General features: G+C 37.7%; 3 protein-coding genes across 5 annotated transcripts; all 3 read right to left on the reverse strand.

Moving 5' to 3' along the window:
* Positions 1–1,738: 1,738 nt before the first annotated feature.
* On the reverse strand, positions 1,739–37,369 carry LOC137403804 (uncharacterized). Of its 3 annotated transcripts, XM_068089860.1 has the most exons (9): positions 37,106–37,369; positions 36,496–36,642; positions 26,559–26,579; positions 22,201–22,356; positions 19,569–19,692; positions 12,213–12,418; positions 9,155–9,397; positions 6,191–6,355; positions 1,739–2,453 (listed from the first exon to the last, which is right to left on the reverse strand). In XM_068089860.1, the coding sequence occupies exons 1-9, from the start codon at positions 37,230–37,232 to the stop codon at positions 1,891–1,893; spliced, it is 1,752 nt and encodes a 583-aa protein (XP_067945961.1). In that variant the 5' UTR covers positions 37,233–37,369; the 3' UTR covers positions 1,739–1,890. The 3 variants fall into 3 exon arrangements, with proteins under 3 accessions (XP_067945961.1, XP_067945963.1, XP_067945962.1); XM_068089862.1 differs by lacking the exon at positions 36,496–36,642; XM_068089861.1 differs by lacking the exon at positions 26,559–26,579.
* Positions 37,370–51,751: 14,382 nt separating this feature from the next.
* LOC137405301 (general transcription factor II-I repeat domain-containing protein 2-like) lies at positions 51,752–52,525 on the reverse strand. The gene has a single exon (XM_068091527.1). It carries the CDS (start codon positions 52,523–52,525, stop codon positions 51,752–51,754), a length of 774 nt encoding a protein of 257 aa, XP_067947628.1.
* A 25-nt stretch (positions 52,526–52,550) lies between these two features.
* Positions 52,551–53,186, reverse strand: LOC137405302 (EPM2A-interacting protein 1-like). The gene is made up of 2 exons (XM_068091528.1): positions 53,156–53,186; positions 52,551–52,942 (listed from the first exon to the last, which is right to left on the reverse strand). Exons 1-2 carry the CDS (start codon positions 53,184–53,186, stop codon positions 52,551–52,553), a joined length of 423 nt encoding a protein of 140 aa, XP_067947629.1.
* Positions 53,187–66,569: the final 13,383 nt, after the last annotated feature.

A 66,569-nucleotide genomic window follows, 5' to 3' on the forward strand; every position in this document is an offset into this window, starting at 1 on the left:
AAGGCCCACTTTTTTGTGACTCAATGATGACGATTGCGTACAAATAAAAAGGAAGGATCATATGGTGCCTAATTGGAAATAATGCATAACAGCTTCATGGATCCTACCCACAAGTCAGGTATAGTACATGTGTCATCATCATCATCTTCAGCAAACCTGTATTATAGTATATATATATATATCACAGGCTCTGTACACTACATTATTTCAATGTAAAAATTCTGCTGAACGGTACAATATACGGTAAGTGGTTATTTCTTATTTACAATGCAGTCTCCAATTGTCCATATTTATGTTGCCAATATTTTTATGTGAATTTTGATCCACTACTTCACATGTTGGGAGAGTTTATGCCAACTGTACTTTTATTGTATCACTTAGGTAAATAGAGGCTGCAATAGTGCAATTGGCTGAAAAAAGCAAAAAACTTTTGAGTAAAAATGTAAATGCGTTACAATGTCTAATGATGACAGTTGCATTTAGAAAAGATTACCCATGAACACCCTATCATTTGCATTGTAAATTTCACTGCTGCCGACACTGAACAAAATTTGGCATCTGTTGACCAGCAGTGGTCTGACAACTCCTGTTAACAATATTACTTCAGAGGTGAAGACTTCTGAAAAAAAATGTGTCACACAAGCTCTTCATCAAACACCTTGACCTCCAAATTGAACTCAGCTCAGCCATATAGGAGATGCTTCGAACAATCTTGTAGATGTTGTAAGGTGAAATTGAAGAATCTCTTAAATAGGCACTCGTGTGTAAGTTCATTGACAAAGTATAAATGTGTGTATAAATGTAACTAGCGGGAAAGCTGGTACCTGCCTTGGTCCATATGTATAAATGCATGCTACACTAGCTGTTGACCAGCTCGTCACCCACCACCGCTGTGATATGCAACAGATAGCAGTATTATAGTTTAACAGAGAGCGAAGATCTTAATAATTGCATATAACGTGTAAGAATGCTAGTCATGTCTGGTGAAGGTTCTAGCTGGCACAGGGTTACGCTTCGGGGTCGCAAGTAAGACCAACATCATAGTCTACAAAGATAGAAGCAAAAGCTAGCCCCGGTACCATGCAAAGTGAACATTAGAGTTAATCAGATTGGACCAGTTAGCGAGCACAGACAGATTTCAAAAGTAATACCTTTCCCGAAAAAACAGTTTTGTTTTTTAGAAAGGACAGCAGTGTTAGCGAAGTGAACAGCAGAAATTTACATATGATTCCAGATACTGTAATCATAGACCGAGAGGCTACTGGTTTTCTTATGAGAGTTATCCTCCCATAGATTTTAGGATAGCATCATTGAGAAAGATTAGCTTCATAAGTCTATCATATAAGTATCTGAAATCACAAAGTTGAGCATGCCAATCAAAGATATTCATTAGATGCCGTGACTAGCATGAGACAGCAGTACATCAGTGCATGCATGAGAGACTTGTGAGCAGGCGACAGGCAGGAAAGCAATCTTCGGCAATAAATCTAAAGACAGTAGCAGTAATTTTGTTTGTCCCGAATAGGTGTGAACGAGCAAGGGAGAGCAAAGCGAGCTAGCGATGATACTCATGCATATCCTCAAAGCAAGATTCTTCTCTAACACTTTCCATCTATAACACTGAAAAGACTTAACAACATGCGCTCTGTGATCAATCTAACACATTCAGATTTACCAGGAATCGGTCGGCCTGTCGGTAGAATGAGAAGCTTGTATAATGCATCATGACTAATGAACATTCTGAAGCAGCTATTTGTATTTAACAAAACATAATATAAAAGATGTAAAATAACTCTTGAAATTACCATAATTGTGTAGTTCATGCAGTAGTTCATACTGTCGTATACATATTGCAAAATATGACTAAAAATAGAAATATTTATATTGTTCTTAGTTTTCAGGCTCGCTGTGAGAATCGCACATATCCGACTTAGCGAGCAAGGGGCCACAACCGGAGCCATTTCGGTGAAATGGGCTAGCTGAGGCTGGGAGTGGTGGCAGCACAGGTACACCAGGGGGAGGCGCCCTTGGGGGCTCACCACTCGTTCTATACTCTCGGGAGATCGTCCCGGGCCGAGACTGTCCAGTATGTCTAGGCGTATCATACAAGCCAGAAGCCTTGGCTTGACCATAGCAACTGGCATTAGCCGGGCGACTCGCGTAAATTGGATTCTGATGAATCTTTGATTGTGCATACTCACTGCTATATTTAGTGCTGGCATACGCCGGGTCCCGCTTACAGGCGGCATATGAGGGCTGACTGTGGAGGCTATAGCGTGAGTGATTGTTATGGGTGCGAGATAAGTCATTAGCAGGGGCATAGTAATGGCTATTACCTCCCCTTTCGCTTTCACCTTCTCCACGACACTTTAGGACGACCAGGACAACTATGATGAGTATGATTACAATGGGAATGATAACTGCTATAGCTATCACCCATGGTTTAGTCTTTCCTACAACAATAGACAACAGATAACACTTCAATTCATCATATTCTGTTATGAATTTGAAGGAGTCTGCCTAGCAAAACATGTCAAATCACCTCATGCTGTAGTTGACTTGAGCTAGCCTATGAGAAAGTACATAACCATGCATTAAATCCTTATTGAACTGATATTACGATGGCAAACAATGTAAAAATATGACTTTTATAATGTCATTGCAAAGAGGATTAGCAAAAAGGGACGCTCAATGGTAGGCGTGAGCCAATCAGCAAGAAGAGCAGCGCCGGAAAAGCTCACTAGCAAAAAGTAGAAACAGATTGAACTTCATAAAGCCCAAATTTTATGACCATGTAAAACACAGTCTACACTATTTTTCCACTCTTGAATGGTATATATAAATACTTCTAACATAGCGTGTGAATTCTGCCTACACTAAACACTCATTTCTTAGACTGCAAGTTTACCCTTCCGACACTAATTGTACAACATTTCTATACCAAATATACATCCATCATATCTTCCTGCGCAATCCAGATACGATTTAATGCTACAGTGATATCTTTTAACCGCTCAACCTTTGCCTTCCTCATGCTACAAGTACACCTTTCAAACTACAATATTTCCTGCTCCTCACGTATACTAGCATTTAGCACCATCTCATGTGCCTGACAAGCAGCCTGTCTGTAGTGTATGTGTTTCAAGTGAGGCATATACATGTATATATATAGTATAAAAGTCATGAGTATGCAAGAACTTGAATACATCTAAACTCAGTGTACACTGCTGAAAGATGTGATTGCGTCAAAAAAGGCGATCAAATGAAATTGAGACCAATAAAAGGCTAAATCAACAGCTCCAATTTGATGTCATTTTTGTCTTTGTAGACTAACCCTGTACAGAGATATATGCATTTGAATGAGGCCATTTTTTAAAAAGCTCAGATTCGAGCGGGTGCTTCATTTGTGACGTAACGAGTGATACATGTGAAAAGAGTCCACAAGCGATAAATATAAAATCTTTTCTTTAGCCAATCATCAGCACAAAATTTTTATACAGGTCATATTAAATGTTATCGCTCGTAAAACGGGCTGTTTGCGATTTTGAGATTCTCATTGTTAGGGATTTTACTCTATTACTAGTTAATTACGCGCATCGACTAGTAGTAGATTCTAGAAGCTACGTGCATCGACATTGATATTTAATTTACTGAATCAATTGACATGATTAATTTACTGAATTACTGCAGCAGTTTTACTGACTAACAACAGAATTGTAACAATGCTCAGTTCAGCGAAGGTGACGCAAAATTTTCTGAGCGTCAGGTGATTAAAGATTGGGGCAAACAAGTTATGGTTAGAGCTGACAGGCGTCAGCAGCATTATGCTGCAGAGGAAGATAGGAGAATGGAGGTAAATTTATCTTCAACTTTGAGTATCCTATACATATATTCTAAACTAACGAAAATAATTTTAGTACTGATGAATACATCTACTAATAAGTAACATAACTTTTTGCTATTACGAATCATCGTTTCATAACTTTTTAATCGTTTCACAGCTTTTTATCGGTTCACCTAGCTATAACATTTGCTTAAAATTTTCTTTGGCAGTTTTAGCTAGTAAACTAGATTTATGATTAGAATTTATGTTCAGTGTGTAGAAAGTGAAGAAAATCGATTGATTAATGCTCATCTTTAACTCTCAGAAAAAAAGTGTCAAATTATTGGCTTGGCGTACTTATGCTTTTAATCATTTATTTATTTTGAACATTACACTCGCAATCTATCTAACCCTCAAATTGAAAGCTTTCAGTAGATACGCGTTAGAACGACATATGTATGAATGACATTTATTACATTTGTTTTATTGTTACAGGATGTTCATGTGGTTCACTGGCGGAGCAGTCGTGTCGGTCTGGAAACTGCCATAACTGAGATAAAAAGACACAAATGTGTCCTGCACAAACCATAATATGTCTTGTTTGAGTTTGCTGCAGTAGATTAATTTGTCGTATTATATCAGCTGAAACTACGTGAATGGCCACGAAATGGATGGATGTTTTTAATAAAAACTTTATGATGCGATGAAAATTTTTTGGCTTGTAAAAATTATATTATAAAATAATATTGTTGAAGACAATACAAAACATGATTTGCAGAACATATTGAATACATCATAGCCCTGTTGCCATATGTGCTGAAATTTTCTCTGATAGATAGATTTATGAAGTGTAATCAGAGCTGTATTGACAGGTACCTTTGCATAGCTCGACTCAATTTCAACGGGCCAAATATTAAAAACGGCTCAAAAATGTTTATGCTCCACACTACTAAGTGAAAACAGGTGAGGCCACAAACCGCCCACCAGGTGCAAGAATGGCTTTATTAATCTTTTGCCAGAATCGGTGGGTTAAGTGATTTCAACGAAATTGACGTTGTTTTGCGTTAACTATTTCGTTCAACTCATAAAACCATTTGTTTTGTACTTGAATTAACTAATCAAATATGACCAGTAATTTTTTTCTACAAATTGATACTAATAATGACCATATAATGTTGACTATACATGACTTTTTGGGATGCAGTTGGTTTCGCAATATATCCGAACATATTCTTTTCAAAGATGGCGGTGTGCTTATTTTATTTAGCAACTAGTCTCAGTGTGAGTAGCAACTGAAAACTAAGCTGATACAAAGGCCGCGATGAAATAAGTCAACTCGGCGACCTAATCACCGTAAACCGGCAGAATCGTAGTCGGTACTCAAATGTTTACACAGCATTTAGAGAAAACTGATATGATAAGTTTTTAATTTCCCTTATTTGAGGCGTTTAAGGCATTTATAATCATGCATCTGTAGCTGGACTTAACATTTTATTCGAGCCAACATGAGCAAATACAAAATCAAATATATGCCAACAGAGCCGCATAGGACTAGACTTTATCGCAATAGCCGATGTGAATACGAAAGATACAGACAAGTTGTACCACTAGTCACATCATTTTGGGCAAGTCTGGGCATGTCTTCTTTTCCTGAGCGTTTTTACCGCGATCAATTTTTGTCGACTTTAATCTTCAAATGTCTCAACAATGAGATCGCCTAACACAACAAACAACTTATCAACTGAAAGACAAAAAAATACGTTCTTTTAAAATCAACTAAAATTTGACACAATCACATCTTTAATGTATCATACTGCAACAGCGAGGAGTAAGCATAAACTGTATTATTTATAACATGAGTAGACAAGGAAATTACCATTAATGAACATTGCTTGACCTACAAAAGATGAACATGAGAGATAGTCCAGTCGGTACAACTAGTAGACATCCTGCACTAATAGTAACAAGGGTGAGAGATAATCCAGTCGGTCCAACTAGAAGACACTGTGTATTAATAGTAACAAGGGTGAGAGATAGCCCAGTTGGTACAACTAGTAGACACCCTGTACTAATAGTAACAAGGGTGAAAGATAGTCCAGTTGGTTCAACTAGTAGACACCATGTACTAATAATAACAAGGGTGAGAGATAGTCCAGTTGGTACAACTAGTAGACACCATGTACTAATAATAACAAGGGTGAGAGATAGTCCAGTTGGTACAACTCGTAGACACCATGTTCTAATAATAACAAGGGTCGGAGGTCATCCAGTTGGTACAACTATGGGGACAATGAGGTAATAATGACTAGGAACAGAACAACCTTCACTTATTTGTTGAAAAAACTATATGCTCTGACTGACACCAACCATTTTTCAGCTTTTCTGTTGTTGGTTGCAGCATAAAAAGGCCTGTCGTTGTCTCCAACGGAGGTGTGTCATTTGTCAGAATAATCCTTGTCTGAGAGATGGCCTCCTTCTCGCCCAAAGCCCTAAACACTCGACATTCGAAGACGGAGTCATTTTGAAAAACGGCTACAAATAGAAGTGGGGATACTTTCTATGAGTCATTCTATAATGTACATGTAAACCAATTGTGCATCAGACAAGGTTCTTACACAAAATAAATGGCTCACAGACTCATGAGGTCAACTTGGGTCTCTTAAAGGTTGACTTGCAACAAAATTCCCATTACAGTTATTTGGTATCAAAAGATTCACCATGTCTTACTTTGCTGTATTGTAGGTGCAAACTATGTGGAAATGTGATTACAAGCTCTTAAAAGCTCAAAAACGAATAGTTAATTGAAGCCATCACGAAAAGGTCATAGGTTGGAATCCCTTTATTTCGATAACGTACTGAACTCGACGTGGTCACTGTTTTGACACATGTTATCACGTAAAATAAAAGGCTCAATATAAAATGTCTCGTAGCACTAGTTTATGACAAGCCTGTATCAAATATAGATGCTCGCTAGTTTACAGTTTCGTTTCAGCTTGGTCTAATCATGTAATCGTAATCTGATCATGTGATCCATACTTCCTGCTAAATAGCGCGAACAATTTCTGCAGCAGTTTTTAGCTATTACAGGTGACCAATAGACTCCTCATGTTTGTCAGAGGATGGTATGCACGCCTTCGAGCTAAGGTTAAAAAATTAAACTCATTTTTTGGCTAGGTTTTGAGATATCAGTGCTCAAAGTGACAGCATTACAATGATGATGAAATACACGCGTAAGGACAATAGACATGGTTTTAATGAATGTGTGAAGTATATTTGGAAAAATACTTCAACGAATGAGGTTGCATGAGAGGGTAAACAGAAGCACATCGTGTTAGACTACTGCCCCATTTGAGCCATTTTGGAAAGGGATTCCAATTTACGGCGTTTTCATGATAACAGTGATTAACTGTTCGTTTTTGAGCTTTTAAGGGCTTGTAATCATATTTCCACATACTTTGCACCTACACGACAGCAGTGTAAGACATGGTGAATTTTTTGATACCAAATAATTGTAATGTGAATTTTGTTGCAAGTCAACCTTTAATTATCCGCGCTCCCAATCTTGAAGTTGGTACCATGGAGTTCTACGAGAGACTTGTGCCTTTCATATGCCGGAAGGCAAACAGAGCCTAGCTTCATCATCAAGCAAGAAAAAACTATTACTTTGATTATCGAGCCAATATTTTAGCAAAAATGTTCACAAAAGTAGTTTTATGAATGATTCATAAATCAGGGCATTAATTATTGATTATTAATACCCTGATCAAAGGTACTCATCATCAAGCTCTACTATAAAAACTCCAATCCAGAAGATGCAATAACTCTGAAAATGCCCAACTCTCATTCACCAAATGCTATCCAAAAACTTCAAAGCTCCCTATCTCTTTCAGGAATTGAACCCTGTTGGAGCTTCAGTACTCGCTCATCTTGATGACCTTACACAAAATTTGTGTAGATTTCATCAGAGTATTGATATTTTTCTATCATTTACGATTGTTTTGATGTTTGAGGTGATCTGACTGCCAGGATATTTCAAAATTAAAATTGATAAAACTTGATCACGAATAAAATGCTCAGAATAAAAATTTATGCAAAATGACGTCAGCAGTTGTTATCATCGTGATAATTAATATGGGCTGATGCTTTCAAATTGAAGCGTTACGCGTCTCTATTCTGCCAGTTTTTTTGCGATTATAGACATCATAATCGCGCTTTCACTTGATCTGAGCGTTTTAATGGCGATTAAGTTTTATCAATTTTAAAGTCATCTCAAACATCACATCAAATCACCTAAAACATAAAAAAATCGCGATAGATAGAAAAATACTGATACTTTGGGAGAAAACGTGTGATACTTTCGGAGAAAATTTGCTGAAAATTTGATGCAAGTTAATTTTTAAGGAAAGTCTATTTTTACCAGCTCAAATGCTTGAATTATATTTTACACCATTGATAGTATTATTTAAAAAAGTTCTTTCCGGTATTATTGGGTGTTGCATTTTAGTAAGCAATCTGAATAATTCAGAAAGGTTATACAATATAATTCAGAAAGGTCACTTTATGTCTAATGTTTATGGCACGCGCCACAATGTATGTTTATCAAAGTTTAGTAGTTTCACAGCTTATATAATTACTTCAAACTGTTTCTGGTTAGCCTTAGCTCAGACCTTTATAGAATACAGCTTCTAGCTATAAATAAAGGCTGACAGTTTTGCTGTTGGTCAGGCTGTTGTGATAAAAAATCTTTAAAGACAGAATGGAAAAGGGGGAACCCAGCTGCACGTCGTCTCAAATGATGGCAAATTAAACAAACGAGAAGTTTCATGCTGTGGACTGATCTCCTACTGCTTGCTTTCTGTCACAATAAAATAGAGTTATTACCTTTGTCACTAGTTATTATTATTACTACTTTAGTGACTAGAAATATAGTCTTTCAATTATGGTTATGAATTAGAAATGAAAAGCAGGAGCTGGCAAAGCTACCTTGTAACCTTAGGCTCAATGGGGAGGATCGTGTTTTCTTGTTACATAAGGCAAGCCACTTACAGCTAACTTATTCTGACACGCGTGTATATCCACAACAAAATGTAAAATATTATTTCATAAGCATTGAGGTGTGTGAAAATAAATTGCCCATCTCCGATACCACCCTATTACAAGTTATCATAAGACTTACAAAACAATCCCTTGTATTTTGTAAAATAATCTTCAAACCTAGCTAGTTGGGCTCATCAGGGGGAGTCAATGAACAAGGGCCAATTGTAAAAATATTAGAAAAGAAAATTAGCTATGTGCATGCCACAAGGGCGTTTCTAGAGCCACCCGTCCTACCTGTCATGTTGTTGACGACAAAGCTGGCCTTATGTGCATTGACATCAGTACTGAGGACATCAACCTCATATTCAGTAACTCCGGGTGTGTTTCCGTCAAGAACAACTGATTGAAGCTTAAACTCTATCCGTTCAGGGAAGGGATATGACAGAGCCTCGCAAGTAAACTTCACACCCGTCTCTTCTATGCCAAAAACAAACTTTTTGTTGCGTTTGTTGTTTATCAGAGTGGCTTGTGGGAGGCCTACAAGCAAAGACTGTCTGTGTTGAAAAGTCAGCATGTGTTTATGTCAATAAACATTACGTTAAAAGATTACTGTTCCACCAGAAGCTATCCATCAAAACTTTGAATGCGATGATACTGGTACCTTTCGATACTGGTACAAATGTAAAAATGAGATATAGTACTGTCTTTGTCTGACCAAACAGAGAAAGAATGCCAATGATCTTTCTACGGAGAAAATATTATCCTCCCCATGAGAAGAATTAGCCTTGACCCCAGATATAGTAATTGACCCTTACAAAAACATTTTTTAACAGGGGCATGGGAACGTCTGGGCGCAGTGCTAAAATAATTAGCATGCGCATACGATACACGAAATATAATAACGTCATTGATCAAAATGCCTATGTAGTTCAGTGGTAGAGCGCTTGGATAAAAAACTTCAGGATGCATATGCCGTGAGTTCAAATCCATCAAAACGCGAAATTTAAATTCCAAGATGTTTATAGCTATAGCTGGAACTACACACAAACCCACATACATACACACAAACTTTGAAAAATATATGTATATGCATATATAGCCCATATGTAAAGAAACAAAATTAACATCTGTTTGACCTACTTTCGGTATAGGCGATGGCAGCTCTTGGTGAAAAGTAACAACATCAAATGCTGTCAACGGGACATTGTGAAATCTGCGGCATATTTAGCTTGATATATATAGCTATGATCGAATAGTAACAAGTAGCAACGTGACTTAAAGATTTGCGAATAAAACTATTTGTAAACTTTTCAAAAGAAGCAGTTCTTACATTACTAATGTTAAATAAAATTGTAACTGCAACAATAGGATTACTGGTGATTCGAAAAGATGTAAAATATATACTTGCCTATTGCAGATCCATCGATGAACTGAAAATAATCAAACTTATTATGAAAACCTCAAGACCACGAGTGCTTCAAGTATTTTATAAACCCAAAACCTTTACATCGTGACACCACCGGTCTACATAGCCAGCCCTCCACCATCTTATGGTTTGTGATACTATAGTTTATGCACAGAGGCCCTCATGTAACTATATTACAGCATATGTACAGAGGCCCTCATGTAACTATACTACAGCATATGTACAGAGACACTCATGTAACTATACTACAGCATATGTACAGAGACCCTCATGTAACTATATTACATCATATGTACAGAGACCCTCATGTAACTATATTACATCATATGTACAGAGGCCCTCATGTAACTATACTACAGCATATGTACAGAGGCCCTCATATAACTATACTACAGCATATGTACAGAGACCCTCATGTAACTATATTACAGCATATGCACAGAGGCCCTCATGTAACTATACTACAGCATATGTACAGAGGCCCTCATATAACTATACTACAGCATATGTACAGAGACCCTCATGTAACTATACTACAGCTTATGTACAGAGACCCTCATGTAACTATATTACATCATATGTACAGAGACCCTCATGTAACTATACTACAGCATATGTACAGAGGCCCTCATGTAACTATACTACAGCATATGTACAGAGACCCTCATGTAACTATACTACAACATATGTACAGAGGCCCTCATGTAACTATATTACAGCATATGCACAGAGACCCTCATGTAACTATACTACAGCATATGTACAGAGGTCCTCATGTAACTATACTACAGCATATGCACAGAGACCCTCATGTAACTATATTGCAGCATATGTACAGAGGCCCTCATGTAACTATACTACAGCTTATGTACGGAGACCCTCATATAACTATACTACAGCATATGTACAGAGACCCTCATGTAACTATATTATAGCATATGTACAGAGGCCTTCATGTAACTATATTACAGCATATGTACAGAGACCCTCATGTAACTATATTATAGCATATGTACAGAGGCCCTCATGTAACTATATTACAGCATATGTACAGAGACCCTCATGTAACTATACTACAGCATATGCACAGAGGCCCTCATGTAACTATATTACAGCTCATGTACAGAGGCCCTCATGTAACTATACTACAACATATGCACAGAGGCCCTCATGTAACTATATTACAGCATATGTACAGAGGCCTTCATGTAACTATATTACAGCATATGTACAGAGACCCTCATGTAACTATATTATAGCATATGTACAGAGGCCCTCATGTAACTATATTACAGCATATGTACAGAGGCCTTCATGTAACTATATTACAGCATATGTACAGAGACCCTCATGTAACTATACTACAGCATATGCACAGAGGCCCTCATGTAACTATACTACAGCATATGTACAGAGGCCCTCATGTAACTATACTACAGCATATGTACAGAGACCCTCATGTAACTATATTACAGCATATGTACAGAGACCCTCATGTAACTATACTACAACATATGTACAGAGGCCCTCATGTAACTATATTACAGCATATGTACAGAGACCTTCATGTAACTATACTACAGCATATGTACAGAGGCCCTCATGTAACTATATTACAGCATATGTACAGAGGCCTTCATGTAACTATATTGCAGCATATGTACCGAGGCCCTCATGCGCTACGAACTACTTACATATAGCCAAGAAGTAGTTAACAAGAGCCACTGTGCCATTTATTAAACTACATATTTTCTGCCACAATGTTTAGAATTTTAAATATTCAACTGTGTTGAAAGGATTGCTAGTCTGTCAAATCCAGTTACAGTCACCACTCAATACACCATGTGAAATAATTGTAGCCAAGAATTGGCTCCAAGGCACTTGCTCTAGCAACAAAAAGGTACGATAACTTATACATGTACTCACTATTGACTGAGAACTTCTCACTGGCAAAAGAGCCGGTGTAACCCGTAACGGTAGGCTGGCAACGGTACTCTCCCCCATGCTTGACCGGGTTGAAGTCTTTTATAGTTAGAGTATAGTTGGCTCCAGTATGTGCCAGGCTAGATATTACTGTGTCACTAGTTAACACGGATCTCCACACTCCCCTCGTCTGCTTCCCAAAAAATTCCCTAAGAAAGAGAAGATTTATACATCTGCTAAGTGAAGTGAATCATATTTCCTACACTTTCCTAAATACAGTGGAACCTTGGCTCTTGAACATAATCCGTTCCAGAAGATTGTTTAAAAAGTAAAACGATTTTTTCCATTAGAATAAATGCATGTAAATTTAAATCCATTCCAAGGTGAGCAAACAACTTCAGTAAAGTATTTTTTCAACATTTTACACCATAACCTGCACTGTATTACTACATACTATAAATAAATACGAGTATATATTACATCATGTTCAATTTTAATAAAAGGTTTACTATTAATGATGATGGAAATAAAAAACAAAAATAAACATTTCGTATGTTTTGCTCTTAAAACATCAAAAACATTAAAGGTTAAGATACAATACCATAAACTGCAGAAATGGATAATGAAACAGCAAAAAATGCAACAGATCAGTTACATCAAAAGTCAATCGTAGGAAAAAAAAATATAAACAGCAATGCACGCTTACTTCACATCTTTGAAGGAGAATTCTCCTCCAAAACAATTTAGGGTAACTCGAGTGTAGGGGTTATCTCCCTAGCAAATCTCTTCGGTAGAGGATACGTTTTCACGGATGGCTCCTCTCTTTTTGTAAAGAATTTATAATCGTAAATTGCTTCTCCGTTTGTTAACGAATGTTTCCACGCTGTTTCCGGAGCTGTTCCAAATCCAATGCGCATGCTCCGGTTCGGTCGAGAACCGAATTTATGTTCGAGATCCGAGACGAACAAATCTGAAAATCTTTGGTCGAAAACCGAATTAGTCGAGAACCGAAGCGTTCGAGAACTGAGGCTCCGCTGTATAAGGGAATAGAGCAAGATAATCTTCCTCCTGAAAGTGCAGGATGGGAACTCATAATATTTGCCTAAGCAAGCCCACTTTTTTATTCCAATGTGTGTGTGTGTAATCCCTCAAAGAACAAGTATGACGTTTACTTAGCTTATTGCAAGCATCGGCTGCTATGTTTTTAAAAAGACTGTTGCATAAGCAATGGCTCTATGATCTTGGCTGGACATGTCTGAGTTTTATGACAAGGGAATCTCAATGACTAGAGACATGCCCAGTTGCAGAGAACAGCTCAATGTTAGATGTCATTCATGTCGCTACCGGGGGCCTTTTTTCGGGAGTTGAAGAGAATTTCTGAGAATTGAACCCCAGCCTGTTGTTTGCAAGTTCAGCGTTCTACCCTCACCAGGCCACAATTGCTATGTGTCCATAAGGTGCAAGTTTGAGTCATTCAGCAAGAGATCCTCATCATGGAAATGACAAAATGTGCAAGTTAAGTGAGTTTTGTTATTCGCAAAACATCAAATGTTTCACGCTTGCGAATAATGGAAATCGTACTTATAAACGATGTGCATCAAAATATCACGCAGACTATTCCATTCTAAACATTTTCACACTAGTCATTTTTATTTCGATTTGAGCAGTTCTAAATACCTAATATTCTGAATGCCGCTAAGCTGGCAAGACTGCGTTGCTACTTACCCTAGGACACTTATATTTCGCTAGTATTTAGTTTCGTGAGTAGCTCACAGAGTAAAATTTCGAAGTAACTTAATTTCGCAGCTCTGATGAGTGCGAAAATATAGTGATGTGAAAATAAATGCAGTGGAACAAACATAATTATATTCCTCAGGTTCGGTTCACTGAAAAAAAAAAATTTCAATTTGCGACTAGTTTGTAATTGTGAACCGCAGGTAGAATGGTGTGGGCAAGGTCGATAATGCAATTTGATCGCTTGCTGCCATTTGTTTATTGGACTATCAACAGGCCAATTTTCACTGGGGCAGCTGGCCGGCTGAGCCGCCCCAACTTTTTGGGAATTTTTTACGGTAAGTACAGTCCAACTCGAAAAACTCGCCCTCAGATAAAATGTAACATTTCATCTCAAACGCAAGTTCGACTCAAACGGATTTGTTTGGTCAGTTCCAACGCAATGATAAATTCCTTCATATAACTCGACCTCAACATCCTTTATTCGAAAAGTTATTTGCCCAACGGCCATGGACGCGGTTTTTATCGCTGTAGAATGTCACTTCATTCCAAGCCATAGAGACAAACATCAACTTCTAGTAGTTCTTAGGCATCAATATTATCAACATCAGAGGCAAAATATTTTTGTTAACGACTTTTATAAAGGTTTGCAAAAGATTAAGTTTTATCAATCACCCGCTTGGCCGTGTCCCATCGAAAGCGTAAAAGCCTCCGAATGAACTTAAAATAAAATCCGCAAAATTGATCTTTGTTAAAACGCTCAAAAGGAAAAGATGTTTTTTCTGAGCGTATTAACTGCGGTCATGTTTTGCCTATTTTAATTTAAAAACGTCTCGTCAGTCACATCACTTAAAACAAAACAAATCTCAAAAAATTACAAGTTATTGAAGAGGTGTCAGTGGTGAATCCAAACCTTTCCAGAGCCATGCTGCTTGTGTAGTACTGCGAGTGTCAGTGCATGTGTCTTATTTTCTTTCAACACACGGTGGTCACTGCATTGATTGATGTCCCCAGCAAACGATAACGCTAACTAATGCATGTGCATTGACATCAAATTCCAATCATTATAAATCATTCCTAATGGGAAAATAATCCTAAATAATTGCAAAATAATAACATAATAAATTTTGACAGTCAAATTATTTGGTCGGTTTATATTTTAACGATGCTATAGTGGTCGTTAAAACGTTAAAATAAATGTCGTTATAAAATTCAATTATACAGTATCAACGAACAAAGCTATTTAGTTTCGCTTTTTCGCTCGTTTGTTATGATAGTTTAGTTTCGCACATAAAACTTTCGCGAGAGGATGACACCGCGAAAACGCGAAAGTTAGATGCCGCGAATACATAAGTGTCCTAGGGTATTAGTGTTGGGCTGGTAAGGAGTTATTCGCTTTTACCGACACCGAGCGATTATCGGTATCCGGAAAACCAATCATTTTCGGTGACGGCTAGTTATTCGCGGCCGGTTTGATATGATCGGTATTTATCCGAGAAAGCCTATCGGTAATTGGTTATCCGGAAAGATTTTTGTATTTGACAGGCTACAGCATTACCAGCGACGTGTGCGCAAGAGAATCTCCCGCACTATGAGCTGCTTATGAAAGAGCTCATTTGACGTTTCATCCACAATCGCTAGGTAACTGAATGAGAAAGAAATGAGAAAAATGAAAAAGAAAAATCATGCGTCAATTGATGTTATGGTTAATTGCTAATCAAAAAGAGTCGCTCAGCGCACATTGGCAATAACAACCTTTTTCTCAGACATTCTGAAAACAAAACACATGCGAATTATATTATAACTCTTTCTTCAGCAAACATTACCACGCTTACCTATAGGTATCTAGTATTATATTACGTTTTACATTGATAAAATTAAAAACGTAATATACGTTTTATATTTTATCAAATATAAAATGCATATTACGTTTTATATGTGATAAAACCCTATTTGATATTTTATACGTTTGATATATTTATACGTTTTATATTTGATTTATCCCCCTGCCTGCGTTATATAAAAATGGGCAGTAGGTAAGCTGAAATTAAACACACACTGAAAATGATATACCGAACTACAATACCGACAATACCGAACTTTCTTAGTTGGCAAAGGATACCGAATATGGTAAATACCGAGGATACTGACACCGGAGAAACCGACAAAATAGTGCAAGGATATCCTATCCGATACTAAATTATATACTGGCCCAACACTACTACTTGTTGACTTTTGGGGTCAAGAAGTAGTGATGCAGTCTTGTCTTTAACCAATGCTGCTGGTGTCAAATGCCATCATGTGAATGTTCATTGAGCCACTTATATGTATGGTAACTCAACTTGTGGTGCAACTCCATATTCATATCATGCGCACCAGGAAAACCTAGCGAATTATTGCGGCACAAACAAGATTCACAATTCCTTGTAGTAAGGTGCCCTGAGAAGCAGATAGAGTACACTTCTAATTTATCCCATGTTTGCATATGGATAGAAACATCACCATGCAAAATTAACATATAGATATTGCCATTAATCCCACATATAGGCTATTTCAAAGGAGTAAAATCTTTAGTGATGTGTTAATGCGTTGTCAAGGGTAACTGGTGACTTTGCAAGAGAAACAAAGTAACCAATACATTACAAGCAGAGTTGAGAAAAGCCATAGATATATATACCTAGATTGGCCAATAGGGAAAAAGCCTGTCAGACATAAATAGCACGACGTAACGTCACTGTATTGTACCTCACGCTTGACTGCACTGCTGTTTACAATGAATCTAATGGAAAGAAGGAAACAAAATTACATTTATTTTCACATAAAAACCTTCTTGTATACATAATCCAGTAAACTAAAGCAATTCTGTGATAATATCTGATAACCACCATAGATTAAAACTATAAAAGCTATGAATTGTTGCACACAAATCATGAGCCATCATGGCTTTATTTTCAACCCTCTCTTATCCCCATTATCTCTTTTCCTCTTCTCCAAAGAATAAGTTAGAAGGGGAAAAGAGAGAAGGGGAATGGAGAGGGGAAATAGCACACCCACTCAAAGAGCCAGACATTGACTAGGTAAATAGACTAATATGCTGAACTAAACATGACTAAATATGATGAGTATGCAAGTATGTCTGAAGTCAAAAATGAGACAGAGTGATTATTTTACAGCTGGCTATGTAGCTGGCTAGGTCACCAAAGCTGAAGTGTAATGATTGTATCACTAGCATCGTGGATGTTACCAACGTTGATGTAAACCAAGCAACGAATTCCCTAATCACAGTTAAGAATCAGGGTGGCTTGACTTTGTCTTCGCCTGTGGTAATTGAGGTTTGCAACCACAGCGACAAAAGCGCAAGAAAGTGACAAGAGTGTTGCTTAGTAGTGCTGGATTGGTGAAAAACTTTCCCAGGCTAGCACTAACTGCCACCACTAAGAAGCCAGTCACGAAAGGACAATACCAAGTTATTTGTACAGTATGCAAAAGCAAGTTAAAGGTTGACTTGCAACAAAATTCACATTGCAGTTATTTGGTATCATAAGAATCACCATGCCTTACTCTGTTGTGTTGTAGGTGTGAAATATATGAGAAGGTGATTACAAGCTCTTAAAAGCTAAAAACTTATACAGTCATACTTCAACTTACGAGCTTAATGCGTTCCGAGACTGAGCTCGTATGTTAATATACTCGCATGTTGGTGCAATTTATTTATATATCGAACAATTAAATATATATTGCTTGGTTTCCATACTCTAAAAATGCAAATAAAACACTCAAAACAAGATATTGTAACAGAAAGAACATGTTGGTTATTGTCATGATTTACCACATGCTTTCAAAAAGCAACAATTAAAAAATAATACAAGGAAATGTGATTATTTAAAATGTAAAATTAAATACATATAATAGCAGCTAATGCTAGCATTTGCGAGGGAGGGAGATATAAGTTATCCTTCATTACAACAGTTGTCTTTGATAAATTTGAATTTTATCAATGTCTTAAAAGACAAACTCAGAAGCAAACCTAAAAGCAAACTTTCATTTTTAACTTGACGTAATTAAAAAATTTTCGGCGTTCGTAGTTTAAAGTTTCTCGCTGGTTAGCTAATTTTTCCTGTTTCGCTTTCACGACTAGCCGGCAGTCTTAAAATAAATCTATCTAAATACGTTCGCCTTTGTCGCCCTTTCAACATGTTGCGATTAGGACGAACACAGGTGTCGTCACAAAGGATTAATGCACGACCACTAGCCAACTTGTCCGAATGCCTATTTTTATAGTTTTGATAGATAGAACCGGCCTTTTCACGTAGCATCGTTTCAGTTACGCTGTCACCGGACAATTGTTAATCTTTTATTCAATTAAATGCCTGAGCAGTCTCTCCATCAGCGGTCGTGAAGATCGCTGCGCCGTTTAGAAACTTTGGTTAGTCCTTTTGCGAATTAAATGCCCTGAATATAATCCTTCTGTTTGATAATTGTGGATGTATTTCTGTCATATCGCTGAGCTAGCTCAATCACGCATACACATTTCGCATATTTTTCAAAAATTTTCTGTTTAATATCAACTGTTATCATTTGCTTTTTCTTTGCATCATCTTTCATTTTACTGGCAAACTTTCAGTCAACGCAGAGTACTTTTAATTCACATACAGTGTAATTCTGCACTGAAAATCGCGCACAAAAACGCAGTACCAAAGTATAAACCTGAGTAGTTGAAAAATACAGAGTGATGCTGTTCTCATAAAACACATTCGGCATACTTGGCAACTGACTCACGTGCTCGTATCTCAAACATGGCTCATATGTTAGTACTGAAACTTGCTTAAAAGCTAGCTCGTATCTCAAGTTTCTCGTACGTTGGAGAACTCGTAAGTTGAAGTATTACTGTACTTAGTAATGTTTAGTTCAACATGATATTAGTCTTTTACCTAGCCAGGGTCTGGCTTTTTGGGTGGGTTGGCTATTTGCCCCCCCCCCCTCTCCTTTCCTTTCCCCCTTCTCTCTTTTTCCTTTCTCACTTCTTCTTTGGAGAAGAGGAAAAGAGAGAATGGGGATAGGAGAGGGTTGCAAATAAAGCCTTGATGGCTCATGATTTGTGTGCAACAATTCATAGCTTTTATAGTTTTATTCTATGGTGGTTATCAGATATTATCACATAATTACTTTAGTTTACTGGATTATGTATCCAAGAAGGTTTTTATGTGAAAATAAATGTAATTTTGTTACCTTCTTCCCATTAGATTAATTGTAAACAGCAGTGCAGTCAAGCGTGAGGTACAATACAATGACGTTACGTCGCGCTATTTATGTCTGACAAGGCAACCGATGGGAATAGCTATTATTGGCCAATCTAGGTATATATATCTATGAGAAAAGCTATTATCATGAATTTTTGATTGCGTTTGTTTAATTTTATAAAAACGACCCGTGTTAAATGTTGCAAAAATCCCCTTTTTTATACCGACCAAAAGTGAACACGTGATAAGAAAAAAAATGTCACTCAATACATACATGCTTGAGATTAAAAAATTTAAAAAATGAATTATAATTATTGTCGAAAAAAATCAGGTAAAAGATGATAACCCTCAAACAATGGTGATTTGAAGAATGTGCTAGGCATACCAATCAACGCTGAAGATGTTTACGTAAGAGATGTCACTGGGTGTCATGTCTACTGAGCAATAAAATTGCTGCTCAGTTCCATACGCGTTTCTGTCGAGATCTTTGTCCGCTGATACACTCAGCACTACAACACAGGAGGGCATAATTCAACTACATTAGCATGTTCTCAAAGCAAAATTGAGCTTAAATGTTACCCTGCTTGTCAGACTCCCACTGCATGTTATGGGTACGGATCATATTTCTCATTTACACTACTCCAACAGGAATGCACAGAGCGAGGATGGAATTTATAGTATTTCTCTCTATCTAACAAGCTCAAAGGTTCAAAAACTTATCAATCGCAGTTAATCCCCCCAAATACAGAAGTTTTCATAGGTAAAGTAGTCCTAATATTTATCATCAGTTTGTGATGGTATGATGTAACGTTTTACTCTTATATTAATACATAATAACCTACAGGATGATGCAAGTCGATGGATTTAGAAATTCGCGAGTTGGCGAGCAGATAATTCCACGAAAGGTTAAAATCTGCAAATAATCGGGCTGTTGGCTTTTTGCTTAAAAAGGGGAGAATAACTACTACATAAAATTAAAAACTAGTCACTAGTTGTAGGCAGTAAACAGCTGAACTCCAAAATTTTTTGCAACCATCGATGGAGTTAGAAATGTACCAATTGCCTATGTATCGCAATTCTTGAAGGTTGACTTGCAACAAAATTCACGTTACAGTTATTTGGTATCATAAGATTCACCATGTCTTACTTTGTTGTGTTGTAGGTGCAAAATGTGTGGGAATATGATTACAAGCTCTTAAAAGTTAAAAAACGAACAGTCAATCGCAGCCACAAGACACCGCCGTAGTTTGGAATCTCTTTCCAAAACGGCTCAAATGGGACGTAGTTGTTACAAAATGGTCCTGTTTACATTTTCACGCAACCTTATTCGCCGAAATAGTTTCACAAATATACTTCACGCATTCAATAAAACCACATCTATTGTTCTTACGCGTCTGTTTTATCGTCATTGTAATGCTGTCACTTTTAGCACTGATATCTTATAACTTACCGTAAAAATTTGTTAAATCTTTTAACCTTAGCTCGAAGGAGTACATATTATTGTCTGATAATCATGACGAGCCTGTTGGTCACCTGTGATAATCGAAAAGTGCTGCAGAAATTATTTGCGAAGTATTGGGTCACATGATCAGAATACGACTTGACGATTAGATCAAGCCGAAACAAAACTGTAAAGTAGCGAGTATCTATATTTGATACGGGGTCTTTGGTAAAACCTGAAGTGTTTGTCATAAACTAGTGCTACAATAAGTTTTATATTGAGCCTTGTATTGGCCTTTCAATTCACGTGAGAACATCACGTAACAAAACAATAACCAAATGTAATGACTACGTCAGAGAAATAAATTCATTCCAACCTACGTCGGTTTTTCGATTTTGAGCTTTTAAGAGCTTGTAATCACATTTCTACGTATTTTGCACCTACAACACAACAGAGTAAGACATGGTGAATCTTTTGATGCCAAATAACTGTAATGTGAGTTTTGTTGCAAGTCAACCTTTAACCAAGTTATTGAAGGTTGCCAAGATTTTTTTAGAATTCCACATGTTGTCAAAGGTCGCTCTTGCAGTTTTTCACTGTGAAATTACCTCCATCAACTTCTAATACTGAAGTTGATGGAATTGACGGTGATGATTTAGATTAAGACGATATGGTACGCATATGTATGATTTGCAAGTATGTTTACATATAGAATAGGAAAGTCAAAAATAAAGTTAAACACATGCTATGCTTTGGTCCATTCCCTCGTAATGATAAATTGCTTTAGATAATTCGAACTCAACTTTGTTAACTCGAACAGTTTTTTGCCCAACTACTGCCAAAACGGTTGTTATCGCTTTAGAAAATCACTTTATTCCGAGCCATAGAGGTAAACCTCAACTTTTCGTAGTTCATAGGCGTCGTTATTACCATCATCGGCAAAATATTTTTGTCAATGACTTTCTAAAGGTTTGGTGAAATTTGATTTTAAACAAACATCCGCTTAGCGATGGCGCTTCGGAAGCAAGAAAAAGTGAGGTAACCTTCGCATAAACTTAAAGAAAAATTGGCAAAATTGATCTGAGTTGAAACGCTCAAGAGAAAGATGTCTTTTCTTCTGATCATTTCAACAGCGATCAAGTTTTACCAAATTAAATCTAAAAACGTCCCTCTAATAACATCACCTCAAACAACGAACTAATCTCAAGTGATAGAAAAATATCTACACTTTTTGATAAAAAAAATTTTAAACTTCACATTAGAAGCATTTAATTTGGAACAAGCCATTTATGCTCTTAATTTATATTATAGTTTGTATATGTACATGTCTCTACTAATAAATAAATAAATACATGGATTTGTGACAGTGCTCTGATAACTTGAACGCTCTGATAACTCGAACACTTTCGCTCGGTCCCGTGAAGTTTGAGTTATTCATGTTTGACTGTAATATGAATATATGTCAAATATATCCTAGTGAGCTGTCTCGTTACTGATTTGGTATAACGATAAATTAAAAGAGATGTGTATAAAAATGTTCAGATTTAAACCATCTGTGCATTTATCAGCTACATACCAGGGTCAATCCAATGTATGTAGTACCACTCATTGGAGAATGCAGAGCAGCAGTAGCGCCCGCCATACTCTTTCTGCCAAGGAATCTTTCCAGTAACAATTGTACACACGAATGTTGGATCAACCATATAGTCGCACACTTTCGTGTCTAAGCTGCCTAGAAAATCACATGAGTGTCCAGTCAGTTTAGTTCTCAATCGGATGCCAGGAATAAACAGTGAGCTTTGAAAAGAAAAACATTAAGACAAGAGAGATGCAATGGAAACTGGTGAATAAGATATACAAATTACATAGTATTCATTTCTGAGAATTGATCACAAAAGGTTGAGCTGAGGGGTTGAATCGGTGCGGATGGTTACACATGGTCTAGCAAGTGAAATGAGCAGTTCAATGAAGCACTTGCCAACAAGCACCCGCCCCGACCTGCCAGCATGGCCAATACAGCAGTACCTGTCTTCAATTAAAGATGTGCATGCCCAGCCCATAAAAAAGTTCTTTAGCACTCGGAGGTGAGAAAGACACTCAAATATTTAAAATCGGATCAGTGAATGCATAGAAAACATCTACACACTAAAGATTATTATAGCAGATTTTGAGCTTGCAAAGAAAAATATTTTCATATCAAAAGCAATGCCAGTATTTTGATTGTGGCAATCAGGTGTTAGCGAGCCTGACGAATATGTTAGTGAGCTGAGTAACTAGTAATCAAGCGTCTGTGTTATTAATGTTCTTCTGAATTCCAGAAGAACAAGTGTTTAAGAAGCCACTGTTCAAAGAAGTGAGTATAGCCACACCTATCACCAAGCCCCCAAGAGCCAGTATGCCAAAATACTTGATTTTAAGTATTTAATATAGCCCTTGTCTCATCAAGCCTGTTACCAACACCCGTTACTGCTTTCAACACCGTCTTGTCTGTCCTACCATAGAACATCTAATGCATATGCCATTGATTTTTTAAATCCGCTCGACTGTAACATTTTGATTTTATCGAGTAGATGATTAGCTCTTTGATTTTTACTATGCATTGCAAGGCCATCAAATAATAGTTTTTTTTCTAAAAAATTCTTCAAATAAGGCATTTCTTCAAATTAAATTGTACAGTAGTAAGATTTGAACAAAACTATTAATTTTTGTCCTATTAAAAACCTTTAATCTTTGAAGAACAGTTGACAACAATAACTGCAGAGCAGTGTACTTTATTTCAAGCGGAAAGGTTCAAGATGGAGATCTGCATCAACTGATAAATAACGTTATGGCAAAATATTTTAAATAAAACCTTTCAAATATTAATCATCAAATAGAATGCAAGCATGCTGACAGACTCGGCAACAATAGAGAAATCATGAAAGTTGACAAGACATAATAATTCAGGAAAGACCCAGGAATAATCAAGAATTCTAAAGACTGGAGGGCTGGGCACACGGCAAACCAGCCGAAGCGTACAGCACCGTAAATGTGACATGGGTAAAAAAATGGAAACCTTGTTTAAACCATGTTGATGTGCAAATATGGTATCGCTCAACTGAAGCCTTCATTTGATTGGACAGTTTAGAATGAGCAAATGCAATTTTTTCATTTGGTTAGTTATTAGTTTTTTTCATATTTTTAATTTGTTAAATTGAAATCACATGAAAATAAAACAAGAAACTATGGAACAACCATAATTATTATTTTTGAAAGCTTGATTGAATATATTGTTAGTAAATTATACAACTTTCCGACCTATTTTTAGAATATTCTAGAGTCATACCTCGACATACGAGCTTGATGTGTTGTAAAGTCTGAGATTAAATGTAACATCACTATGTACACTACTGTATGGAGTTTTACCATCGACACAGATGTGGTGGAGAATAGCGATCTGAGCGAGACCTGAGAAAAACGCGTTTGATACACTAAACTTTTGTGACGCTACGTAATAGACACTTATAATTTAACTTCAGCGAATTTAGCTTATTAAACAGACACTTGAAGCCAAGTTTAATCTTTTACAAAACCTAAAAACAAAGATCTTTTATAATCTTAAAATTTTTTTTCAAATAGTTTAAGGCGAAAGACCGAGCGACGCTGTTTTCAAAATTGGTCTCTCACGTACTCGGCCATATAGTGTAGTGGCCATCAAGAACCGGCTCGTATCTCAAAGAAAACCCAATTATAAAAGGCCAGCCGGTATCTTGAGTTTCTCGCGTGTTGGGGCACTCGTATGTAGAGGCATGACTGAAATGTCGTTTATTTTTTTATGAGGTCCTGAAGTTTAGACTTACGCAACCATTGCTGACAATATTCAAGAGCATCTGTTCAGTTGCTGTGTGGACAGCCTTTAACAGAGATTGTATGATGCTTGAGATTATTTCATACATACAAGTTAATATAGGTGAGACGGCAAGTATTTTACAAGTATTTTACAGATATTCTTAAGGTAAGGCCACACGAGACAAAATTTTCACGAAATCGGCGAAATTTGGACGAAACGATTTGTACGAGTTGACATTTAAACGAATTCGTCCATCGTTGGTTGCACACGATGAACGAATCCTGAATTGGACGAAACGTAAGAAATTCCTACGTAACGCTGTTTGATTGGTCGGTTGAAAAGGTTAGTTGAATGTTGAAGGCCGTTTTCTTTTGCACATGTTTGGTCAGATCTAAAAAAGATAACGATTTGCGAGTTTCTAGCCCGCAGTTCCTAACTCGGTTTGAAAACTGTGTACTGTGTTGGCGATTATATGTAATCAGTAGTACCATGGACGTAATGGATTTATTTAATAGAAATATAACTGTTTTGTAGCTAGACTAATATTTGCTGAAAAGTCAGGTTCCAATATGTATTTAATAGAAATAAAACTGCTTTGTAGCTAGGCTAATAATTGCTGAAAAGTCAGGTTCAAATTTGTATTGTAATTAGAAGAAAAAGTAAAACGGTTTTGTGGGCAAGCCAAAACCTGCTGTAGTCATACAAAAGAACCGTTTTGCAATGTAGTACATTCGTAATAGTTCGTAAAAATATTATCAATGTACAAGCTCTATTCAAAAGTATACTAAAAACCATTTACAACAACAGCCTACTACAACTACTCAGTGCAACTAGCATTAGCAGTTTTGTAGTTGCGTAGAAACGACCTTATTAACGCGCAGTTATATTGTAGGCGCCGAAATTAATTTACGTGTACATTCCGCAACCGATATTAGGAATTAGGAATTGCGACTAGAAACTCACAAAACGTTATCTTTTTTTAGATCTGACCCGCATGTTTGTACTGAAGCAAATGATTGAAACGGAATCGGCTTCAATTTATCACCGCGTTATGATTGGCTAGTTGAAAGTTAGTTTCGCACGAATCCGTGGTGGGAAAACTCCGTGTGGCAGGTCAGAAATTTCGTACGAATGGAATTTCCCAGATTAGTTGAAATTACACGGTACGTGTGGCCTTACCTTTAGTGCTGTGATAATAAATTTCAAAAGTAGAGCTTTTCCAGTTTCTGGTGAGAACAAACGAATGGACCTGCGTAAGCCCTACTTATGACAGAAAAAATTGTTCATCACATCTGTTTTTATGACTAAATATTTCGATCATTTAAAAGAAATATCACAAATGAACGGAGTCATGTTTTCATAGCTTGAAAAAACCTTTCCTTTAAGCCGACCTTGCCTATTATGGTGAGCAAACAACAAAAAATGAGCAACACTCTAGCATCAAATGTTGCTTATGGTTAAAAACGAGCCCCATCTATGCCACTTTATGTAGACGGACTGTTGGAATAACGTTTGGACAACATGTTGAACATAGCAGCTTATATTTAGAGACACAATAATAACATAAAATACTTGAACCTGCCGCACTAGCTTTATATCGCTATCACTGGCTCATGCAATACTCGACTAGTGCACATCCACTACTTCACAGTGAACACAATGTGACAAGATAGTAAAAGGCACACTGAACCGCAGAGACAACATGTCGTGTTTTACTAGTTATACTATGCAAACATATTTCATATTGAACTTTTACACAAAATAGAAACGCTAGTTTCCATAGTTACACGTTGACATGGCGTAGCAAGACGTAGGGGCACACAAAAGGCAGGACGAATCAACGGTAGATAGAGAATGAGCTAGCCGTACAGGTTTTGTGTCAGCCGATGTCAAACACTCAAGTTAGTTTATTTACAGACAGTTTGAGAAGTCTAGAGATTCTGTTACAGAAGACAAATACTGCTATATTAGTCAAACCAACACTCCGCTACAATTGTCCAATCATCCAGAATTACATGAAAGGACAACTCAAGGACTATGGAGCTGAGTGTTGGTTGTATACTGGGAGACTGAGAGCTTCACCATTGTTAGGCTGCACTACTTACCTTCAGTGTAATAACTCTCCTCTAAAAGTAACTTTAGATATTTAATATTCTAAAGGGAAAATACGAAACAACAATTATAGACATACTGTCAGCATACAATGAATCTTGGGTAATATCTTCATTTACTTGAGTGAATAAAATCAGTAAAGCATCACAACAATGATTTACAAGTTATAAATATTTCCTTAAAAGAATCACTGGCTGACAGTATGAGCCGCGGAAGGCAGAGCCCGGCGGACAGGGTGCACAGGAGTCTACATAACTATGCAGTGGATATGTATGTTAGTTGAACAGTATGACGAGTTACACAGCTGCAGGGTGGTGGACAGTGAGCAAATAGTAAATATTAGACAACAGTTTGCCATAGCAAGAACAATTCCCTGTAAACAACATGTAGAATGCAACAGTGCATTTCAGCTACAACACCAATCAATATCTGATGCTGGCCAAACAACCAGAGGACATGTTTCACATGAGTTTAAGCGTGGTACTTTAATAACGAACTTTAACTGTATATTTATTGTAAACTGTGCTTTATTTGTAAACTAGAATTGTAAATTTATCAGAAATATCGCTGTTTTCTATCATTTGCGATTGTTTTTTATATTTGAGGTGATCTGACTGCTGAGATGTTACAAGATTAAAATCGACATAACTTGATCGTGGTTAAAATGCTCAGCAGAAAAATATGAGCAAAATGACATCACTAGTAGCTATCGCTATGATAGTTGATATTGGCTATTACTTTCAAGTTGTGCAGTGTTCCACATTTCTATTCTGTCAGTCTCTGCAACAATAGACATAATCATCGTACTTTCGCTACATCTGAGCGTTTTAATAACGATCAAATTCTGTCAATTTTCATCTCGAAAAATCCTGGCAGTCAGATCATCTCAAACAACAACAATAGCAATTGATAAAAATACGGGTACTCTCTCATAAAAGCTACTGAAATTTTGTAAAAGTTCATCTTTAAACTTTTTGTTCGCATGTTGGCATCTTGCCAACTTGACATGTTGGCAGCCACTTGTCACATGTTGGCAGCCAAGGTGTCAGGTTGTCATTGCCACTTTGAGAGTTGCTATTAGCAGTGTACATGGTCAACTACAATCATGGATGTTGTTATCTAAAAAAACAACCTCGGGATCCTCTGCACATTTTAGCTAGCTGCAGCTATTTCAGGGTTAATGCTGATTTGTTGAGCACTAAAATGTGAATGTTGGGTTTATTATTATTACTCACATTCTAACCAGGTGAAATCCAAGCGTTAAGTACATACCACCATTCTTGAGAAATGTGCTAATTATAATGATAGACTGCCTGTACAAGAATTTCTCTATGAATGCAACAAACTAATCAAAACATTCAATAGCAGTCAAGAAAGCAAAAGATTCTTTTGTAGTCAGACATTGATATACTCTGTGAAAAGCTTGTTGTACATTCGATGCCTTTCTGTGATAAGAGTTAATTGCGCCATTCCGTTAATAATTGCTGTCTTCTTTCCTGTGCTGTTTTGAGTGGTGCAGAAGTGTTGCAATGATGTAGCAGAGTTGAGGAATCAAGCACTAAATCATGTAGCTATGAAGGTCAATTAATCAAACCTGGCAACACACACTACTAGTACAAGTCAAAATAATTGTGCGACTCAGGCAGCCCAGCATCCAGTAAACTTGTTTCGTAATTATCTGACAATTTATGAGTAATGGTACTTGTCAACAGAACAAAGCAGCACGTCAAAATATCTGATAAGCCCATCAGATGTTTATAGTTCATGTTGATAGTATTGTATCATGTTTTATGTAGCAACAAGAGTTTTTGGTGGAATGAGCCAACATATTGTAGTTCGGTGGATCCTCTGAGATATCAAACATAACACCTTCAAGAGGTGCTGACAGACACTCAAGGATAACAAAGCTCAAAATGTAGATAGAGTTGCTCATCAGTTTATATGATTGGTTGCATTCTGTGTATTGAATTAGGTTAATCCGAAATGTGTATTGGTATAGCTGGCTTTTATATTGAATTAGATATAAAAGCCCACATGACCTTTCTTAAGATTCATGTAGTTGTACAGCGACAAACGCTACACTTGAATGGAAACGATTTGCCTAAAATCATGGTAACATGCTAATATATTATTGCACCTGTTAAGTACAGTTTGACCAATAGCTTGGTTTTTGTTGATATACAACAATGTGCTTAGCAGTTTGTGAGTCTATGAACCTACCTGGGACTGTGCACTACAATCAAGGTGACTTTATCAAACTTCAGTTATGTATTATTTTCTGACAGTATCGACACCTGCTAGCAATTACAGTTATAAACAAATAAACCCGATAAAGGTGACCATAGACATGTGTAACTGCAGCTATGCTTTGTTGAAACATCAAGCTTTTACATGAGAGTACTATTGCTGCCGAATCCCTTCTCTCTATTATAAAAACTCCTAAAAATGTAGAAATAAAAAGGCAAAATAAGTCGCTAAATTTTTAATAAATGTCTTGTCGAGATGCCATCCTGTTCCAAAATCTTGGCTGTTACAGTGAACCAAATGGCAGCCCATGATGGCATTACTAATCATGTTCGGAATGGCATATTATTCATGTCAACAATGGCTTATTAGTCATGTCAATAATTGATTATATCAACTCAAGCTAGTTGAACATTCTATAGATAACTAAACAAACTCTTGGCCAAAGTAACTCATGACATTTCAATGTCTGAATGAATGGATCCAATGACACAAAACAAGTAAACAGATCGATACAGCTGTGGGCATAATGCGATTGAGCTAAGGGAAGCCAGTGAGTATCTTGTCTATGATAGCCGGTTTTAAAGGGAAAGAGAACTTGCTCCACGACCGAAAAACAATTGTGGAAATTTGATTGTGTTGAATGTCCTAAGCTCCATATAGGTAAAAGCTTCCAGCCAGTAAATGTTTCCAGCCTTCTCTACTGTTACTTCAGCTTCACTGTAAGGATTCTTGGCATATTTTTGATTGAGAAAAGCCGACTCTTCAAAGCTCTTAGAAAGATACGCTAACGTAAAACGTGAAACGCTCAAACAGCGCTGACTTCACCACCAAAAATTGGTAAGAATCTAGCGATGATTGGTTGGAGTGACAAACTTGTTGAGGAGAACCAAGAAGTGCGAAGTAAAAATATTTATTATTATCTCCTCACTGAGTGTTTTATTTATGCAGAAGACTTACTCAAGGTTATAGGTCACTCAAGAATATTTTCAAATGCCTCTGACAACTCATTAGTGAGCAATTTATGGAACTTTGAAAATGCTAAGTTAGTTGATTCAGCACAAAGGCTTGTCAGCGGAATACCAAGTCATTGACAAGTTGAAGTTTCAACGTAGTGATCCGACCAAATAGCCAGTCACTTAAAGCCCACAGATAGTACAAACACATATCCAGGCATGCTTATATGGCTATGACAAATCATGCAAGTACACTGTGAGCAGTTCAGTAGCTTTAATTAAATGACAGGCTGAGAGTAGATGATCCCAATTCCGTTCCAGTCCAAATCATCAACTTGTCAGTGTTTACAAATTATAAATTTTGTGCGATAAGCAAACTAGTACGATGACTGACTGGGAAAACAATCCGAGCTATAGGAAACTTGGAAGAGCTATAGGAAACTTGGAAGAGCTATAGGAAACTTGGAAGAGCTATAGGAAACTTGGAAGAGCTATAGGAAACTTGGAAGAGCTATAGGAAACTTGGAAGAGCTATAGGAAACTTGGAAGAGCTATAGGAAACTTGGAAGAGCTATAGGAAACTTGGAAGAGCTATAGGAAACTTGGAAGAGCTATAGGAAACTTGGAAGAGCTATAGGAAACTTGGAAGAGCTATAGGAAACTTGGAAGAGCTATAGGAAACTTGGAAGAGCTATAGGAAACTTGGAAGAGCTATAGGAAACTTGGAAGAGCTATAGGAAACTTGGAAGGCTCCGAGAGAGAAGTTACAAGCTTTGCAAGTAGGAGCAAGCGAGCAGCAAGTGCTAGTGGAAAATTCCATGCTATGACAAAGTGATTTCGCAAGCAAGAATGGGATAAGTCAATTAAAGTGGAACTGCAATGATTGGACAGCTACCACCGACGGAATGAGAGTGATAATTCTGTCATCGCATTGCTCAATCATAACAGAGCAGCAAATACAAAAATGTATATCTAGGTCGGTGTTCACTGAACAAGTGACGATTGAATGGGTTAAGAAAAACAGGTTTGTTAACAATGAATGTCCTTCACCCTGATGGTTAGCAACAATCAGAGATTTGCGCAACATCCAAATAAAACTTTTTTTAACAAAAGACTAAAATCTAAGTTTGTCTAAAGCCTTTGTCCATGTGTCAAAACATGCCGTAATGAGCCATACACTGTAGGCCTATAGTTTAAGGCTTGGAAAAGCCTACAATACTAATATAATTCGACTTCATTATTATGCTTCTCAGCCAATCACCATTTACAAGTACTTCTAGACCAATTAGGAATTGCCTATATAGTTAATCTAGTAGCTACTAAGCTGTAGTACTGATCACTAATGACAACGTTCGGTAACACGCCAAGTAGTCATCCCCTCCGGCCAAAGCCAGAAACATCTCCGATCTTTGGCATCGCCAATGCGAACAATGTCAATTGCAAAATGAAATTTAGATATATATACATTGTAATTTGAACAGAAAAGTGCTGGAGACTGGGACCTTAGGGTAACCTGCATTCACTAACCACTCATTTTCCATCAAGGGTAAGGTAAAGCATTGTAGAGATTTAATAGCCAGTCATATTTAATCACTTTGTGATAAACTGAGGTCAATGTTTAGCATTCTAGGATTGCCAATATTTCTCCAATGAGTATCAGTACAGACCCAAAGCAACCTTTGTAAACAGTTGAATGCAAATTTTGGCGCAGTTTGTGCTGCTTTTTTATGGTTAGAGGCATTGTAACAAAAAAAAGTGAAAACACAACACAGACTCTATAAAACATTCTAACTAACGACTGCATTCAACAGTTTCAAGTTTCACCAGATCAATAACATTTAGATAATCACGTATTTCTCATCCCAGCAGCCAGGAGTACAAAATTATTCCATTATGCTGCCTTTAACTGTGTCAAAGGGTTGAATAACTTCACAAACATTTATTTTAAACCGCTGGAAATTATGAAGGATGATTTGCATAGATTTCCGATTGTATCTTATCTCTTGACAAATAGTTTCACTGAATCATGGGGTATGAATGGACGAGTTGGACCAACTAAATTATTTACTCAACTGATAAAGTATAATGAAGTGTCTTTACTAAGATACAATGCTCAAGCCTTCCACAGATGAAACAGGACATCAGCAAATGAGTGCATGTATAGCAATTAACAATATCAGGCCATTGCTTTATCTTGGAGGCCGACAAGACAGATTATTCCAGGACTCAACAGCTCAGATGTTTACAGCAAGACAATCGCTGTTGAAGTGATGAATCTAACCGAGTCAATTGACGATGGCCCAGCGGTTAGCTGAAAGTTTTTCCGACGTCAGTGTCAAGACAAGTGATGAAATGGCAGGTGGCTTGTATGGAACCCACGCTAGGTCAGAAGAAATACTCCTGATATGTATACAATTATGCGATGAAGAATAAAAATGAAAACTACTCTCTACAAAGTCCGCACGCAAAGAACCAAGAATACCAGAAGTCTGTGTTTTGAAATATATCTGAGTTTGAAAGAACCCAGATATATTCCAGAGTAGTTGTACTTCGGTACTCGATACTCGGGTAATTGCTAGCAAGTACTTAAACTCATACGGAACAAACTTTTAAATTCCATTCCAGTAAGGAGTATGCATATGAGAGGTGTATGAGCCTATGTTTGAGGTGTTTGGGCTCTAATTGCACGTACCAACAATTGTAGAAAGCTTCGGGGGGGGGGGGGGGGAGGGGTTTTGCAACCAACAGAAACACAAAAAATGGTGCGACTGAGTAGAGTACATTTGTTTGGCAGTAAGTAAGCGCATGTTTTATAGCATGCCATTATCGAGTGAGGACCGACACCTCACAAATAGTTCTTGGTGTTTGTAAGCTACGGCAAACAGTCACAAGTGACATTGAACCAAAGGTGTTTGGTGAGGTTTAAAAACTTCAGAACACACTCGCCCATATGTCACCCTCTAATTGATCAAGCAATTACTGTACCATGTCAATTGCATACTGTTGAAAGGGTGTGTAGACGATAACTCCAAGTTTAGGGTGAGCTCATCGAAAATCTCATACAGCGAAAATATTTTTTCACATACATTGTATATGCCCAAGAAGGATGCGCGTACAAAGGTCAAGAGTATCCATAAACAAAACCTATACCAGGCATCGACTGATTCATATTAAACTGTGTTGAGCAACCAAACAACCACACAAATCAATTTCCTCAAATGCCCTCAAAATAGTTATTGTAAAGACTTGAATCACATGCCAATTTTCAGTACAACATTCATAAGTTGCCTTTTTGGATTGCTAAATGTGAACTCGAATTTAGGATGGGCTATGCTAGGTCCTCCAAAAATATATTACTAATTCGCTGTTAGCACATACATATATACATCTATTCGCTGTTAGTACATGCCCACAGGGACTTAGACATGGCTTTAAACACTGCTATACAAGCTTTTAAAAAGCCTTTGCTGCCTAGTGCATCAGAAATCAAACACGAAAGTCCCTGAGGCAGCCAGGCGAGAGGAACTCAATACTAACAACTAGCTAATGCAGAAGCTCTGGCACAGTTGCACGTGAAATCAATTCCATCTCCTAAGTATGACCAAGCAACACCTACGTCAGCTAGCACCTGTTAACGGCTAGCAATAATGCTTGCCACTTGGAGGATATGGATATATCATAGCGGCAGCGATTGCTACAGTTGAAGGCAGCAAGTGCTAACTTTAACTCAGTATAAATAAAGTCACTATGCAAGGCTAGCCGACCATCCATTGTTACATTCTATGTTCATGACTTTCAATCCTTGGAACATAATGTTTGACATCTAAACTACGAGAAAGATTTGAAAGTTTCCATTCTTCTGGCTACTAAAACCATAGAAATGAGAAGCTGTCAGTGGTCAGATAGTTATACTGAAAGGGAAGTTAAAAAGCCTATCGCCAACCGCAGGTGATCAGCCCAGGGAATTCCGCCAAGTTTATGAGGAAAACTGGACCAAGCTGCACAACTGGATTACAGCAAACCTGCTACCCTGCATCAGTAACTGTCATTTATTAACAAACAATGAAATTTAAACACATTTCGAATTATTTGTTAATTCGGCATTCATCGACTTCGAGAATAACTAATAACGCTTTGTGACAAAAGTGAGTGGAACTTGGCTTACGCAGACATATATTATCTCATATCAGATAGCAGTACAATCCACAAAAAGGGATGCTAATGATTTAAATTGCTAATAAATAACTGCTTAAAGATGAACTCGCACAAAATTTTAGTAAATTTTATTAGAAAGTATCGGGTATTTTTCTATCATTTATGATTGTTGTTGATATTTGAGGTGATCCGACTGCCAGGATGTTTCAAGAGTAAAATTGATAAAACTTGACCGCAGTTAGAAGACTCAGATCGAGTGAAAGTGCTATTATGATGTCTATAGTTGCAAGGAAATCGACAGACTAGAGACGCTTGAAGCTGTAAAATGAACGCAATAGCCGATATTAACTATAGCAACTAGTGATTTCATTTCAACAAGAATGGTTCTCCGAGCATATTAACCGCTATCAAGTTTTGTCGATTTTAATCTTGAAGCATCCAGGCTGTCAGATTGCCTCAAACATAAAAAAACAATTGCAAATGGTAGAAAAATATTGATACTCTCTGATGAAACCTGCTAAGAGTTTTTGGAAATTCATCTTTGACCTTCAAAATGGCCAACAAGAGCAGTAAGCAATGCTATCTTGGGCGTAGGTAATGTCATAGGTAATAACAACATTGCCCAACTTCTCCCACATAGGGCAAGTGTCAGGACTGAAGCAAGCGAGTATTACAGCTATATACTGCTGACCAACCTCTAACACAGAGTAGCATTAACAGTAATGTACTGCTGCACTGATGTCATGGCATAACCTGAACTGACACCCATTATGAGGTTATGGAGCAGTTACAGCTCTAGTACATTGTCATCTTCAATCAAATTATTAGTTCAACAAGCCTTCCTAATGTTTAGCTTCCAGGAAAAATTAATGTTTGACATTTGCAGCCAGATCAGCTAACCTCTCTTGAATGAGTGTCTGCTATCAGCCCATCAGCACTGCCACCAGCGCAATGCATGTCCGCTGTCAGCCGTCTGCCTTTAGAGAATTGACAACAAGTAAAGCGATCAAATTGTTAAAAAATGAGATCATCAAACAAGTGATGTGGGTAGTAGCTCCATCAATGCTTGAGCAATACTTTCAGTCTCCTCAGCTTTCATGTGATTCCCAGTCAGACAATAGAACAGGAAATGGCTGTTCCGTTGACTTCACAGCGAGTGACAGTGTTGCCATGGATGACTCTCCTCTAATATGTTTTCAGAAAACTGTAATACTGAGAGAAAAAAGCTTGAACAATCACGAATGACCTTCAAAATTAACATCCAACAGCAAACTCCTGAAATGACCAATCCTTGATGCAGGTTACTGAATCAATTTTACAGAAGACCAATCGTTTGGGACACCCAACAGGTAGAATTTTTGAGTGGGCTTTGTGAAGTTGGTAGCGCAAGGAAGCGCAAGCAATCAACTAGAGAACCGATTCTGCTCAGCCATAAATGAAGTAGCAGCATATATTACAGTGTGAAAGCAATCCACTCTTTGACTTATTATGCCAGGTAACCTCCTTTCAACTCTGCCAGCCAGCTTCATTAAGGAGAAACAAAGGTCATTTCCAACTCAATTAGAGCAAGGCTAGAGCATATTATGGTCCCATAATACTTCACAAATGGATAAGAGCAATAAACAATTTCAAATTACTGAGATCAAATTGCAATGCCTGCATATAAGAGGACTAGGACAAGTGCAGGCCTTAGTACTTAGTCTGGTCTTTATATCGATTAATTAATTAATGCATGGATAGTCCTACAAATAAGTCTGTCAGCTAGATATCCCAAATACCTGTATCTGCACGCATACTCCAGTATTCCTATGAGCTATGCTTTAGCATAAAGCTCAACATCTGGTATCGATAAGAAAACCATGCTGGTAATAAGATGCATACCAGCATCTCTCGTTGGTGATAAGGGAAACATACAAGCAGCGTCTGCATTATAGTAACTACCGTGTTCCCCTTCAGACTATGTCTAAGATGGTAACCAATAGAGCCTGGCATTCGGCCAGCACATCATAAGCTTGCTACAGACATGACAGTACTGCATCTGTCTATTGATAGAGGTTGTAGGTCAGCCTAATTTATGTACAATCTTAATAAACTAGCAACTTATATTATTGCACAAGCAAACAAAAACAAATTTTTTATGATGAATAGTTACATGTAAGAGCGCTAACTTTTCATCAGTTAGTAGGTATATACCATATGAATCAACATTGCTTATACAATACAAAGCGTTTGTGAGCATGATTGCTGCATGAGTGATAATGAAGCGATTGCATATTGTGTAGTTTCAGTATTGCCTATTTAAATCGTTGATTATATGCTTATACACTGGTGATACATGTAAAAGAAGGCTGTGTCACTGTCAAAAATTTATTGACAGCTCATTATATTCTCTTAATTTGGACATCCTAAATTTTTGCTGCTTAGTAGGCCAATATCGCGGTTTGCCTTCCTAGTGATCAGCAGCGATTTAAAAATATTCATACTTATTATTACTCAACTAAATTATCAGAGACTGTTCTAATCAAATTATGTGAATAGCGAGTAAAAAGATAAATATGCTAGGAAGACTTCTCACCAAACTCCTCAATCGACCCATCCGTTAAAACACGCGACAATCTGTTATCTTCTGCATCTCCTCCCTCAATACATGTGTATTCAAGTTCTTCATTTGTCATCAACACAGTACTTGATAAAGTTATCCGTGGGCCGACGTTTTTCCCGGCTATAAATTACGAAAGCTGATGCTTAGTATTTTATCTCATGGTTACGCTATTAAACATAGCTAGCTAAACAAGCAAGCTATTGAACTTTTTTAACAAAATGCATGTCTACGGTAACTAATATGCAAACTGCTATTCCGATCCCTATTCCTTAACGACGACAACGTCAGGGCTTATAAATTGCTCCAGCGATATTCGTGTCATTATTTAGTTAACAGTAAACGATTAAATGGTTAAGTTTTAAGCAATACATTTATCAATACATCATTAAAGTTAGCAGGCATATTTTACAAAATAATATTCATAGCTGTGCGAGGGCCTTCTAATAAATATAGATACCAAGGGATACAAAGTCTCCTAAAATTTATCCACACAGTTAAGAAATAGACAACAGAGCCAATGCAGAGAAATACATTGAAGCTAAACAAACATATAAGTGATATATAATATAAGATAGATGTTTACCGGGGTCTTTGATTATCACAGTAGATTTAATTTCTTGGCTCAACAATAATCCAAATACACCGTTCAGCAATAAGAGAACTAGGTGTTGATGAGGAAAAGAAATATGATTCGTACTGGTTAGTAACATATTGTTGTAGCGCAGTGTTAACAAGATTGCTTAATATATGCTTGCGATATTGTGGTGATATTGACAAATTCTAAAAGCAGAGAGTTAGCTTTATTATCTCAACTGCGAACGGTTACTTCAACTGTTTTGAACCGTAAAAAGACTACCGATTCATGATGCCGTACACTCTACAATTATTAACGACGTAGGATCAGACTAACTTTTTGGACAATACCTTATTGGTCTAGAAGCAATATTGTAAAATGTAATTGGTTGAGAGGAACAATCATGAAAACGTCGAAAATTTGACCTCTGGCCGAAGAAATCTAACGAAAGCGAAACCCATAACATAAGTTTTTAGTTATTTTGCTCTATTGAAGAAAGTATTAAGAAGTTTTTTATTAGTAATAATTAGCGATAAATTTTAGAAAAACAATGCAATGCCTTCATTTGCACTACAGTGGAACCTCGGTTCTCGACCAACGTTTCGGTTTTCGACCAAAAAATTTGTTCACGTTGGATGTCGAGCTTATACAGTATTCAGTTCTCGACCAAAGCATGCGCATTGGAATAAAGCGCGCAGAACAGCTCCGGAAACAGCATGTAAACATTCGCTTTCATAGAAAACATGGAAACATACGTTACATAAGTGAAGCGTATGTTTACTCACATACCTGCCAACTCTCACGCATTGGGCGTGAGACTCACGCAATCACCCCAAAGAAAAAATGAAAATGCGTGAGATTTTTGCCCCAATTTCCACAATTTTATATATACTATCATTGATACATCAATTGCCCCAAAACCAAATCTCACGCATTGCCCCACTCTTGGGTTGGCAGGTCTGTTTACTCACCTAAATCCACTACCACCTTCTACTAACTTTAATCCACTTCACAAAAGGTGAAATGGATTTTAGTTAGCATGCTAATAGGATTTGTCTGACCCCTGACCTTGTGTTTTTAAACAGATCGCAATTCTTAACTTGTTGCTGCTTCGTAAGAGAAAGATACCACTTCTTTTGGGTCCTGACCAATGGAAATGACCCGAGAGATGCAATTGTTCTGCTGTTGCACTGTGATGAGGGTACAACCTGAAATGCTGTTGAAATCTGAGAGATTGTCAGCCTAGTTGTTTATGGGAGATTAAGCTTGCTGGTGTACTGTGTTGCTGGTACAATGCATATGTTGGTGCAATGTGTCTGCTGGTGCAAAGCAGGTGAAGTCGAGCTAATTCATGCTCGTAAAAAAATCTAGCAAAGATTTCAGCGATTATTGTACTGTGCACAAGAATAAACATATCTATACAGGCAGGGTATTTATATCTTAGAAGATGGGCCTTAATAAGTTCAACCAGGTCAAGGAGAATAGCTAGGTACAAAAGAGTTTGTAATGAAAAACAGGCCACGCCCTCACACATGAATAGATAAGGGCTACACATATAATGACAACAGAAACAAAGAATAATTATGGATATGTATACTTTGTATCAGTCCTTATAAAAAGGAAAGGACCATCTGGGATGATGCCTCCTCTACTGAAGAGATTCGCTAGGGAGACAACTCCTCCAATTGAGCTACCCTAAATTGCTTTGAAAGACGATTCTGTTTCCAAGATATGAAGTAAACGTGCCATTGCTGTTTATATTTTCTTTTTCACACGATTTCTGATGTAACTGATCTGTTGCATATTTTGCTGTTTCATTATCAATTTCTGCAATTCTTGGTATTGTATCTTGAAGGTTGACTTGCAACAAAATTCACATTACAGTTATTTGGTATCAAAAGATTCACTATGTTTTACTCTTGTTGTGTTGTAGGTGCCAAATATGTGGAAATGTGATTACAAGCTCTTAAAAGCTCAAAAACGAAAAGCCGTCGTAGATTGTAATCTGTTTATTTATCTGACGTAGTCATTACAGTTTGGTTATTGTCTTGTCATGTGATGTTCTCACGTGAATTGAAAGGCCAATAAAAAGCTCAATATGGAACTTATCGTAGCACTAGTTTATGACAAACACTTCGGGTTTTACCGAAGACCTCGTATCAAATGTAAATGCTCGCTACTTTACAGTTTTGTTTCGGCTTGATCGAATCGTCAAGTCGTAATCTGGTCATGTGACCCAATACTTCGCAAATAATATTTGCGGCACTTTTCAATTATCACAGGTGATCAACAGGCTTGTCATGATTATCAGACAATGATATGTACTCCTTCGAGGTAAGGTTAAAAAATTAAATGAATTTTTACGGTAAGTTATAAGATATCAGTGCTAAAAGTGACAGCATTACAATGACGATAAAACAGATGCGTAAGAACAATAGACATGGTTTTATTGAATGCGTGAAGTATACTTGTAAAAATATTTCGACGAATAAGGTTGCATGTAAGGTGTAAACAGAAACTATTTACCACAACTGCGTCATATTTGAGCCGTTTTGGAAAGAGAATCCAAACTACAGTGGTCTCGTGTGGCTGCGATTAACTGTTTGTTTTTTAGCTTGTAAGAGCTTATAATCACATTCCCACATATTTTGCACCTACAACACGACAGCGTAAGACATGGTGAATCTTTTGATACCAAATAACTGTAATGTGAATTTTGTTGCAAGTCAACCTTTAACCTTTATAGTATTATTATCTGGTATAGCATTATTAGCTCCGAAAGTCATCATTGTTAACAGTTGCACACAGGGGTTAGGGCTGGCCAGCCAGGGTTAAGAATTGTTTTGAGGAGGCACCAAAGTTTTATTAATGCTTTGAATCTTCACGCACGTCACTAGTCTCACCGTGTCCGAGATCTCGTGAGATGCGTTGATCATGTTTTCATGGTTACTAACAATGTTACATTCTCCCTTTCTAAATGATGAGCAGTCTTCAACGATTATTATTAGTCCCACGACCAAACACGAGTGAAGTGATTGTTTGAGATCTTTATGATAAATGCATATGTGCACACAACTCACGAAAATTATTCATCAACACCGTCGCAAACCCTTGTACCGAAATCTCATTAACAAATTTAACCATTTTTCAATGGAGTCGTTTAAGTATAATAACGATACAAAACACATATAAACCTATTTAATTATGTTACTAAGTCTTTGAAATTTGTAGACAATATCCTAAACCTCACCAATCTGATAAGATAATACATAACTAGACAGATTAATTTGGCCTAGAATCGCTATTAAAGCCTGACAAGCTTTTTTAAATCAAAATTAAAAGCGGCCAATGAAACGCCGATAACACCGTGCAACCGAGAGTAGAACCATTAAGTCGTGCGTATTTAACAAGACAAACGTGCACATTTTACCAGTCTATGGCATTGTTCAAATGCCGAAGGTTTCTAATATCTTTCCGTTTTTAATATCTTGCAAAAATATTTAATTATAAGAATAATCATTTGATTTTATAAAATTATTATAAGATTTAATCATAAGAATAATCATTCGAATTTATTTATCCGAAGGTTTCTGTAATAAACGTAGACCGTTTGAGGCGTAGACCGATTTACAGGTACGAAATTGTGGTACACAGTTTATTAGCCAATGTTTTTTTCCAATTACCGAAGGTTTCATTGAATTATGTAGAACATTAGCCAAAATTCTTTACATGTTGTGTACAAATTGGGCCGAACTACAATGCCCCTTTATGACGAGAACAATTTTCTATTTTGCTCCAGTTTGCAGAAAACCTCCAAACACGTGAATGCTGATGCTCGCTTTCTGTTACAGATCGCTATCAAAACCATTCTACATTCAACACAACCAACTTTCAAACTGTATATTACACAGCAGCTTGCAATTTTACTTCTAATATTGCATTTCAGAGATATAATAAACATATTTCATTATTGCTATTGTTAAATTACATAAAGTACAGCTGTAGGTTAGGCCTACAGCTTTAATTAATAATTATTTTAATGTTGTAAAACATAGGTTTGAGAGAGTAGTAGATTAGGTGTGATTTTTATACAACCTTTTGTTTTGCATAGTTGACTTTTTGAATTTAATTTCAAAACGACTTGACAACTACCATGGACATACAACTTCCCAGAACACCGCGTCTTGGCCATCGCCGACGCAGTGGCCGTCCACGTGTCTCTCAATTATTACAGCTCAATAGAAAGGTCCTCACATGAACATCAAATGCTAATGTTCAACGACACGCTACTCAAATTAATAACAACAACTCATCTGATTCAGAGAATTCTTTAGTAGATGTCGTAGGCGATGTAAATGACATGGACTTGGCAGCCCCTTTGTTTCCAAATGATGATCATGATTGTATGGACATCATTGACTATGAAAATAATGTACAAAACAATATTGCTCCTCCCAATGCTGCCCCCCCCCCCTTCATCACATTCCTCATTTGTTTGTTGCTCATCTATCGTTTGTTGATCTCTCGAGTTCGAAACATTAATGACTTAGTTGTTAATAACTTCGCTAGGGAGTGCATCACTCGATTAGCTATCAATGAGCAAATCCTACAACGTAAAAGAGAGGAGACTAGATTGCGCGACCTTCAACAGAACACTGTACTTATCTAACTTATCTATATTTGTTGAAGTTGTTAGTTGCACCTTTTTGAAGTCGTGCTCCCTCAAATTTATATTATATCATATCGAACAACTCTCATTTACACGGTACTCTGTCAATTCCTGCTGACAACTCTTTTTCAACAACCAGCAGTACCCTTTCTTTTTCCATTATCACTTTGGTCGTCGGCTGTATGACAGGGGAATTTCTAGTAAATATAACAGCCAGTTGTTTTAGTTTGCGTCGTCCTTTATAGTTTTGTAGTTGACCTTGTTTTTAGATCTATTTTACAGTTTATAAGTATATAGCTTTTAGAAGCGATAAATGATACATATTGCAGCTACTAGGCTTGAACCTAGTTATTTAAAGTTAGTCGCCAACAAATAATAAGATCAGCAGTTGGCGATATAGAGTATAAATAAAACCAAAGTGATAATAATAAGAGTGTAGCGCAATAGTAAGCGAGTAAGCATAAGTTTTATGAGTGGGCTTCACCTACTGCATGGCAAAATTCTGGAAGCGTGAGGGTAGAGTGCCCTTTTTAGCTCCCACACTCCAGTATGGTGTTGATACAGCTACGGGCCCTAGCCTTAGCGTAACTTTTCCATCACTTTCTTGTTGATCAACTGTCTTGAAGTTAGTGTTATTCCCTATGTTTGAATCCTCAGTAGCTGGTTCAGGTTGTGCTTCAAAGAGATTAGGTCCCAAGTTGTGAAGTTCCTAAAACTTCACTCATAAAAAGCGACAACAAGTGTGCTGACTAGAAAAGAATAAGAGCATCTACTAGTGATGCTTTAGTGGTGCAACTTTATTACTAAATGTATCTAGCCTCAGCTTTTGCCATGAAGTCTGTAATAGACGATACTACGATAAAACTACAAACTAACCTTGATAAAATTTAATTCAATTACATGGTATATTGAGCACAATAGTAAAACATATGAAGGAATGTATGATTAAAGCCAAATAGTAACAATAATATTCAAGAAAGTGTAGAAATATGCCTATGTAGCTGACTGACCTTTGCCTCCAATATCAGGCACATGGTTGAAATAAGCTGAATATAGAGTAATGAAATATTATTGAAACCAAAATATTGGTTATGTTGATTGCATGAAGGCAAACACTAAACTAACTAATAATGAACAAAAAACTGCTGATTTGGTTGTACGGTGTTGTGACATGGTGCTTTCCCTAAATTTTATTGGTATGTGTTACATCCGGCCATATTTCTGGACCATTTGAGAGTGGACACGCCACAAAGGTCAGAGATTGGCTTGAACACCCACTGGCAGCTATAAAAAATGCGTACAAAGGCATGATGTACGTGGAGCCATCTCAGCCTTCACACTCCAACCTTAATTTTGGCAAAATTAACCAAGTCGAAATGTAAGAATATTGTACTACTGCTACAGTTAAGATATTATGGCTACTAAATTACTACTATATGCTATACTAAACTATCTATATTACCATGTGCACCGCTGTTCACAACTAGTTACGCTTTGCAGGGAGGAGAAGCACCAGTTTTTGAACTGGCCTTTTCAGTACAGAAGCTGCCTACATTTGTTTCCCCTTCTTATCTAGCGTCTTATTCGTGAGACGAATCTTTACACACCTCACTAGATTATCTTTCCCTGGGAAAGTTTCCTCGATCACCCCTGTCCGCTATTGATTCCTGGGAGCATTGTCATCGGTCAGCAAGACAATGTCACCTTTGACTAGATTCTGGCACTTGCTTTGACATTTTCGGTGAGTGTCTAGTGTGCAAAGATAGTCTACTTTTCATTGTTCCCAAAATTTGTTTTTAAATTGTCAGTCGACAGTGGTCGACTATTGACCGTATTCCTCGCTTCGTAGAAGACTGTTCGAAGGCTGGGGGTGTCTAATCTTCCTTTGAAGGTTTGTGTCATACCATTTAGCGCAGCCTTGACAGTTTTGATGCTCCACTCCCACAGGCCTCCTGTATGACTGGCAGAGGGAGCGTTGAACTTAAATTTGATCATGTCATCTTTGCCCTTATTTCTAGCTTTTTGGCTTATACATTCCAGCTGTTTGTCTAGTTCATTTCTGGCGCCTATAAAATTAGTAACTTGGTCACAGTATATAATAGTACTCACTGAACCTTGTATGCACATATAGCACCTCAAAGCATCCAAGAAGGCGTCATTAGACTTTTGTTCATGAAACTCAATGTGGATACCCTTAGAATACATACAAACGAAACTAAGACTCTACCGTTTCACTTCTGTCCTCCTGTCTTTCACTGTGTAGGGCTCAAAGCAGTCGATTCTAACATGAGTATATGGGTATTTAAGCTCTGTCTTTTTTTGGGCAGGTCAGCCATCTGCTGGTCTGCGAGTTTTTCCCCAAGTCTCTTACATACCATGCATTTATATATGGCGTCCTTGACTAGCTTATTTTCTAGAACGACCTCATAACCAGCTCCTCTTATAGCTCCGAGGGTTGTTGTTCTCCTTTGATGATATAACTTTTGATGGTAATGCCTCACTAGAAGCTTGGCTATGTGGGTGCTCTTGGGTATTATGAGTGGTTGTCTTTCTTGAAGACTTAGGGCAGTCGAGTTTTTTACCCTTCCACCAATACGCAGTAGTTAGTCGGGGTCTAAATATGAATTCAGTTTAGCAATGCTACTCTGTTTCCAGGTAGTTCCTTTGTTGATGTGTTTGATGTTTTGCTCGTAGGCCTCAATTTGCGCCAGTTTGACAATGACTTTCTCGGGGGTTTTTAGGTCATCCACAAAGAGTATAGGCTTCTTCCAACATTTATTAGATGTCATTTTTTACAGTTTGCTATGGCCTGAACGAGGCTTTTCCAGGAGCTGAACTTGCTGAAGATTTTTTCTCTAACTTTCATTTTCTTAGGCTGGGATTGCAGGTCCGTTTTGACATGCTTTAGTTCAGGGTCTTTGTCTGTAGCTTGTTGATAATCTGTTTGATTTCCAGATAGGGGTGTAATGTCCGGAGTTTGCAGAAACTCAGGACCTTCCCACCACATAGATTGCTGAAGATCTTTCACGCGGGTTGCTCGAGAAACTATGTCAGCAGGGTAAATTGACCCTGCGATGGAAAACCATTGATTGGGGTAAAACAAACTGCGTATCTCTTTTACTCGGTTGGCTACAAACATGTGGTAGCGTGCATCGCTATTATTTATTCCTTCCTAGTGTGATTTGGAAGTCTGACCAGAAGAACTGTCCTAAAAAGTTATTTCCAGCACTTGTTCTCCAAACTCTAATGGTGGAAGCTCTTTGGCTGTTTTATCATAGTTCAGTTTGGTTTGTTGCTGATAGTTGTTTATCTGTGTAGTGGGATGTACCACTGCAGCTGGTGTCAGTGGTTCACTGGTAATAGGCAAACTGCTCCTGATACTTCGGTTAAACAGCCTTTCAGATGGACTGTATGCACATCCTGTAACTGGTGCTTGCCGGTAAGCCGGAAGGGATCGATAGATATCTTCATAAGTTTTCCCACTCTTTTCTATCAAATTTTTGATTGTTTGTACATAGCGCTCTGCCATGCCATTAAAATTTGAGTAATGAATACTAGAGGTAGCTATGGCAAGTTCCCATTCATCAGCAAACTTCCTCATACACACACTGTTGAATGGCATATTGCCCGCCATGATATTTAAGAGCATTCCATGCACTGAGAATATAAACTTTAGTGCTAATATGACATCACCAGCTGCTTTGTTGCGAATCTGTCTGAGCTCCAGAAAATGTGAGTAGGAATCAACAACTACTAGATAGCTGTTGGATCTGAAGTCCATGGTATCCATAGCTAACTTGGTCTAAGGGAGACTCGCAATTTTATGTGGTAAATTAGGCTCCTTTTGCTGTTGATCTGCAAATCTTGCACATGGGCTGCAACTAAACACAGTTAGCTGAATATCATTATTGAGTCCGGGCCAATTCACCATATTACGTGCTCTTTCTCTGCACTTTTAATTTCTTAGGTGGCCACTGTGTCGCTTTAGCATTTTTTGCGCTCTGTCTCAGGTGTTAGCAGTCTCTCTTCCAAATAAATGAAGCCATTACATTCATACAAATTCGCTCTAACTTGCCAGTAGGGCTGTATAATTGAGGGAGCTTGGCTCTCGCAGCTCCAATTCCACCCTTCGTGTATGGTGGATAGCAGCACTTTCATTACAGGGTCAGCAGTCTATGCTTGGTTCAGCTGAGATCTCCGGTCATTAGTAACCTCCAAACCGTGAATCATCACAGCCTGCTCATCTTCAAAGTATTATGCTGATTAAGTTTATCTTTGAGGAAAGCTCTGGATAGAGTATCAGCCAAGTGTAAGTGTTTGTCAAGTACATGCTTTACATCATCCACTTGATAACGCTGCAACCAGATTAAAAGTCTTTGAAGTTTAAGGGATGCTTGATGAATAAATTTCTTTAGTACAGAGATCAGCAGGCTATGGTCTGTCTGTACTTTTATAGGGTGACCATCAACACAATGGTTGAACCGTTCACAGCCAAACACAATAGCTAGGAGTTCTTTGTCAATCTGTCGGTAGTTTACCTCTGCAGCAGTAAATGAGCGTGAAGCATTGGCAATCGGATGACCATTTTTTAGCAGCGCAGCCCCTAAACCATATTGAGGCATCGACCTGTAGTTGTGCTTCATCTTCCACATCAAAATACTGTAAAACAGGCTCACTGGTAAGAAGCTTCTTGATTTGTTGTAGCGCTGCTGTGTGTTCATGTTCCCAGGACCAAACAATATCTTTTTTGAGAAGAGGCCTTAATGGCTGTGTGAGGCTAAACATGTTAGGCATGTATAGTGATAAGAAATTTAAAGTGCCAAAAAGCCTCTGTGTTTTAGTTTTATCTGTTGGAGAGGGCATCTATTCAATAGCCCTATAATTTTGCTTGGATTTGGGCGAAGCCTTCACTAGACAAAATATGTCCTAAATACACTACTTCAGATTTCTTCAACTGTATTTTGTTTTTATACAACTTGACATTAACCCCTTTAGCTCTCTTCAGTAGACGTCTTAGATTTTCATCGTGTTCTTCTTGAGTACATCCAGCCATGACAGTATCATCCCACGACCAAACACGAGCGAAGCGATTGTTTGAGATCTTTATGATAAATGCATATGTGCACATAACTCACAAAAATTATTAATCAACACCATCGCAAACCCTTGTACCAAAATCTTATCAAAAAATTTAACCATTTTTCAATGGAGTCGTTTAAGTATAATAACGATACAAAACACATATAAACCTACTTAAATATGTTACCAAGTCTTTGAAATTAGTAGACAATATCCGAAACCTTACCCGTCTGATTGGATAATACATAACTAGATAGATTAATTTGGCCTAAAATCACTAATTAATCCTGACGAGCTTTTGTTAATCAAAATGAAGACCGGCCAATGAAACGCCGATAAAGCCGTGCGACCGAGAGTAGAACCATTAAGTCATTTGTATTTCATGAGAAAAAGGTACACATTTCACCAGTCTATGGCATTGTCCAATTGCCGAAGGTTTGTAATATTTTTCCGTTTTTAATATCTTGCAAAAATATTTAATTATAAGAATAATTATTTGATTTTATAAAATTATTATAAGATTTAATTATAAGAATAATTATTCAAATTTATTTATCCGAAGGTTTCTGTAATAAGCGTAGACCGTTTGAGGCATAGACCGATTTACAGGTACGAAATTGTGGTACACAGTTTATCAGCCTGTTTTTTTGTCAAATTACCGAAGGTTTCATTAAATTATTTAGAACGTTAGCCAAAATTCTTTACATCTTATGTACAAGCTAGGGCCGAACTGCAACGCCCCTTCATGACGAGAAAATTTTTTTATTTTGCTCCAGTTTGCAGAAAACTTCTAGATGCGTGAATGCTGATACTGCTTTCTGTTACAGATCGCTATCAAAACCATTATACATTCAACACAACCAACTTTCAAGCTGTGTATATTAGACAGCAGCTTGCCATTTGACTTCTAATATTGCATTTCAGAGATATAATAAACATATTTTCTTATTGCTGTTGTTAAATTACATACAGTACAGTAGGTTAGGCCTGCAGCTTTAATTATTATCTATTTTATTGTTGTAAAACATAGGTTTGAGATAGTCATAGATTAGGTGGGATTTTTATACAGCTTTTTGTTTTGCATAATTGACTTTTTGAATTTAATTTCAAATTAACTTGAGAACTACCATGAACATACAACTTTCCAGAACACCACGTCGTGGCCGTTGCCAATGCAGTGGCCGTCCACGTGTCTCTCAATTATTACAGCTCAATAGGAGGATAAATAGAAGGTCCTCACAGCAACCATCAACATCAAATGCTAATGTTCAACAACACTCTACTCAAATTAATAACAACAACTCATCTGATTCAGAGAATTCTTTAGTAAATGTTGTAGGCGATGTAAATGACATGGATTTGGCAGCCCATTTGTTTTCAGATGATGATCATGATTTTATGGACATCATTGATCATGAAAATAATGTACAAACAATATTGTTCCTCCCAATACTGCCCACCTTCATCACATTCCTCATTTTCAATCTTTAGATTGTCCTGATTTTGAAGAACTGCATAACAACTTTCTAGGCAGACTGGACAACAACATATCACAGATCACATGTACTGGATGTAATGAGAAACATTTCATTACATACAATGCTCAAATACAATAATGTCATACGTGCCAACAAGTTAGACCTGACACTGTTAATAAATTCAGTGCAGCCAACAATATGGAAGCAGGTACATTTTTTGAATTTTTATCTTCTCTTACACTTATAGAACAGTTACCCATTGCTCAGGTTAATCCTACGATGTCAATATTCCGTCATCCGCGTGTTTTTCAACAATCAGCAGTACCCTTTCTTTTTTCCATTATCACTTTGGTCGTTGGTTGTATGACAGGGAAATTTCTAGTCAAAATATATAGCTAGGTTTAAATCCCAAAAATAGCTGCTCCTCCCTCTTCTTAAAAACCTCAGCAGATGAATGCAATCCAAAGAGCAGCTTTTGAAAATAATGGCGTCCAAACGTGGTGTTAAAAGTTATCAGCATACTGCTTTGCTAACTCAAGGTTATGTACCAGTAACCGTGTTTCATGTCTAAGATAGTGAAGTGTTTCATACCACTGAACTTAAAAGCAATGTCATTCAGAGTGGGTATGTAGTGGCGCTCACTAAGTATAGCTTTGTTGAGATCTTTAAGGTCTAAGCTTATTCTGGTACTTGTCAAGCAGCATGTACAACTGGTGTGACCGTCTTGCCTACTTGTATATTAGGCTCATTGTTTAGACAGTCAATTCCTTCAAAAACCTCGGGAAATTCTTCCAAAATACTTGGCAAGCTATCCACACATTTTACTAGATCAAGACCCACACAGGCCTGCAATCCAAGAATATGTGTGTAGTTTTCATCCGCAACCTCAAATGTTAGAGCTTGCTTATGTCCACCTATAATCATCGTAATCTCAGTTTGGCCAACATTGGGAATCACTGTTTTGCCATAACCCAGTAAGGTTGTTGAGTGCTGAACTTGCCAGCCTAGCTGTTCCACTACCGATTTTTCAATGAAATTGGCTTCAGCACCCATGTCTAATTTACAATTGACCATTGTTTCAGATCTACTGTTGTTTAGTTGAAGTGGTTTGCTTCATGACTTTCCATTTGTTAGAGAATCCACAGCTCTAATGTGTAAGGTGTTCATTCTATCAGTAGGTGGGCTATCATCTGTCTCAAACACTTTCGCACTCTTTAACATACATTTCTTCGCAAAGTGGTTTCGCCCTCCACAATTCTTGCGCTGCTGGCCATAAGCTGAACACTTGCCATTGACATGTTGGTATCCACAATGTCTACAGTTGTATCTAAAATTTTCATTCGATTTAGCCACAGATTCATTTGATTTAGTTTCTACTTTATCTACTGAGATAGCTACCTTGTCTCCATCAGATAATTTGCTTAGTTGTAACTGTGTTACTCCTGCAGCCCTAATGTCTCCTACAGCTCGAGCAAGCATCATATCCGGGTCTCTCAACATTTTTTCTTTGAGCTTATCAGAGAATAAACCAGAAACTAGTTTGCAAAGCAGCATTCTTTCCTGCAAATTACTAAACTCGCATTTTGCTGCTTGCATTTTCAAGCGTTGAACAAAAGAGTCTACATTTTCACCCATACCCTGTGACAGATTCCATAAAGTACACAATTCATATAGAATGTTACGCCTAGGATTACAGTAATTTTCAAACTGCAATAACATCAGCAAGTGTGTTTTCATTGTGACCATCTTCATATTCAAATTGTGACTAAATTTCGTAAGCCTTCTCATCATCAGTATGCAAAAGTATAACTACCTGCCTGACCGATATAGCTGCATCACCATCGGGAAAGTTCTGTGGGTCAACAACAGTGCTTGCGCTGAATTGAAACTGGCGCACCACTTTCTCCAGTTTCCAGCCACAATTCCCTCAAAGAATAACTCCTCTGGAAGTTTCAAACCCCCATGTAAACTCAATCAGCTCTAGATATTGACACAACACTAAGCTAGACTAACGGCCAGCTCTAGGTATCAGAAGAAGATCCAATTCTAAATGACTATCAGCAACTTCAGTTTTCCGAACTGTCCGTGTTTACCACTGCTACCATATAGTATTATTACCTAGTATAGTGTTTTTAGTTTCGAAATTCACTATTGTTAATACTTGCACACAGGCTAGCTGGCCAGGATTAGGAATTGTTATAAGGGAAACAGAAGATTTATTAATATTTTGAATCTTCACACATGTCGCTAGTCTCACCGTGTCCGTGATCTCGTGGCATGCGTGGATCATGTTTTCATGATTACTAACAATGTTACAATCTTTAAAGGTTCACTTGCAACAACATTCACATTACAGTTATTTGGTATCAAAAGATTTGCCATGTTTTACTCTCCTATGTTATAGGCACAAAATATGTGGCAATGTGATTACAAGCTTTTAAAAGCTAAAAAAAACAGTTAATCGCTGCCATCACGAAACCGCAGTAGATTGAAATCAGTTTATTTCTCTGACGTAGTCATTAAATTTGTTTTTTGTTGTCACGTGATGTTCTCCCTTAAATTGAAAGGCCAATAAAAGGCTCAATATAAAACTTCTCGTAGCACCAGCTTATGACAAACACTTTGGGCTTTACCGAAGACCCGGTATCAAATATCGATGCTTGCTAATTTACAGTTTTGTTTCGGCTTGGTTTAATCGTCTAGTTGTAATCTGATCATGCGACCCATACTTCGCAAATAATTTCTGCAGCATTTTTTTTTATTGTCACAGGTGACTAACAGTCTCATCATGTTTATCAGACAATGATATGGACTTCTTCGAGCTAAGGTTAAAAAATTAAACGGATTTTCATGGTAGGTTATAAGACAGGGGTGTCCAAACTTTTTTCACTGAGGGCCACATACATAAAATATAGGAGGGGCTGGGCCACTTACTAGAAATTAGGTATATAGCCTTAAATTTAGTGTATTTACCTACATATGCATGCTTATTAACACACGGGTACTGTTGAATAGATTTTTTACTCACCTAAAGTGGGAACGGCATTGCACTCAGTGGGAGCAGTGATGCTGCGCTTTGGACCAAAGGATGGCTGGCAGGTCTGCAGTAAACTTAGTGGTTGCGATGCGGAGGACATCATGGAGATGGCTGTCGGTCATTTTGGTTCTCATTCTGCTTTTGTTAAGTGTTAACAGAGAAAATGTTTGCTCACATATGTATGTTGAGCCAAATAGACTGATCATTCTTTTCGCGTGGCGTCTCATCATAGGAAACTTTTCCTTTTCCAAGCTCGGGTAGAACTCGGGGAGGGAAAGCTGCTGATGTTGATTCTTCAGAACATCATCACACTGGATTTTGATGAGTTCTAATTGCAGATTTTCTTCCACTTTTTTGGCATCCACCAAGAAAGGAGTCACAATTAGCTTGATTTATTTATCACTGACAGAAAAATCCTGGAAGTGCTGTCTGAATTCTGTTTCGAGACATGCAATCTCAGACACATATTTCCCTTTTTTAGCAGAAAGGTTGGCCTGTGGATACGCAGTTCTGATTTCGGACAGTGTGGGGAAGTGCACAACGTTGAAGTTGCGCAGTTGTGTCTTAAAGAGATTGAGCTTCACACAAAATGCTTTCATGTGCGCATAAAGTTGTGGTACAAGCTGATCTTTCCCTTGTAGGCTCTTGTTCAGGGTGGTTAAATGATCAGTAAGATCAACTAAAAATGCTAGGTCTGCCAACCATAGAGGGTCACTCAGCTCATGAAGAGGTCGATCCTTCTCTTTTAAAAACTGGTCAATTTCTGACCTCAGGGAGTAAAAACGTTTCAGCACGGCACCGCGGCTTAGCCAGCGCACATCCGAGTGGTAGAGTAGATCTCCATATTCAGCATTCACATCAGAAAGAAAAGCCTGAAATTCTCTGTAGTACAGCCCTCTTGCTTGGATTATGTTGACAGTTTTCACAACTGTGTTCATTACATCTCCAAGATTGACTGTCTTGGCACAAAGGGCTTCTTGGTGAACAATACAGTGCATTTTAACAGCCTCACCTTCAGTCTCTTTCACCTTAGCGCACACCATAGACGCCATTCCTTTATGTGCACCTGCCATAGCTGGAGCCCCGTCTGTTGTAACTCCACACAGCTTGTCCCATTTAAGTCCCATTTTGTCAATTGAGTCTGATACAGCTTCAAAAATATCCATACCCGTTGTTGTGCCTTTTAGACTCTTAAGATCGAGCAGCTCCTCTGTAACTCCAAAGTTCTCGTCCACTCCCCCGCAAAAAAGTTAGCAGCTGTACGGTGTCTGTGGCATCAGTGCTTTCATCGCATGCGATGGAGTAAAAATCAAAAGCACAAGCTTTATCAGACAGTTGCAGTTTAACGTTGGCTGACAAGTCTTCAATGCGTTGCGCAACTGTATTTCTAGACATGCTGACGTTGTTGAAGTCCTGCACTTTCTTCGGGCACATTATTTCGGCGACTTTACCGAGGCAGTGTTTTATGAGGTCTCCATCTGAAAAAGGCTTGCCGTGTCTTGCGATGAGTTGGGCGACATCATAGCTGGCTATTGTAGCCTTTTCCTGGACTTTTTGAGCATGCAAAAATACTGTTGCTGACCCTGCAGTTTAGCTATCCATTTGCTTTACTTTCTGCTCTCGCTCAGCACCAGTGTAGGACGCATAGGCCTGATGTTTGGTCTCATAATGACGTCGTACATTATACTCTTTCATAATTGCCACAGTTTCAGTGCAGATCAAACAGACACACTTCCCCTTGAATTCTTTGAAGAAATACTCACTCTCCCACCGTGTCTGAAACTTTCTGCACTCACTTTCTACCTTTCGCTTCTTTGGTTCTGCCATGTTTAGTAACGGGTAAATTTTTTCTGTGATTGGCCTTTTTGGCGGTAGATGCGAAAAGCCGAACGCGCCGAATGACCGAACGCACTGAATGACTGAACAAACCGAATATTTTTTGGTAATATTTTTACTAATTATAGATTATATGTATTTTTGCCTGCAAATAGAGGCACAAATAATATTATATTTTATATTAATATTAATTCAATAAAGATTAGCTAACTGTCATAGATTTATATCGATATCCGGTTGAGTTTTATTATTAGCGACTCGGTTTATGTTCAGATCTACGTTCTATATAGTATGCAATATATTGGCCGTTATTCACGAACGTAATAAAATATTATATCGATAGATATAATATTACAAATCTTATAAATACAATAAATCTTACAAATATTATAAATCGATTAGATATAATAAATATAGATATCACAACTATTATTTTAGTATTAACTTGCCTTTTTGGTGGAGCAACTGCCTTGATCAACAGTAACTCCCCCTGGTGTTAAAACTTAGAAGTGCAGGCAAAATTTGAAGTGCGGACCATATTCCATTCTGTTTATAAAATTTCTTGCGGGCCATTTAAAAATGGACTGCGGGCCGCAGTTGGCCCGCGGGCCGTAGTTTGGACACCCCTGTTATAAGATATCAGTGCTCAAAATGACAGCATTACAATGATCATGAAATAGATGCGTAATAACAATAGACATGGTTTTATTGAATGTGTGTAGTATATTTGTAAAAATATTTCGACAAATGAGGTTGCGTGAAAGTGTAAACAGAAGCTATCTTGCACAACTACGTCCCATTTGAGCCGTTTTAGAAAGAGATTCTAATCTACGGCAGTTTCGTGATGGCGGCGATTAGCTGTTCGTTTTTTAGCTTTTAAGAGCTTGTAATCACATTTTTACATAGTTTGCACCTACAACACAGCGGAGTAAGACATAGTGAATCTTTTGATATCAAATAACTGTAACGTGAATTTTGTTGCAAGTCAGCCTTTAAGGGTGGAAATTGGTCCTGCTTTTCTTTTTGAACCGTTTGGTCAACATCCATACTTGATCTCCTTTCACAATTTTTGGTTCCGTTTTGGGATCAGCTTTCCTGGTGTCACACTGCTGGTTACGAACAAATCTATGACCATTAGCCATCCTTTCGGAGGGTTTTGCTGTGTACTCGCTCTTCGAATGTTTCTGATGTCTTGGCCTAATAATGAGATCATCTGGTAAGTTCAGTTCTCGCCCAAACATCATAACGTTGGCAGTTTCTTTGGTGAGTGAGTGCGGTGTAGCTCGTAATGATCGCAATATCTAAGGTAGTATCAGATCCCAATCGGTTTCACTTCTTGATAGCAACAGTGATCTGAGAGCATCCCCTAGGTCACGGTTGCCATGCTCCATCGTTTTATTGTCTTGTGGGTGATGGCTAGTGGTGTGGCTTTTGCTGACTTTCTACATGTTACACAGCTCATGCATGAGTTTCGATTCAAACTGAGTTTCCATGTCACTGTGAATTCTATCAGGCAGCCCGAAATAAGCAAAAATCTTCTGATCTAATATGTCTGCGACTGTCTCAGCGCCCCACCGTCTCACTCTCTTAGTCCCATTCAATATGGTAATGGCATCTCGCCATCTGGTGAAGTGGATGAATAGAATCAAGATCATTTTATTTTCCTTTTGAGTTGTGGTAAGAAGTCCCACAAGGCTGATAGACACGACTTGCTAAGGCCTGCCAGCAAGTAATCTGTGCTGGTCCTGACTAGAAGGGTGTCGGCCGTTCTTTGATGCCTAACAGATTTTGCTTGCTATCACCATCCTACTGACATGCCTGGCTAGTACCATGCTAGTCATAACCGTTTGTAAGTTTTGTTTATTTCGGCATGTTGAATGTGCGCTTCTTGCGCGGTGAGGGCCCTCATGCTTGCTGGGCAAATGATTACCCAATCTGCTTGCTTGTTATGGGTTATTCTAATTTTCAAGATGATCTACACGACATAGTGCAACTGCTCCGTTAGATTTTTAAGTTTTTGGTTGAGGTCTCTATCCATTTCTTGACCTGACTCTAAGGATGCAATGATACGAGTCGTGCTGCTGCCAGCTTGCCGCTGTAAGGTAGATATCTTTTGGCTTACTATGTCTGTCAATTTAATTTGACTGGTAAGAGTTTCTTCTGTTGCACCCGGAGTCTCACTATCTGTATGGAGTATGGTGTCGCAGCCCCGTTCTTGTAGTCTGGCCCTAGCAGTCCCTCCATCTATATTCTCAATATGTTTGCACTGTTTACATTCCATATAATTTTGGCTGAACCCGTCAGTATTGCCATGTTTGTTGCTGGCCCAGTGTTGGAGCTTGAATCTGAATTCCGACGGTATTTTCAATCACCGAGTCTCTTGGTAAGCTGGCTCTTTTCTCTGGTATAATCACTGTAGTGAAGCATGGTCAGTACACAATATGAAGTGCTTCCCGTACAATTATGGTCTGAAATGCTTCACCGTGAGGCGTGAGCACCAATCCGAAGAGTTCTATTCTTGTGCTGCACGAGTTCCTCTCGCTACTTGAGAGGGTCTTGAAGTAATAAGGGTTTGGTCTCTCTTTTTCTTGTTGAACGTGCAAGAGCAGGGCTCCAACTTCATCCAGGTTAGCATCTTTATCCAGTATATATTGCTTAGCTGGGTCTGAGTAGGCTAATACCGCTGCTTCGAGTTAAAATTCCATCAGCTTTTGAAAGGTGTTCTGCTCCATTTTACCCCATTCAAATTGAGCCCCTCTTGCTGTCAGGCAATTTAGCGGTTGGGCTACCACGGCGTAATCAGGGTAAAAACGATGATAATAACCCAGAAATCCAGGAAATGTGCGCAGTTCTGTCTGGCAAGTGGGAGTTGCCCACTCTTTTACAACCTTGATTTTGTCTGGGTCTGTTTTGACCCCTGGTGGCTAACCATATGTTTTAGGTGCTTGTTTTCTCTTTGCAGCAACTTGCATTTGCTGGGCTTGAGCTTCAAGTTAGCTTATTTGAGCCTTTCTAGTACAGTGGCCAATTTATCTAGGTGAGTGTCAAAGTCCTTTGCGAAGATTACGACGTCGTCAAGGTATAGTAGTAGCCAATTCCTTGTAAGACCGTGTTGAAATTTTTCCATCAGTCATTCGAATGTAGACGGCGCTAACTTGAGTTCAAATAGCAAGTGTTTTGTTTTCAATAGTCTGCTTATTGTTGCAAGGGCTGCCTTGTCATTAGCATCTTTGCTCATCTTGATCTGACAGTGCTCGAATATAAGGTACAATATAAAGAAGTAGATGCTACCTGACAGTGAATCCAGGTTGTCATATATGCGTGGTAATGAATACGCATCTCTCCTGGTAACTGCAATGAGTTTCTTGTAATCGGATACATAGCCTCCAAGAGTTGTCTTTTTTTTCACTAGTTCTTATCGGTTTGTTCTAATCAGGCGGGTTCGTGCAACGCAGCCTGGTTCTACCAGGCTGCGTTGCACCAATCCCTGTACTTGCCGTTCAATCTCTTGATCTTTTTCTATCCCTAGTTGTCAAGGCGCCTGTTTGTAAGGCTGAGTTCCTTGCAGAAATGGGATTCCGTGTGTGACTAGCTCAGTCACCTCAAAGTCATCTTCTCCTGTGCTAAACAAAGCTGCATACTTTGTAATCAGCTGTGTAAGCTTATTGAGTTGTTCTGCATTTGTGCAGTTTTTGAATGCTTGTTTCAGCAGTGGTTGCATGTGTTTAGGAATATGTGGCTCACTGCCAATGGAGTGTTGAATTTGGTGGACTTCCGTGGTTGGGCAGAGGTTTGGTGTAATGTTAGTGATACTCTGTTGCTCCTCTAGACTTGTGAATAGCCCGACGCTTGTGCCTGGTCAGATGTCGATGGGCGTTGAGTGTGGGCTGGTACACCGTACTAGCGTTTTGTTGATTGTTTCCTGAAAATTTTACTAGTGTAGAGACAATTCTCAATCTGAGATCCTTGTCACTAAAGTGCTCCACGAGTTCAACTTGTGTGGCTGTTTCAGTGATGAGACGGCATTCAAGTTGGCATTCAGAGTTAGCTAGAGTACTTGTGAGCCGTGTCACTTGTATCTTTGAGCAAACTGGTTCATCGCGCTTTGTTGTACCAGTGAGGAGATATTCTTCCAGCTTGATCATGCCTTTCTCTATAAAAATCTGTCATTGGAAATCTTTGAGAAATTTTGTACTAATTATGGCGTTTTCTGCAATGTTTGCAACTCGGAAAGAAACTTGTGCCGGTGCGCTGCGTATTCGACATTGTAGAGTGATTGTTTCATAGAGCAGGAGGCTGCTGCTATTCGCCATTGAAGCTGTGGTTCCTTCTGCATCGAGTCTGTCCTTTAATCTGAAGGGTAAGCGGTCAAAAGCTCATTTCATTAAGATGTTGTCACTGGCTCTGGTATCGAGTAGATAGTGGATAGATTTTCTACTTTTGATCTGGCCAGGTACATATAGACAACGTCTATGGGCTAAGCTTTTGGCTTCTGGGCTCGGTATAGGTATGTCCTTTTTGCAGGATAGATTAAATTGGAATCATTAGAGTTGCCTTGATTTTGGCATCAGAATCAGTATCGGTGCCGATATGGGTGTTAGGTATCTGAATTGGTATCGGCCGATCTTTTCTTAAAAAACCTGAAACTTCATATACTTTTTACAGATCAACTATTTAGCAAAAAATGGTATTTCAGTCTGCTACACTAATAAAACTCATCAGCTGCAAGTTCCTTACCTAATGAAATCCGGGCCTTCCACACAATTTATTTCATGTCTATTGCCTGATCAATATCAACACAGCTGAGGAACATTGTTGCTTTAGTCAGAACGTAATCACAAAGTGTGGTATTTCCGCAATTACAGCGATAGGATTTATTGCAGCTAATCACGAACAAGATAACAAAATGGGAAACAAGAATGCAGTGTAATATTTCTATGTACTAGCATTAAGAAAGTAATTTAAGCAGTCAATGCATAAATTTATATATCACTTTCTTGATCCTGACGATACAATGTATCATTTGTATCGTACAAAATACGGTAACCCCAATAACTTATCGGTATTTAGCCTGTCCTCCATCATCTGTGGCAAGTGAGTTTCTCTTCAGTACAACTGGCTACATTTATAGTGATAGAAGAAAAAGATTCTTACTGAGAAAATTGAATCACTAATAGTAATTAAAAACCACATTGAGTTGCTCTAAACTTGTACAGGTACAGCAGTTTGTTCAGCAATAAAAGAGAGACTTTTTTATCACAGAGAGAGCTGTACCACTAACAGTAATTACCTTTATTAATTACAAATTGCATGTACAAGAAACACGGACTGTTCTGTTACTGCTCGCACAGTATGTCAGTATGTGAATATATTTGTTTTTAATAAATACAAAACAAATAATTACATTAATATTTATATTTTCTTTGCATTATATTTGTATTTGCATAATAAAATGAACAATTATTTATGCAACACAAAATATCTGAATCGGACTATTTTTCAATAAGAATCGGTATATCGGATCGGTATCTGAATCGGCTATTGAATTTAGAATTGGAGCATCTCTAGTTGTCATGCCTCATGTTGAGTAGGTCTGGTTCCGGTGGTCGTCGCTAGTCCATGCCGAGTAGAACCAGTTACTGGGCCGGACAGATGGCGTTTTCCGACAGCTGCTTGTTGGTCTACGCTAATGTTGCCCTTAGTTTTTGGCAGCTTTTTTCCAATGTCTGGTCTTACCACAGTAGAAGCATGTTCTGATCGTGTGAGTGGCTTCTTTGGTAGGTTTGTTAGTTTGTGTTATCAAGTCACCTCGATTGGTAATAGGAGTCTCCAAGCTTTTTAGGATCATGTCTAGTTTGTCCGGTGAAGTCGTTTAGACTTGTTTGAACAATGGCTCTGGATCAACTACTGTGTTCACCCCAGTTGCAGAAATTCATTTGCTACCTGTACGACATCTGTTATAGTGTGGTGATTCATAGTAAGTAGGTGTTCCTGTAGGCTTGTATGGTTTAGTCATTTCTGGAACTTCCACTGCGGTCTGAGTTCAGTAAGTTTCATCCATTTTGGGGTATGCGATATTGACTAGTCTATTGATTTCAGTTTCGGAGTCATGCAGGTTCCGCTTAGGAGTGCACCTGACTTGATCTAGACAGTTTCTGGCTTGAGGGGGGCTGTCATGCCATACCACCCCTGCAAGCTGCTATAGATCTCTGATGGTGTCTCCCTCTCCCAGATTCGGTTGTTGGTCCCTCTAAACAAGCTCGAAGATGGGATGTGCTTTCTTTGTCACTCCAAAGGTTAGCTTTTGCTACATCATTAAATTGAAAAATGAATAGCTCTACATCAGTGGTACCACTGAAGTAAGGGGGATTGAATTTGGGTTTTTCGGTATTCATTTCTGCTAGTCTGGATAATAGCTTCTCTATTTGGCTAAGGTCATTTTCCTTCTGCATTTTTGGGGTGCAGAACCTGGGTGATTCGGCTTGCTGCTTTCTCTCCTCAATCTCTTCATTCAATCATTGTAGTTTGTTTGGCGTATGTGCCGTCATCCTTCTTTTTCTACCTTCTCATCTTGGATCTCACAGCTGCAACCAGTGAAGTGGATTTAGGTTAGTAGGCTGAGAGGGAGGTTTTCTGATCCTTGACCTTCTGTTTTAAGGGCTCGTAACACCTAACTTGTTGCTGCTTTTGGTAAGGGAAAATATCACTTTCTTTGGGTTCTGACAAACGGAAATGACCAGAGAGATACAACTATCCTCCTTGTTCACTGTTATCCTAGTACAACCTAAAATGCTGGTGCAATCTGAGAGATTGTCAGCCTAGTTGCTTTTTGGAGATGATGCTTGCTGGTGCACTGTGTTGCTGGTGCAGTCTGAGAGATTAACAGCCTAACTGTTAATTTAAGATGAAGCTTGCTGGTGGACTTGTGCTTGCTGGTGCAATGTGTGTGCTGATGCAATGCAGGTGAAGTCGACTTAGTTGATGCTTGTAAAAATATCTAGTGAAGGTTGCAGTGTGTCTTGTATTGTGCACAAGAATAAACCTATCTATTAATACAGGTAAGATATTTATATTTTAGAGGGTGGCCTTAGCAAGTTCCACCAGATTAAAGAGAGTTGCTAAGGACATGAAAGTTTGTAATAAAAAAGGCTCCACCCTCAACACATGATTAGATAATGGCTAAACATATAATGACAACAGAAACAAAAAATAATTATGGATATGTATATTTGATTATTTGTATCACTGCACATCAAAGTGACATGTAGTTACTGCCCATTTTTGGTCAAACCTTTTCACATCGTTTGTCGTTTCAACAGACGTTTGTAGTTATGGCAGTTGAATAGATGGTGGTTTACATATTCATCGCACATCGCATGTGAGGTTTAGTTTGTAAAGGTATTTATACTAACTAGTGTGTCCTGCTAAAATACCCCTCAATAAGACTGTCTCTTCTATCTAGTTGAAGAGGGTAAAAATTGTTTACATGGCTTATCAATAACATGCATGACTATGTAGAGTATAACAATAAAATGAACTGGACTGAAATCGTTATGTGATTATAACCTTGCAGATGAACCTCTTGCTTATCTTGATATAGTGTAGAAGAGGCATGTAGTTATTGCCCATTTCTGGTCAGACCCTTACACATCATTTGTCGCATCAGCAAAAGTTTGTAGTTATGGCAGTTAAATAAATAGTGGTGAACATATCACCATCTCAGCATCTCGGACTGTATGTAAGGTTGTCATGGGGGAATGTGGATAAATTATGTTATGCATAACTAATCTGAATCCACACACAACATCAGTGTTGAGTTTGCTTTGTGATTTTGTTCTATTTTGTCTATGTTCAGTTTGTGTACTTTTGCTTAGGTTGTAAAAACTAATTTGATTATTACTGGTTCAGGTACAAGTGAAGGTGGTGAGCTATTGTAAACAATACTGATATTTACCAGTAACAGGTACTTCTCTATTTTAAAAACCCAGCAATTAAAATACACAACTAACAAAAATCTGAACAATAATATTAATGACAAAAGGTTAAAATAGCCTATAAAAGCCACACCCTTACTTGAAAGGTTGTCCATGTTTGCTTGCTCAGTCCGTACGGCTGCGAGTTTCAACAGTCAAACGCGAGTCACAGCAGTCCTTATATATGGAGTTTAGATAGGGAAGTAGAAGAAAATCAGCTGGTGATAGAGAAGGAGGCTCCATAGGTAGGGAAATTTATAAGCTTCAGAGGCAGAGGGGAGAGAGAGGGAGACTCCAGAGACAGAGGAATGCACATCAGCAGGCAGAGGGAGCCTCAGCAGGCAAAGGGAGCCTCAGCAGGTCCTTGAGAAAAAAATGGAGATTTCACTTTTAGCCCGTGAGAAGGTGTTTAGACGCTCAGGTTCTGTTCTTTATGTTGTAAAAGGTGAGCAATTGAGTGAACTTGTCTTAAGTACTTCATGAGAGTTTAATGATTGTTAATGATGACTAACTCCAATTGTCTTGGTCGTGTCTGGTACTGGTCTGACTTCTTTTAATGGTTTTCTGGCTTGTCAATTGATGTCCTTGCCTCAAGGGTTACTTCCACAGGAGGTTTCTCAGCTGCCTGTACATGAATATATGATGACAGTCTTTGTTGTTGGTCCTCTAATGTATTAGGTGTCATGTTCATTGTAATATTGCATATGTCTCCGGTGTTTAGTTGCTTCTCCATTGTGCTATCTGCTTTTGCCAATATTTTTATATGACAATGTTTAGTTTGCTTTAGTTTTTTTGGTTAGTTTTAGTTAGGTTTAGTTATTTCTGCTAATTATTATGTTTTGCTAAAATATCCCTAAGTCAGGCTGTGTTTCCTGTCTAGCTGAAGAAGGTAAAGATTTTTTTAAATGGCCTATATTCATAGATTCCAATCTAAAGAACTCCACTAGGTAGAACATTTAACAAAAAGTTATTTCAAGAAATCTATAGTCTGCAAACAACTCAAAGCCGATTCATCTCATAAACGGACGAAACGTCAAAAATGCTCGGCAGGAACTATTGGTCTCTATGGCCAGTAGTACATGTGGAGGTTAAGGCATCCGCTTATGATCGAACAGTAATCCACCTATTGTTATGGCAGTTGTTTCATATCATCAAGCATGCCCCTGGTGTAAATAGCAAATAGTAATAGTGACAAGACACTCCTTTGTGGAAGGCCCAAATGATAGGGTTTCGGGCCTAATGGGAGTGAATTAATCTTTACTTGGATTTTTCTGTTTTAGAGAAAATTTAAAATTAATCTGAAAAAGCTGCGATGGTTTTTTATTCAAATAAGCGTTTTACTAAAACCGAGGCTCATAACTCACAAATTTGCTAATACAGTGTAGCAGTGTAACAGTGTACAGTGTGTCATAATGTTTTTATGTACTTATTGCAGTTTTTTCATCCCGAAGCAAGAGCTGGACAAGATCCGTTATTTCAATCCGAGTCACTAGCACTCAGAGTTTGCTCATTCATCAACTAATGGCAGCCTTTTTGAATTTTAACAACTGGCCAGGCAAAGGATTTGTAACTAATCGTTGCCACATTCTCACATCGTGACACCCTTTGTCACATTCATTTATTATTAATGAAAGTCTGACAGTTTAGACCGGAATTTTACTAGAACCTTCCATGCTAATTTACCAAGATAAAGTTTCATATTAAACTACCAGCTGTGCCGTAATTGGCATAAACAAGCCAAAGCTGTTTTAATTTTGGAGCTAGAGTTTAAACATTTTGCTATAACAGCCTTCACAGTTGGATGTTATACATGTAGCTTTTAAGTAGTATCATTTCCATTTTGCTGAGATCAGAATGAAAATTCGCAGGGCAAAATGATGTTGCGAACAGGGCAATATTATAAAGTGATCGATGCTATCACGCACACCATGCTCTATTGGTTTTAGTAGAGAACAGTGAATTGAATTCAGCCCTTCTATTGAGCCCAGCGGATTGTTCTATAGAAACTGTTGGCTTTGGCAGAAAACAATGAGTTCGTTTCAGCCACTTAGTAATTAATGCAACAGGTTGTATTATAAGGTTCGTTAGGCTCGGTGCCTTTTGTTGGCTTACAAATTGGACAGCGGGAGAGCAAAACAGTATGCTCAGGAGTGAGAGTTATCTTTTCTTTCCCTCTTGTTACCATGTTAACAGAAATGTTTGCAGAAGTTGCTACAGTTCTTTGATAAAACTTAAAGACGTGTAATTTCTGATGCATATCCCAAGTTGTTCATAGATTAATCCAATCCATCACTCTCAAAGAAAATTTATTCTTGTTTTTACAACTGTTGCATAGTTACATGTTTGTTCAAGCTATAGCATCTACAAAAATCCATGAATTAAATGTCTTTTGAAGCACTTCAAATTTTAGTGTTATGTACATTTGCTAATATACATGTATGTACAATATTTTATTAGCCTTGTTTCTAAAATCTGTTAATTTGTATCTTTAGTTAAGATTTACTTTCTCTTACAATTTTTGATACAATATTTTTATCGCTTTGATTGATCTGCTGTCAAATCTTTAGCGCAATATAATTTATAATTATTTTCAAATAGTTACAAAAACCAATTGCTTGTCAAACATAAAAATAACCTGCGTGTATTATGTATTAGAAGCTGCACAACTCCTAATTTGGACTAGAAAACAGCCGAACGATGATGAAGATAAGCGTATATAACATACCATGACGTAAATAACATATTGTAAGGTAAACTAGAACACATAAAAACATTCAATTGCATTGCTATCTTTAAGAACTGTCATTTTCAGATAAACAGACCAGAAGCACTTGTATATCTGTGTTGTTTAAACTGAGCAGTAATACATTCTGAGGGCACAACAACAGTTACTCTGAAGTATTTTGTAAATAAAGGCGTGTGAACAAAACATGCTAACCACTAAAGACTCCTTATTTTAATTTGATGGAGTTTTGATGTGATGTTTTCATGTGAGTTGAACCATTTTATAAAACATGTACGTCTCATGTGAGTTGAATTGTTAAACTTTGAATCAGTAAATGATTAATAGTTAGAGAATATCTGCCAGTCATTTGTGAGACTCAACCTTGTACTGTAGCCATTGAACCATTGGGCTGTGAATTACTCGACTAAAAGCTAAAATGTTTAATGCAATGTATCAAGGAATATTCCGACGACCAAACATGAGCGAAGCGATTGTTTGGGAGCTTTATGATACATGCATATGTGCACACAACTCCCGAAAAGATTATCCGTCATCGGCCGTCACCAAATCCTTGTACCGAAATCCAATCAAAAAATTTAACCATTTTCGTGTAGAGTCGTTAAGTATAATAATGATACAAAACGCATATAAAAATATTTGAATGTTACCAAGTCTTTGAAAGGTTGACGCAATATCCTATAACTAACCCATCTGATCAGATTATACATAAATAGACAGATTAATTTAGCCTAAAATTACCATAAAAACTTAACAAGGCTTTTAAAATCAAAATTAAGACCGGCGAATGAAACGCTGATAAGGCCGTGCGACAGAGAGTAGAACCATTAAGTCGTGCGCATTTCACGAAAAAAACATGCACATTTCACCAGTCTATGGCATTGTCTAATTGCTGAAGGCTTCTGTAATTAACGTAGAAGTACTGAAAAGTAATCATTTCTTTTTTGCCGATTCAACCTGACTCTGACATTTTGGACACTTATAATGAGTACTTTGGTATTCCAACTGATGTCCAAAGCAGAGAAATGATTCTTATAAGATTATTACAATATTTAATTGTAAGAATATTTATTCGATTTTATACGATAATTATAAGATTTAGTTATAAGAATAATCATTCGAATTTACAAGATCAAAGTATATAGTGACCGATGGTGTGCAATATGTTACTGTTATTGTTTTTCTAAATATTTTGTTGATGATACTGTGGCTTTGCCCAATATTTGGCAATATCTGGTTTTTAATATCTGCACAATTAAGTAATAGGCCTACATTTTCTTATAGATATACATCTATTTCTATGACAACTAGCTAAAATCTGTTTAGACGTTTATAATTCAGCATAATCTTTTAGATATATATACAGAAATCTAGATAAATATCACAACTTCTTGATATTGGTTGCTATGACCAATGATATACAGCCCCCAGCCTGTGTATATTACACAGCAGCTTGCCATTTTACTTCTAATACTGCATTTCTTCTATTGCAGGGAAAAGATATAAAAATATAATCTTTTCTTTTCATTATTGCTGTTTGTTGTACATAATAACACCCAGTACATTACAGCTACCATTGCAGCTACCATTGCTGTTCTCCTATTGCGCTGCAGTGCCATTTGACTGCTAATATTTCATTTCTCAACAGGCAGTACCTTTTATTTTTTCATTATCACTTTGGTCGTGGGCTGTATGGCAGGGGAGTTTCTAGTAGTTGAAATATCCATAAGAAAAAGAACTTTTCTTTTAAACGTAAACATGCTATTTATTGATACAAATTTATGCAACTTCTTAATGAATTGAAGAAACAGATTTCATTTTCCATTATGTAAAACTTTGGCAAGTGTGTCTAGTTTTACTGAGTGCTTAATATTGATACCTTACAGAGCTGCCTTCTGGCAAGTAGAATTTTCTGTAGTGCTAGGTAATGAATGTTGTAGTTTATTTACACTGTGTAGACTCATGAAAACCAAAGAAGTGTAGTAAATTCTTTTAGGGTCATGGCTGATAATATAACTTGTTTTGGCTAAGCCATTTTCTACTTGAGTCAAACTAGAAGTTACCCTTTATTGAATATTCACATTTCAGTGCTTTGAAGCAGTTTGTGCTTCTAGTATTTGTATGAGTAAAGTTCTTCTACCTCAACAAATTAAAAACAATTTGCCATAATGATATGTTAAAGCAAAACCAGTTGCCCGGATCAAAACTCTTGTCAGTATAATGCTGTTTATTGTTAGAACTATTTGCTTTTTACAAAACAGTGTTAAAATTTGCTTAAGACGATAAAATTGTACTATCTTAGGCTAGTTTATATGGTTAGCATAATTATATTATAAACATTTAACAAATGCCATACTATTCAATGTTTTGTCTCAAAGTGTACGCAGTAGCGGAATAAGAGGTCAGTTGGGTAATAAGAACTTTAGGGTAATAATTTTATTTTTTCTTATATTACTAGTCGAATGTCCAGCATTGCACGGTTATTAGAAACAGCATATAAACATTGGCAGGTAATGTAGTCGCTATTGGTTGATTTGAGTAAGTTAGTATACATATGGCTAAACTTACTAATAAGAGCCGTGAGAGCAAGCTTCATTGATGTTGCGCGTAACACAGAGTCGCCCTGCGTACTCTAACCCTGATAATGACTATCTGCCC

This window comes from Watersipora subatra, chromosome 9 (genome assembly GCF_963576615.1).
Source record: "Watersipora subatra chromosome 9, tzWatSuba1.1, whole genome shotgun sequence".
Classification (NCBI taxonomy): Eukaryota; Metazoa; Bryozoa; class Gymnolaemata; order Cheilostomatida; family Watersiporidae; genus Watersipora; species Watersipora subatra.

Excerpts from the sequence above, each read along its gene's own strand:
- LOC137405302 (XM_068091528.1), bottom strand. The coding sequence starts at position 53,186 with ATGGCAGAACCAAAGAAGCGAAAGGTAGAAA. Across the intron at positions 52,943-53,155 it reads AAAGAAGCGAAAGGTAGAAA|GGTCAGCAACAGTATTTTTG; the intron begins GTGAGTGCAGAA and ends GCTAAACTGCAG.
- LOC137403804 (XM_068089860.1), bottom strand. The coding sequence starts at position 37,232 with ATGTTACTAACCAGTACGAATCATATTTCTTTTCCTCATCAACACCTA. Across the intron at positions 19,693-22,200 it reads CATACATTGGATTGACCCTG|TGCTGAGTGTATCAGCGGAC; the intron begins GTATGTAGCTGA and ends CCTGTGTTGTAG. Across the intron at positions 2,454-6,190 it reads AACAGAAAAGCTGAAAAATG|GAAAGACTAAACCATGGGTG; the intron begins GTTGGTGTCAGT and ends CTATTGTTGTAG.
- LOC137405301 (XM_068091527.1), bottom strand. The coding sequence starts at position 52,525 with ATGGATATTTTTGAAGCTGTATCAGACTCAATTGACAAAATGGGACTT.